The sequence below is a fragment of the Tamandua tetradactyla genome, chromosome 6 (genome assembly GCF_023851605.1).
Source record: "Tamandua tetradactyla isolate mTamTet1 chromosome 6, mTamTet1.pri, whole genome shotgun sequence".
Lineage (NCBI taxonomy): Eukaryota > Metazoa > Chordata > Mammalia > Pilosa > Myrmecophagidae > Tamandua > Tamandua tetradactyla.
In genome coordinates this window covers 83,985,372-84,057,460 of record NC_135332.1, presented here as the reverse complement: position 1 = coordinate 84,057,460, position 72,089 = coordinate 83,985,372, and the positions used below count along the sequence as shown (strand labels likewise).

At 44.7% G+C, this 72,089-nt stretch overlaps 1 protein-coding gene across 2 annotated transcripts; it reads left to right on the top strand.

Moving 5' to 3' along the window:
* Window positions 1-37,230: 37,230 nt before the first annotated feature.
* Window positions 37,231-41,372, top strand: LY6E (lymphocyte antigen 6 family member E). Of its 2 annotated transcripts, none has more exons than XM_077166629.1 (4): window positions 37,231-37,357; window positions 39,738-39,849; window positions 40,296-40,415; window positions 40,520-41,372. In XM_077166629.1, exons 2-4 carry the CDS (start codon window positions 39,801-39,803, stop codon window positions 40,738-40,740), a joined length of 390 nt encoding a protein of 129 aa, XP_077022744.1. In that variant the 5' UTR covers window positions 37,231-37,357; window positions 39,738-39,800; the 3' UTR covers window positions 40,741-41,372. The 2 variants fall into 2 exon arrangements, with proteins under 2 accessions (XP_077022744.1, XP_077022745.1); XM_077166630.1 differs by having other exon boundaries at window positions 37,239-37,357; window positions 39,743-39,849.
* The last annotated feature ends 30,717 nt before the right edge of the window (window positions 41,373-72,089 follow it).

Genomic DNA, 72,089 nt, shown 5'->3' with positions numbered 1-72,089 from the left:
AATAACTGCTAGGTGCCATTCCTAAAGGGTTTCTCTGCATGTGGATAAGAGGCCAAGGTTCAAGGTTGCAGGCAGGGTAAATGCAAGCCTGTCTTTTTTTTCAAGAAAGATCAGCAAAAACATTTGCCAAACACTCTAGACTATCCTTAGAAGAACCTGGAGCTAGAAATGCTTTTCATGCTATGTTTGTCAACAGACCGTAGGTTGGCCTTGCCACCCTTGTCAAAGGGCAAAGATGAGATTGGGAAACAGTCCCCATTATAGAGCTGCCAAACTGAATGCAGCACTTAGCTTACACCGAAAAGTCAAAAAGGCCACCAAAAAAACCAATTACTTGCCTTACAATTACAACCTAACTGCAGGCCCCTCTCAACCTACCCCTTGCCCCAAGGCCTCCTGGAGTCTGTCATTGCAGAAAACACAGCGCTAGGAAAAGGATTGCTTTAAATTGAGAGGCAGACGTCCTGACCATGCTGCCAAGCCATGCCATCCACCACGGAAGGCCCACTGGTTGCCTCTAAGGGCACTTTCCAGTGGCTTCCAGTTCTTACACTTAACCAGCTAGGGGAAACAAAGCTCAAAATTAATGGGGAAAAGTTGCACTTTCTCAACCAATACCAGTGCTACTCTCTGCTATCAATCCCTCTCCCTTGAAGCAACCCCATATCCAGGAATAGAAATACTGAGATACTGGGGAAGTCTCTACTCCCGCTTACAAATCGACCCCAATCTCAGTTACCTTAGGAACAGTCACCAAAACTCATCCCTTTCTACTTTGTGAAACCGTGCCAGTTAACCTATCAGGATGAGATCTCCTAATTAAATGGAAATGTGACCTCAAGTTTAATGAAAAGGGGGAAATGACTTTATTCCTACCTGACCCAGATCCCCCTTTAGACTAAGAAGAACTTCTATGTCACCTGCATGCATTGAGTATAGAAACTAACTCCACCCTACAGCAGTCAGTAGATACTCATGTCCTGACCTCCGTTCCCAAAGAGTTACCATCTGGGAAAATAAACACACAGTTATTCTGTGTGTTTTACTCCCAATAAACTCCTCCAACCCCCTTCCCAAATTTCCCCAATATCCCCTAAAGCCAAAAGCCATTAGAAGTCTACTCATGTCATTCAAGATTGCATGGAGATAAAAACTTTTTAAACCCCCCTGGTTTATAAAGAGGCGAAGTGAAGAGGCAAGAACGACCCCCTGGACTGAGCAAAGTCCGTGTGCTGCTGCATCTAGCACCAACCTCTCACCACCATAGCCACCATGCCCAAGAGAAAGGTTGAAGGGAGATAAAGGAGATGAAGCCAAGGTAAAAGCTGAACCACAGAGAAGATCTTCAAGGTGAGCTGCTAAACCTGCTCCTCCAAAGCCAGAACCAAAGCCTAAAAAAGCCCCTGCAAAGAAGGGAGAAAAGGTACCAAAGGGAAAAAGGGGGAAGCTGATACTGGCAAGGATGGAATAACCCTGCAGAAAACGGAGATGCCAAAACAGACCAGGCACAGAAAGCCGAAGTAGCTGGAGATGCCAAGTGAAGTCTGTGCATTTTTATAACTGTATACCTCTGGGGACTGTACAGTTTGAAATACTATTTTTTTAATCAAGTTTTATAAAAATGCAGAATTCTGTTTTACTTTTTTTTTTAAGCTATATTGTTAGCACACAGAACACATCATTGTTGTTTTTGGGGGGAAGGGGCAAATGTCACCAATAGAATGTCTCCAGAGTTGGATTAACATGGAAGGAAACACTTTTCTCCTCTAGTGTGCTGGTTTGAAAGGATGTATGGCCCCTAGAAAAGCCATGTTTTAATCTAAATCCCATTTCATAAAGGCAGAATAATCCCTATTTAATACTGTATGTTTGAAACTGTAATCAGATCATCTCCCTGGAGATGAGATTTAATCAAGAGTGGTTGTTGACAGTTGTTAAACTGGATTAGGTGATGACATGTCTCCACCCATTTGGGTGGGTTTTCATTAGTTTCTGAAGTCCTATAAAAGAGGAAACATTTTGGAAAATGAGAGATTTCTGAGATAGCAGAGAATGACATAGCCATGAGAAGCAGAGTCCACCAGCCAGCGGCCTTTGGAGATGAAGAAGGAAAACACCTCCCAAGGAGCTTCATGAAAGAAGAAACCAGGAGAGAAAACCAGCAGATGATGCTGTGTTCACCATGTGCCTTTCCAGATGGGAGAGAAGCTCTGATTGTGTTCACCATGTGTCCTTCCACTTGAGAGAGAAACCCTGAACTTCATCGGCCTTCCTGAACCAAGGTATCTTTCCCTGGATGGATGCCTTTGATCGGACATTTCTATAGACTTGTTTTAATTGGGACATTTTCTTGGCCTTAGAACTGTAAACTAGCAACTTATTAAATTCCACTTTTTAAAAGCCATTCCATTTCTGGTATATTACATTCCGGCCGCTAGCAAACTAGAACACTAGTTTTGAGAGCCTTCATCTTTACTCCCAGGATATTGGATTCCTGATGTTGATACACATTAGCCACCTTGACACAAATGCCTTTGTGGTATGGGAAATCTAAAATTCGTTTTCATGTCCTCATGGCCTTTTCTCCTTCCCAGCCTTCAGCATAGACTTGACTCCCTGAAACCTGGTGAGGCCTGACCCAAAATATTAGCAGATGTCAGGCAATCTAGGTTTTGCAGTGAGGGCCCTGAGATGGCATCTTGCAAAAGAGCAGCGAGTCCTTGTTGAGGTTGTGGATCTTCAAACTGACAATTCTGCCACCTCCATGTCATTTCATGAAAGTCAGGGTTGGCTTATGAAAAGTTGTCATGCAACAGGCCAAACGTGAAATGCCAACCCTCACGCTAAACTTTCTTGTTCAGAGCATCAGAGGAAGACTTCTGGGTTTTATAGTGGTTTTCTGACTTTGGTAGTCCATTGAAGGAGTTTGAAAGTTGTCGTATACTGTCAACAATTGTCTGCCCATGTCCTGCCTGAAATATCATGATTGCTTATGAAAAGTATCTTTAATAAAACTGGATACGGTTTGGCTTGGAAAGAAAAAAACTACTGCATGGAGAAGAGCCTTATCACCCCTGCTCAAGCCCCTGCAACGCTCCCGTCCTCCCTGCAAGAAAACCCACTGGGAAATGGTGAAGATTTGTCCACCTGAGAGCAATAAATAAACTAGTCATTCCCTGCTTCCCAAATCCTCATCTACTATGCCAGACCCTCCTGAGGCTGCCCATGTCACTGCAGTTGGCCTCCACCTGACATTCTTTAGCCAATATCTATTCGCATTCACATGGGTTACCAGACATCTGGATTGTGTGCCTTGGATTCACAGAATCCCCCTTTAAAATGACTTACAAGACATAATCTTGCCCTCAGGCTCTGTGCTGGTTTGAAAGGATGTATGGCCCCTAGAAAAGCCACGTTTTAATCAAAATCCCATTTCATAAAGGTAGAATAATCCCTATTCAATACTGTATGTTTGAAACTGTAATCAGATCATCTTCCTGGAGATGTGATTTAATCAAGAGTGGTTGTTAAGCTGGATTAGGTGACGACATGTCTCCACCCATTTGGGTGGGTCTTGATAAATTTCTGGAGTCCTATACAAAAAGAAACATTTTGGAGAATGAAGGAGATTCAGAGAGAGCAGAGAATGCTGCAGCACCACGAAGCAGAGAGTCCATCAGCCAGTGCTTTGCAGATGAAGAAGGAAAACGCCTCCTGGGGAGCTTCATGAAACAGGAAGCCAGGAGAAGAAGCTAGCAGATGATGCCATGTTCACCATGTGCCCTTCTAGATGAGAGAGAAACCCTGACCGTATTCACCATGTGCCTTCTCACTTGAGAGAGAAACCCTGAACTTCATTGGCCTTGAAATGAGGTATCTTTCCCTGGATGTCTTAGATTGGACATTTCTATAGACTTGTTTTAATCGGGACATTTTCTTTGCCTTAGAACTGTAAAGTAACAACTTATTAAATTCCACTTTTTAAAAGCCATTCTGTTTCTGGTATATTGCATTCTGGCAGCTAGTAAACTAGAACAGGCTCCATCTTATATAATAAATTGATGATAACCTAGCGGGTTCCCCTAATGGACGGATATGTCAGGTTGGCTACCCGCATTTCCTACAACACTTAGCTTGCAGGGACAAATTCCAGTTCCTGCTGCACGAAGTCACACCCTCTCCAGCCAGGGCACTTTATGAGATCACAGAGGATCTCTTCTGTGCAAGACTTTCCCAAACCCCAGTGGGTATGATCAGAACCGGAATCCGAACTTCTTTCTAGCTCAACCTCCCCGTGGCCTCCTAAAGCATCCCGTACTTGCACCTTCCAGCTGGAATCAAGACCACGTTGATACTTTTCTTCATCTGAAGGAAGCCCCATGAGACCCCCCCTGCCCTTGGGCTCCCTAACTGGGGTCTCCCCTTCCAGCTGCATGTGCGCAGGAGAAAGGGAGATCCCGGAGGAGTATTCACCAAGGGGCCAGGAGTCAAGAGGTTCAGTGGCCACAGCAGAGTGAGTTCGGTCCCACAGCCTGGGCACATCTGCCTGACCTTCATCAGTGGCTGTGGCAGCCAAACGAGATGAAACTACCACAGACAGAGTTGTGCAGAACCATCTCCATCATTCTGTTCCCCGTGCTTTGGAATGTTTCTTACATCTGCTTTATTAACGTAGCATCCCTCTGTCCCTCTGCTGCACAACTCCTAGGTTTTGAACGGAGGCTTCCCTCTTCCTCTCACATGCAAATTTTTAAGAAAGCTCCGCTGTAAAAGATGCCACTCTACTCCCGCTTCCTGACGAAGGAACTCGGGGTCATGACTGCTTAATAGTCATCAAAACCCTAATTTCCCCTACACATAACCTCAAGGAAACCACAATAGAAACCCAGTTCTAATCCTCTTCCCTGATAGTTCATGTTTAAAAATGGAAGCCCCACACGGCAGATGCCAAACTGGATATGTAGTAACTAACTTAACAGAGGTTCTTTATTTTTAGTTTTTATTTTATTATTATTATTTGCATGGGCAGGCACCAGGAATCGAACCCAGGTCTCCAGCATAACAGGTGAGAATTCTGCCTGCTGAGCCACCGTGGCCTGCCCTCTTTTTTTATATATTTTTATTGACAAATCTTCACTCACATACAGTCTGTACACGGTATACAATCAATGTCTCTCAATATCACGTAGTTGTGTATGCATCATCATGATCATTTTTTAGAACATTTGCATCACTCCAGAAAAAGAAATAAAAAGAAAAAGCTCATACATCCCATGCCCTTTACCCCTTCCTCTCATTAACCACTAGTATTTCCATCTATCCAATATATTTTACTCCTTATACCCCCCATTATTTATTTATTTTTTATTCATATTTTTTTACTCATCTGTCCATGCCCTGGATAAAAGGAGCATCAGAAAGTTTTCACAATCGCATAATCACATTGTAAAAGTTGTATCTTTATACAACTTCAAGAATCAAGGCTACTGGAACACAGCTCAACAGTTTCAGGTACTTTCCTCGAACCACTCCAATATGCCATAAACTAAAAAGGGTTATCTGCATAATGCATAAGAATAACCTCCAGGATAACATTTCAACTCTGTTTGAAATCTTTCAACCACTGAAACTTTATTTTTTCTCATTTCTCTCGTCCCCCTTTTGGTCAAAAAGGCTTTCTTAATCACTTGATGCCAGGTCCTGGCTCATCCTGGGAGCTTTGTCCCATATTGCAAGGGGGATTTACACCCCTGGGAGTCATGTTCCAGGTAGAAAGGAAGGCAATGGGTTCACTGTGGAGTTGGCTTAGAGAGGCCACATCTGAGCAACAAAAGAGGTTCTCTGGGGGGTGACTCTTAGGCATAGTTTTAAGTAGGCTTAGACTATCTTCTTCAGGAATAAGTTTCATAGGGGCGAACCTCAAGATCAAGGGCTCAACCTCTTGAATTGGTTGCCCCACTGCTCATGAGACTATTGGAAATTCTCCAAATGGGGAAGTTGAATATTTCTTCTTTCCTCCTCAGTTCCCCAAGGGGAGATTGCGAATACTTCTTTTCACTGCCCAAATTACTCTGGAATGTGTCAGGGCATCACACTAACCTGGACAAACCAACAAAATCTCACACCTTATTCAAGATTCCATGTACTTATAGTGTTCAACTAAACTGACAATATAAGTTAAATTAGGTAATGCACTACCCAAAATTTGCAACAACGACAAAAAAACTCTCCCTTTGGTCTCACACAGAAGTTGATGTTTTAAAATGTGAATGGTGTCATCCGTTACCCTGTATTCTGTTCTTAGTCCTTCCAGATCGGTTTCCTTCATATCTCTACTAGAAATTTGACAGAGGTTCTTGAGAGCAGTCCCTCCCTAAAGAAACTTTCACCCAATAAGCACAATTAATAGCCCTTACTTTAGCTTGCCACATATCTAAAGGGTTAAGAGCAAACATTTACAGTGATAGCAGATATACCTTTGGTGTAGTACATGATTTGGGTATGCTCTGGAAACAATGAGGGTTCCTTAGCTCCTCTGGAACTGCCATTAAGAACAGAAGCATGTTGCTAACCTATTAGAAGCTTATCCCATTGGTCTTTTCCACCAGGCTGGAAGATTGGGGGTGGTATGGGCAATTCAATCTTTCATATACAGGGAAAAGTCTGCCTATTTCTTTACTTACTTGTCCTGTAAAACGAGTGCTTTGATTACTATGACGTTTCTTGGCTACAAAAGGGCAGTAGCCCATCTACAAGGGGAAGCTTCTAGCCAGTGGAATAAGAAACAGATTATTACTAGCACATATTTATACCCATGAAAAGAGGGAAGCCAGATAAAGTCCATTTACCAGATTACTACTTGCCTTGAAGGTAAAAGAAAATGTCCCATGGGAAACTTTGATGGCTTTCCTGGGTTGTATTGTTGACATGTTTGGCAAGAGGTATAGGCCTGGTGATTGTGTTTTGAAAATGTCCCCAACAGAATTTTTCCATTATTTCTATCATTTTGGCTATTCGGAGATGTGTGAATGAATGAATGAACACTGATCATTTTAGGGCATCTGGTAATCCTAGGCAACCATTTTGTCCTAGCAGATGCTTTTGTTAAGGTCTAATTTATAGCCTGATTCCTTCCATAAGCTCTTCTCTTTGGAAGTTGCCAACTCCAAATATTTGATTAAGTCATTGCATTTGCAAGGTGAGGCTTGATCAGCATACAAAGCTTGACTGCTTTTGTGGGAGAGTTCAGGCTGCCACCTTAGTGACCCAATCAACCAAGTCATTTCCCTGCTTTCATCTGAATTGAGGGTTTCTCAGGTGTGAACTTTAATTTTAATAACCCCAATGGCCTTGGGGAGCAAAAGAGCTTCCTAAGCTTAGTGACTCTCTAGAATTTCTCTGCCTAAAATACTTCCACTAGTGACTCTTTAGAATTAGTGACTCTAGAATTAATCTAGAGAGCTTAGTGACTCTCTAGAATTACTCTGGCCTAAAAGACTTCTACTAGGTCTGATCAACCATCTCTCAACCCCCTTCAAAAAGCATAAACTTACACCCTATGAAGTTGTTACTGAAAGACCTTTACTTGTGCCTCACATGTTATTTACAGACCCTAATAATATTATTTACAGACCCCAAGACCTACTTAAATTTTGTGAGGCCCTAAAGAACTGCTCTTGAGCTTATGTTTCACAGATTGAAGAAGAGTTTGAAGGAGAACATTGCCTGGCTCCAAATGACCTAAAAAACCTTCAGCCTGGAGAATTCATATTCCGGAAAAGACATCAATTTAAAAACTCTTTAGAACTTCATTGGAAGGGGCTCTACGAAACCTTCCTCACAAACCAGTGTGCTGCCAAGGATATAGGTCCTTGGATTCATCTTTGTCAACTCAGTCAAACACCACCCAGGTATTGGAAGAGCTCAAACTCACTCTGAAAAGACACACCCAGAACTAGACAACTTCTGATGTGGACAACTTTCCCCAAGAGCTATGGATCAAGAAGCATGCATTTTTTTCCTTTTATTTCTCTTTTCCTTTCCTTCCTGGTCCCATGCCATCCACCATCTTTTCTCCCTCCAGCCATAAAAAGGACTGCTAAACCGGACAATCCGCCAAATTACTAAGTCTGCACTAATTTAGACTCCACAGAAGGGCCCCAGACATTCAGCTTAGATGGAAATAAAAAGCATATTTCAGGGCGGGCCGCGGTGGCTCAGCGGGCAAAGTGCTTGCCTGCCATGCCGGAGGACCTCGGTTCGATTCCCGGCCCCAGCCCATGTAAAAAACAAACAAACAAACAAAATACAATAAAACAAGAAAATGTTTAAAGATGTTTCCCTTTCTTCCTTCCATCCTTCCTTCCTTCTCTCTGTCTTTCCTTCCCTTCCTCCCTAAAAAAAAAAAAAAAAAAAAAAAGCATATTTCACATAGACCAAGTGTGGAACAAAAGGGTTGAACACTCAATAGATAAACAGCAGAAATAGTCGCCCCATTCAATTTACATTACTTCTGAAGAAAAAACGAACCCCATGGTACAAATTGCCCAGACTGTAATGAATTTCTCTATTTGTGTAAACAATGATAATGGCACTAGACTTTATCTAGGCACCATCCCAGCCAAACTCTGATAACTACCTTGCTTACCCAAAATATTGCTGCCTCCAAATAACATTTCCTCTCACCTCTTTCAAAACCTTGTTGCTGACCTTTACTGGAACCCATTTTCCCAGTATTGCCTCCAGTGTCCATACTTGCACAACATATTCCCTCCTCCATGGAAAATGGCACTGGACCTTTCCAGCAACATGCATGCTTAGGATATACCTCTAGCACTGTGGAACAGCACAAAATCAATCTTTATCAGCCATGATATTTATGAAAGATATTGATGAAAAGACAGAAATGTGAAGGAAACTCTAAATTGACTTTGTGTTACAATTCCTGCCCTAAAACAAGCTGGGAATGTTCTTGCTACTGAATCTAATTGAAGACTATAAAAGGCTATGGGTTTCTAGCGACCTCTGCTTCCTTGAGTGAGAACTTCCAATTCTTGATTTTTATTTCATGCACAAACATTGAAAAGGGTAGATTGTAGTTTGGTAGCCCCAAGGTTGGGAATTTCATTAAGGTTTCTTTTCACTGGATAAAAGCCAACTCATGTCATTTTTTCTATGGTATTGGTTCAGGGGCTGAGGTTTTAGTTAATTCACATACAGGATCCACCAATTGAGAGAAATGGGAAACCCACTGGTAGCAGTAGCCAACAAGTCCCCCAGTACTAAGTTGTCTTTTAGTTCAGGAAAAACTCTGGATTGCTTCTGAGGTGGTCAGGGGATAATGATAACCCTTCAAGGGTTAACTTATGACCTAAATAAAGTACCTTTGGTTTAACAAATTGTAATTTGTCATTGGATATTTTGTATCCTTTTAGTACAGGTTGGATAAGTAAATACAAGGAATCCCATTGACAAATGGTTCTTGAATCTGAAGAAAACTATAGGTCATCAACATACTGGAGAAGTGTAGACCCACTAGGGAATTCTAAGTCTCTTAAATATTACTGAAGTGCTTGTGAAATATAGGAAGGGACCTCAGCGAACCCTTGAGGCAAGTCTGTCCAGGTATACTATTGGCCCTTCCAGGTGAAAGGAAGCAGGTACTGGTTATCTGAATGAACAGATAATACTAAAAAAAAAAGAAATGTGAAACAAAGACCAATAACTGTATACCACCTGGTATTTGTTGAAAACTGGACCAGCAATGTATTGGGATTAGGAAAAACTGGGAGTAAGGGGATACTGTAGGGGTTAGTGCAAGGAATAATGAGACAGTTATTTATTAATTCTTCAACAGTTAGAGTCAGCCCATTTCTTTTTTTTTTTCAAAGAGAGAAAGAGTTTATTACTAGGCACATAGTAGGAGAGCAGATGGCCTAACAGCCCAAAATCTGTCTCCCAGAACTGCAGTGATTCAGATAGTTTATTAGAGAAAAGGTGGGCAGAGTTTAGGATAATGAATACAGTGGCTCCAGATGATGTAATTAGAGGTGATCCAATTATTAGCATGCGCAGATTGATTACATGCTTAGTCACAGAATGTATGAAAGAAAATAGCGGAATGAGATATAGGTTGTAGGAGCAAGGGTTAAAATAAGACCTGTGGAATTTGTTGGGAGCAGCTGGCGTCAGAGTAGTGGTGGCAGTAAACTGTGGAGATTGTTATCTGCTTAATGGAGAACAGTCTGGGAGGAAGAGAATGTTTGTTAACCCTAAATGGTTGTCTTAAGTATGAAGGAAGAGAGCACTGAAAGATAAACACTCTGTTCCCTCATGAAATGCATGCATGCCTTTTGTCACCCTGCAGTATATAAGCAGGATCTGGTTAAGAATAAAGTTGTCTGTTGTCACTAAGCTTCAGACCCCCTGATCCCGTCTCTCTCTCTTGTCATTCCTTAATATCCTTCGAGCTCCGGCCCGTGGGAAGCAACAATAGGTGACTTGTTGATTAAAGTATTAGCTACCATGCATGTCAGATGGGTCCACTTAGGTTAAATCCAGTCTCAGTCATCAAGATAATTTGGGACTTGGGATGGGTTAGGTCTGGACAGACCCAAGACCCTTCATTAACAAATATTAAGGACTATCTTTAGTGATTACAAGAGAGTCAGCCCATTTCTTGCTTCCAGTTTAATAGGGTTTGGGAACAATTTAGGTAAAGGCTTATGTTTTAGTTTGCTAAATGCTGCTGGAATGCAATATACCAGAAATGGAATGACTTTTAAAAAAGGGAATTTAAGGATCAATTCCTGGTGCCTGCCCATGTGGAAAAAAGTGGGGGGGGGGGGAGCAGGAATTTATTAAGTTACAAGTTTACAGTTCTAAGGCCATAAAAATGTCCAAACTAAGGCATCCAGATAAAGATACCATGACTCAAGAAAGACCAATATCTGCATGTGGGAAGGCATGTAGCTGACATCTGTTAGTCCTTGTTCCTGCTTCCAGCTTCTGATGTCAGTGGTTTCCTCTCTAAATGTCTGTGGGCCTTCACTTTACTCCTCTGAGACAAAACTCTTGGTTCTGTCTTGTTTAGCATTTCATGGAAAGGCACATGGCAATGTCTGCTGGGGTGTGTATCTCCATGCATCTGTGTCTACATGTCTCCTCCCTCTGTCACCACTCCAAGCATCTCCAAATGTTAGCAGCTCTGTCGGCTCTTAAGCACTGTGTTTTCTCCAAAATATCTCCCCTTTTAAAGGAGTCCAGTAAAGACATGAATTTTCTGGGGTACACAACACTTTCAAACCAACACTGCTTGAAAGGGTCAATTTGTATCTTTATTGTCCCAGAGACAATTTGGTTCTTCTAAATGTAGTCAATTGGAGAATTCTAAATTAGCCCTTCTTTCAGAAAGGCTTATGCCATGTCCATAGGTATCAGGTGATCTTTAATTTCTAGTATTATTCTTTCTTGTGTAAAATCCAATTTACAATTCCATTTTATGAGATCTCTCCCCAAGAGATGCTGTGGAGATGTCTCAAAAAGCAGAGAGGAATGTTCATCACTTAGTGGCCCCATTTTGGTGTCAAGAGGTTTAAATATGGGAACTTTGGGACTTGATTGGTTAAACCTACTGCTGATACTATTTCATGACTCCAAGGAAGAGCTTGTGAGATTATGGTAGGATTCATTGTTGACGTGAAAACTCTTGTGTCAATTGGGAAAAAGTGTGAATTTTCATTAACTAAGAGAGTGGTTTCCCTGCTGTGAGGTCAATGGAAGCAAAAGGAGCAACCTGTCACCTCTCTCTTCAGTCTCATCAGTAGGCAGGCTGGGACTCTGTCCTTTGCTTTAGGAAGAGGCAGCCTTTTTTCCAATGTCTTTTGTGATTACAATAATGACAGGTATTTTTGTCTAATGAGGACTTGTTTTGTTCAGAATGGGTTTTGTCATTTGGTGACTGTGATTGCTGGAGTTTTAAAGCCATCAGCCTTTTAGCATGGTGAACATGTTTATGTTCTGAGGTTCTCTGAAAATGTTTAGCCAGGTGTCAGTATTCTAAGACGGGGTATTTCATCATTCTAGTTAATGTTTTCCAATGAGATCACATAGTTTAGGTTTTAGGCCATCATCAACAAAAGATTAAAAAGCCCTGCTCCTGTATCTTCATTTATTATGAATCCTGAATGTTAGCTGCAGATATTTTCCAGTATTTTCCCATATTCTTCTCCTTCATTGTCCTGGCAGCAGTCAGAACATCAGTTGTTATGTGCTGCCTAGGTCTGGCCACGGCTCGTCAGGACAGATAGGCAGCCCCTCTCGAGTCCGGAGGTAACCTTAACCTACAGCCCTCTTGGTCAATGGCCCTTACCACCAAAGCCATTTGAAAGATCCAATAGGAGTCCCACTCTCTGTGCTCCTTAAATAGGGAAGACTGCTTCCCCAAGGGTGCCCAAAACCTGACCCCTTGAGGCTAAGGAAGCTCCCCCAAGGGACCCTTGGAGCAGGGGTGGGGACTTCTCTCCCAGACGCCTCCTCTCTTTGGAGCCCAAGCAAACCCTTTAATTATCAGCTCACCACAGAAAGAGCAACACCTACATCCCTTTTATGTTTGCAAGGTTGTAATTTTGTCCAATCAGTTTTTATGGGAAAGACCTCAGGTTTTTTTTCTAATAAGGACTACCTTACTTTAGAAGCTCTCCTAATGCCATCCTTTGATAAGCATCATGTCATGCAAGTCATATGCCCCAATCAGATATTGAATTCTTCTATAAACATAGTTCGGTCTTTCTTGGGATCTAGAAAAATCCTTTTTAATGACATGAAGTTCAGTCCTCAGTCAAGATTCAAATTCAGTCGTGTCCGGGATGCCAGGCTCAGTGGATGGTCTAATTTTTAGGTAACTGACTTACAGGGTCAGAGAGTTTGGGTGGAAAGGGGAGGGGGTAAAAGGGGTCTGAGTGTCCATACAGGGAGCAGTAAGACTAGTGACAGGGTTTTTATATTTTTCTTCTGGGCACTTTAAGGAATCTTTCAAGGTTGCTATTTTAGCGTCAGTTGGTCTTAAAAGTTTCTGAATACCGATCAAATAACACCCCCTACTCTTTCTGTGGGGATAAATAAAATCTAGTAGGTCCAACATGGAGGCACCTATGCCAATCCCCACATCAACAAAACCAAAAAATCTAAGCAACAACCAAACAAAATCAAAGCAAGTTTCTAATTCTTATAAATGCCCGGCTCACCCAGAAGATCCAATTAAATACAAACAGGCCTTTACTAACTTTGACCAACTAACTTCCTCATTCCTAGCAACCACCTATACAGCAGCTGACAATAGAAATTCTCTCTCACTGTACTTACTCATTCTTCCTGATAAAGCCTCTTGCTCTCTTTGTTCAGTGGAACTCCTCTCTTGTAGCAATCAGATTCCCAATTCATGAATTGCTTCACTCAGACTCTCAGAGAGATCTGACCACATCTTGCTCAAGTTTTTATTTAACAGTGGAGTATAGGAAACTCTTTTCAAGTGTACTTTCAAAGGTAGTATTTTAATAGTACATTATTTTACAAGTACATAAACTATTTTTATGTTCCCCCAAAATGGCCATGGCAAACTCAAGTCATTTCTGGTGAGATTTCCCCATGTAATAGTGAGAAAGCACATAAGCAGCAGGCATCATTGCCAGAGGAGAAGAGAGAGAAGGAGAGTGAGACAGAGAAGAGTCCATGTTCAATCAAGGTTCTGAAGACAAAAATTATATAGGGGTCCCCAAAACAGAAAAGTGGCTATCCCTATGCATGCTCTCCCCACACTAATCGTACTCACCAGGGAGACACCTGGACCAGACCAAAACCAAGTCTGACAATAAACCCAGAGAGTCTGATGCAGAGAATCAGGGCTCACATCTAGAAGCTAACGCCCCACCCCCCACAGTATATTCTACACCAACAACAACAACAACTTTTTTTTTGGAAAGCCACACATTTATTTTTAACTTTTGACAAAAGTTCCTGCCACTTCTCAGAAAAGGGTTGCTTCAGCACTGTCAAAGCAGGCAGCCAATTTATTTTATTTAACAAAGGTTAGTGAATTTTTCCCCATTTAAAAATGTATGTCCACACCCTAAGATCATAAACATATTCTCCTGCATTATCTACTAAGAGCTTTATTTTTTTGCTTTTCTGATTGAATTTGTATACAGTGAGGAAGAGGCCAAGTTGGAATTTCTACTATCTGGGTAGCCAGTTGTCTCAGAATGATTTATTTAAATGACCACGTTTTTTGCACTACTCTGCAAGTCTGCCTCTAACGTGTATCACGTGTCATAGATGACGTAGATGTGTGTGCATGTGTGGGGGTCTGAAGCTGTAGGAACCCCAGAGAAGCATGTTCTTAAATCTAATCCATCCCCATAGGTGTGACCCCATTGAAAGACAACCTTTCGCTGAAGCTACTTCAGGTAAGGTATGTCCCACCTCATTCAGGATGGGTTCTTAATCCTATTCCTGGGGCCCTTTATAAATGGAATGAAGGAAGAGAGAGACAGTGAGAGGAGTGAGAGACAGAGAGAGAACCACAGATGCAAGAAGCCGAAAGGAAGAAAACCTGGAAGAGAAGGGAGAGACCAGCAGATGCCACCATGTGCCTTGCCATCTGCCAGAGGAGCCCAGGATTGGGGGCAGCTGGTCTTTGGAAAGAAAACATTGCTTGATGATGCCTTGATTCAGACATTTTCCTGGACTCTAACTGTCAACAAATAAATTCTCATTGTTTAAACCCAACCCATTTCATGGTTTCTGCTTTAAGTAGCCTAGGAAACTAAAACAGCATGCATATGTGTTTCTGGCACTCGTGTATCTACCATTAGTCTATTTACCTGTTGCTACATTAATATCATTGTATGTCAATAAATGTAGCTTTAAAATAGGTTGCTCTATCTGGAGGGTCTTGTCCACTCATCTTCTTCAAATATGCTTTGGTTCTTCTTAACTCTTGCCTTTCAATATAAATTTTCAAATTAGCTTGGCAAGTACCACAAAAAAAATGTTGAGCTTTTTATTGGCATTATTTTGAATCAATAAATCCATTTTGTGATATTTGATACCTTTAAAATGTTGAGACTTTCATTTCATAAACATAATATGTCTCTGTTTATTTGGTACTTAAAAAAAACTCATAATGACTTTTTATAATTTTCTGGTTGTTTTCCATTGAAGTTTTACATATTTTGCCCTACATATTACTGGTTATTTTTCTCTCAAACCTATGGTAAATAATATCTTTTTCTTTCTTTATGTTTTTACTGGTTAGGTGACTAAATTTAGGAATCCAGTTGATTTCTGCATAGGGAGCAGTATTCACTAACTTCGTTAAACTCACTTCTTATTTCTAAAATTCATCTGTAGATCCTTTCAGATTTTCTGTACACTTAATTCTATCACCTACAAATAATTTCAGTTTCTCTTTTTTTTTCTTTTCAAATTCTCTATGTTTTATCTCTTTGCGTTTCCTTACAGCACAGAACAGGACTTCTCGTACAACAGTACATGGAAGTGTTGATTTTCATCATCCTTATTTAGTTCTCAATTCCAGAAAATGTTCCATGTTTTCCTAAGTATAACTGTGCTGTGGTTTTGTAACTAAGATATTTATCATGAATGGCTAACCAATTTTTTCAGGCACTCTTCTAAATCTATTGAGATATTTCCCTTTCCTTCTGTTAAAATAGCAAGTTGAACTGACTGCTTTCCTAAAATTAAATCAACTTTGCCTTCCTAGAATAATCCAAAGTTGGTCACAATTTAATATGCCTTTTATGTATTTCTGGATTTACTTGCTAATGTTTTGTTGAGGATTTCTGGATTTATATGCATGAGTGCAATTGGTCTGTAATCACTTTCTTTTTTCCCCCAATATCTTTGTTGGGTTTGAGTACTATGTTTTTTGGCTGCATAAAACATGCTCGGTAGGATCTTTGTTGCCATCATTTCCGTTCTCTGGAAGAGTTTGTATATGATGGGCTTTATTTATTCCTGAAATGTTTAGTAAAATTCACTGGTGAAGCTGGAGATTTCTTTGTGAGAAATTTTAAATCACAAATTGAATTTCTCTGATAACTGTAGGCTCATTCGTATATTTTTTGTTTTAAGAATTTTCCCATCATATGAATTTTCAAATTGATTAGCATAAAGTTATGCCTTGATTCCTATTATCTTTTTAATTTGTGCCTTCTTTCATATGTTCTTGATCAGTAACATCAGAGATTCATTAATCTCTGTTTTTTTAAAGAATCAATTGCTGATTTTGTTGATCTTCGATTAAAGGTTTGTTTTCTATGTCAGTAATTTCTATTTTCGTCTTCATCAATTTCTTCAATTTTCTTTGGCATTATTTTTGCTATTCTTTTTCTAGCTTCTCAATTTTTTTTTTATTTTGGTGCCTAGCATGATAATTTTCCATCTCTTGCCCAAAGTGTGCATGTAATGTGCGCTTTCCCCTAAGTACAGCTTTAACTGAATTCTACAAGTTTTGATATATAATACTTTATCAGCATTTGAAATATTCTCTAATCTCTACTATAATTTCTTCTTGCACCCCGGCTTTATTTAGAATTATGTTTCTTAATTTCCAATCTATGGAGGGTTGAATGGTGCTCTCTGTGGTAGACCAGTGTAGATAGGGTCTGGTTTTTTGGCATGGGCAGGCTCCCGGAATCAAGACAGGGTTTCCATCATGGCAGTAAATAGGGTCTTGAGAAGGTTTTACTTCAGTGAAGGTATGGCCTGGTGACTCAGCGCAGGCTTTAACCCGTAGAGATCTGGGAGCAATCCTCTGAACGGAGGTGGGAGTAGAGAGATGGAGAGGGGTATTGGCAATTAGCAAAACCGCTCACCAGGCCTGGGTCCTTAGCTGGAAGTGAGGGTGGGACCCAGCTGTAGGCCAGGTACTTGGGGAGGCCCCACAGAAAAGGGGAAATAGGAATAGGGACATCTTCTGTGCTGGGTGGATTGGAAGCGGGGAGCAGGGATGGAGATGCAAGGGAAAGATACATTTGTAGAGTCTGTTCTGTTAACTGATATTGCTGTTGTGTGACCTTGGAAATGAATTATTGAAATGTGTACTACAGCTGGGAGGACTGGCTGTCCTCTCAGAAGGAGACGCACTTTGATAAAGTTATCTAGGTCCCAGGAAGCTCATCTCAGTCCCTAGTCAGTTCCCAGAGGACCCAACTGCGCTGGGTCACGTAAGCTAATTGGAATCTGGCCACTATTGTGTAAAAATACCATATAAACTGCATGCAAGCAGTTAGATTTAGAAGGAGGAGAAAAAGAAGGAGATGTGCTGGTTTGAAAGAATGTATGTCCCCTAGAAAAGCCGCGTTTTAATCAAAATCCCATTTCATAAAGGCAGAATAATCCCTATTCAATGCTGTATGTTTGAAACTGTAATCAGATCATCTCCCTGGAGATTTAATCAAGAGTGGTTGTTGAACTGGATTAGGTGATAACATGTCTTCACCCATTTGGGTGGGTTTTGATAAGTTTCTGGAGCCCTATAAAAGAGGAAACATTTTTGAGAATGAAGGAGATTTGGAGAGAGCAGGGAAGGCTGCAGAACCACGAAGCAGACAGTCCACGAACCAGAGACCTTTAGAGATGAAGAAGGAAAACGCCTCCCGGGAAGCTTCATGAAACAGGAAGCCAGGAGAGAAAACTAGCAGATGACGCCGTGCTCGCCATGTGCCCTTCCGGCCAAGAGAGAAGCACTGGCTGTGTTCACCATGTGCCTTCTCACTTGAGAGAGAGACCCTGAACTTCATCGGTCTTCTTGAACCAATGTGTCTTTCCCTGGATGCCTTTGATTGGACATTTCTATAGACTTGCTTTAGTTGGGACATTTTCTTGACCTTAGAACTATAAACTAGCAACTTATTAAATTCCCCTTTTTAAAAGCCACTCTGTTTCTGGTATTTTGCATTCCGGCAGCTAGCAAACTAGAACAGGAGGAGAATCTCACGAGAGAGGAAGAGAGAGAGAATCTCATAAGGAAGAGAGGGAGAGAATCTTATCTGAGAGGAGAGGAGGATGCTTCGCTCAGGACTTGTCAGAAAATGCTGCCTCTGGGACTCCTCAGCACTCCTCATGAGTTGGTGCTGTCCCTCCTGGTGATTAACTACGTCTCATTTCTAGTAGTCTTTTCATTATTTTCCTAATAAATTCTATTTTTATATCACTGAAGTCTGTGTTGTCCAAGCCTATAAATTAAGGGGTCACAAATATCAGATTGCCTTTCATGCAACAATGTGGATCCTGGGGCTTAGATAACTTTATCAAAGTACGTCTCCTCTGGGGAGAACAGCCAGTCCTCCCAGCTGGAGGGCCCATTTCAACAATGTATTACCAAGGTCACACAATGGCCACATCAGCTGGACAAACTAGACTCTACAAACGTATCTTCCCCTTAAAGGAGGGCAGCCTGGCCCAGCCCCGAGAACACTGCCAAGGCCGAGCTTTCAGAGTAGAAGATGGAGAAAAGTATGGGGCATGTGAAGTCTAAACCCCCAAACCAGAGGAAGTGGTGGCATGGGCCGAGGACCTGCACGGTGGGGGGTGGGGGGCCAGGCCACGGAAGAGGGTCCCCTGGGTCTCCACCAGCAGCACCTCCTCCCAGCTCGTGTCCGTGTGGTGGAGTGAAGCCTCTGGCCTCTGATCCCACCAGCTCCCCCCACCCCAAAGTGGAGAACGGGGAGGCCGCCCATGCCAGTGTCACCAAACCAAGATGTGCAGGGCAAGGGTGACTATGCAATGCGTAAAGCTCCACATGACATCCCAACCAGGAAATCATAACTGAAGGGTTAGGGTTTGACAAATGATGTGTAAATATTCCTTTTTCTTTCTGGACTATTGCAGCAGGCAGAGAGGAAATACCTGAAATCTCTGAAGAATGAGCCACTACTCAAATCCCTGAGAGTGATTGTAAAAGTCCTTATCTTACATCTTTGTCCATCTTAGGCTGTGAGTGTGTGTTTGTGTGTGTGTGTGTATGTTTTACTTTAGAAGTTTGTAAGTGCAAAGCCCTGATGTTAGTGGAAAAACTGAGTCAGCAATTAACTAGTTCCAACCTCAGTTTCACTCCTTTACATTTGCTCTTAAAGTAATAACTCTGTCTCCCCTCCTCTGGGCTTACACTCTGCTATTGAAATGATAACTCTATCTCCTTTCCTTTCCGCTTGCACTTTTGAAATGATAACTGTCTCCCATTCAGCTTAGATTTGCTATTGAAATTGTAGGGACTTCTTTCCCCTTGTAGAATCCATAAAAATCTTCAACCCATGGGGAAACAGATTTGGGGGCCAATAGGCCATCTGATCTCCTGCTTTGCACCAAGCAATAAATTCTTTCTCTCTTTAAAACTCCTCTGTCTCAGGGATTGGTCATTCAAGCACATTAGACAGAAAATTAATCAAATTTCTTTGTCCAGTATCAGTTGACGACTCCTAAGAAGCAAGGAGATTGTCGGTCTGAGGTTCTGGGGCCCTGGTAGGACAGGTTAGTGTGGTGACCAAACCTTTTGTGGCCACTAGACATTCTTTAGTCTAGAGGCTCGACAATCAGGTTTTTCTCTGATCTGCTGACACCCCAGACCCTTTCGGCACCTTAAGATTCAAAGCTACTTTAAACTAAAGGAAGAAAGGTTTATTTTGACCAAAACCTAAGCTTTCTGTAGCACACACTCTAACTCAACCTGTCTGGATAGCTCATTTAAACAACCTAAACACACAGAGTCCAAAATAGGAACAAGGGTTTGTAATTCTGTATAGTTTAATGTAATATCCGATCATACCCCACAGCATGTTGGGTACACAGTTTTAAAATATTGACAAAGTCCCTTGAGGGACTGGAGAAAAAATATGGAACTATTAAACTTTACCACTAGGGAAACCCCTAATGCTCTCTCAAACATTGAGAATTCACAAGTTAATAGGTCAAGTCTCGATCTTGAGGCTTGCTCTTATGAAGCTTATTTCTGTAGCAGAGAAGCTAAGCCTACCCATAATTATGCTTGAGAGTTGCTTCCAGGGAGTCTCGTTTGTTGCTAAGATGTGGCCTCTCTCTCTCTCTAAATCCAACTTTGCAAGGAAAATTGTTGCCCTCTCCCCTATGTGGGACATGACATCCAGGAGTGAAAGTCTCCCTGGCACCATGGGACATGATTCCCAGGGATGAGCCTGGCCCTGGCACCGTGGGATTGACAATATCTTCCTGACCAAAAGGGGGAAAGAAATGTAACAAAATAATATATCAGTGGTTAAGAGAGTTCAAATGGAGTCAAAAGGCTATTCTTGAGGCTACTCTTATGCAAGTCTCAGCTAGATATTGTCCGTTGCCATGGTTTGCCAAACCCCAACACTATGCCTGTTAACCCTAGGCAGACCTAGGCCAGATGAGTCCTGAAACCCAGAGGGGCCAGCCTCTCCGAGAACATCAACCAGTCCCATCCCGCTCACCTATACTGTCCAACGGCCCTTTCCAACATGAAGAAGTTAGAATGGGCATAGCCAAAACGTTCCTGAAGTTTAGGGAAAGGATCAAAGGAGAAGTGGGAGTTATAATAGAGAAGATAGAATTTAACAAAGGAGTATGACTGCCAAATCATTTTACTGATATTTCTTTTAGTCTCCAGTGTCTTGGAGCTGCTAAAAGGAAAACCCTGAAACTGTGGAACAGTTACCCATACCAAACTCCGAAATCTGTTCTATAACTACTTGCTAAAATGCACTTTGAAATTTATTGCTTTTTTGTATATATATTTCACAATAAAAAAACATTTTTAAAAAAGAAAGAAACCGTTCCATCTCCATATTCGAATACCTGACTGGGTGAGGTGGTTATCAGAATAAAAATGGTTCGGGAGGTCAGTTTAGCAGCTCGAGTCTCCAAGCCCTGGGTCTGAAGGCCTGAGTCTGGCTTCCAGAACAATCCTCCTTGCTCTGACCTCTACACCTTTCTGTTTTCCAGGTACCATTTTGTACGGGGTTTGAGGTCCTGGCCTGAGTTTTTCTGGTAAATATAGTCCTGGAAAATAAGTAATCTAACAGTTAATTGGCATTCAATGAAAGAAAGCAGCCCTGTTTAACTGTTAGCAGGGGTATTACCTAGGAATAGGAAGTGTTTAGTTGTTAATTTCTTGTATTAGATAGATATAGTAAGTGTTTAATGCCTGTTTAATTGTTAGTTGGTATATTCAGTCTACTTATTAATTGGTGTGTTACTTAAATATAGTAAGTTTTAAGTGTCTGTTTAAACTTATGGCTGGTATGTTCCTGCATTTGTATTGCTCAATTGTTCCTAATCTGTTACCGATTGCAATATATATATACATATATATATATTTTTTAATGGGAAATTCTAATTCCAATAGCATTCCTGAATGTAGTCCTTTGGACTATATTTTGAAAAACTGGAAAGATTTTAGTTATAAGCCTATGAACAACACAAAAAATAGTTTACTCCTGTAATACAGTCTGGCCTCAATATGATTTAGAATCCAGAGAGAAATGCCCTAAGAACAACTCTATAGAAAACTATTAAGGGTAGAGTTGTTTTGCAGGAGAGAATAGAAATGGGATGGGATGATGAATGTTCACTCCTTTCTTTGTCTTTCCTAGAAATCAATGTTGATTTAAAAAAATGTAGAATTTTACCTGTAGAAGGCTAGCAGAGAAAAGAAACACTTCCTCCCTGATTCAAATCCAGAGGGTCTAATAGAACCATTATTAACTCCTTCATCTGTCTCACCCCCATCCTATAACTGAGGGGCCAAGAAATCAGAAAAGGAGGAAGTTTCCCTATCTCCTCCTCTGTATCCTTTTTATTGCAGGTAAAAGAGCCTGAGATAGAAATGGGGTCTCCCCACCCCCATGCCCGCCAGGGTACTCAATTTGGCCAAGGCCATTCTCAAAAGCTGGCAACACGGCCACCGCAAAAAAATTTCTACCCCTCTGGCAAGCTCCTAGAGGATGCTCAAGAGGATTCTCATTTGTGTGCTCCCCGTTCTCCAAATCAGATTTATATAACTAGGAAAATAATACCCCACTCTATAGAGAAGGCCCAACGAACATGGAAAGCTTAGTTGCTTCTATATTTGCAACGTATAATCCAAACTGGGTTGATATTCAGGCTGTATTAAGTGCCCTGATAAGAGGAGAAGTATAGAAAATGGTAATAGAAAAGGCAAAGCAGGAAGCAGGTAAGAAGCAGTTAGAAAATCCTGGCAACCCAGTGCATGCTAGAGCAAGTTTAGCAAGACCAGTACTATAGGGATCCTGAAGGGAATCCAAACGATGGGCTAAATTAGAGCATTATAAGGAGTGCATTGTTGTGGGGCTGCAAAAAGGTGTCCCAGGGTGGGCCATGGTAGCTCAGCAGGCAGAGTTCTCTCCTGCCGTGCTGGAGGCCCAGGTTCGATTCCCAGTGCCTGCCCATGCAAAATAAAAGGAATCCTGAAAGCTAGACGCTTACAAAAGATAAAGTAAAGCAGGGACCAAAGGAAAGTTCCTCATCTTTCCTTGAAAGAATTTATACTATTTACCTGCAATACACAGATACAGATCTGGGAAGTCCAGACAATGCCAGAAATTTAAATATGACTCTTATTACCCAAAGTTTTCCTGATATAAGGGAAAAGCTATAGGAAATTGATGGAGGATCAGGATTGCCCCTCTTTAGGTTGGTTGGACGCGCTTTCAAAGTTTTTAACAACAGGGATCAAGTGAGAGAAGATGGGTGCTTCCAAAAGCCATCAGTGCCTGAGAATCCATACCTTAGGAGCAAATGGCACTTCTCGGGGCTCTCATGAGCCAAAGAGAACCAGGACGAATACGAGCACAAACGTGAGAGCCCTGGTCGGGAAGAATTCCTAAGCCAACTTTTGTGCACACTGCAGAGAAGAAAGGCGCTGGAGGGGGGAACTGTCCTGGCAGCCCCCAAGGAAAACCCCAAGGGAAGCTAGAGGACCCAAATTCCATATCTGCAAAGAGATGCTGATGTAGAGGATAGCAAGCTGGAATGAAGGGGCCCAGGGGCTTCACCAGAAGAAACACCACTTCTTTCCATCTCCCACCAAAAGCCTCAGGCAACAAGGCAGAAGGGAAAGCAATTAACTGACTTTCCTGTTGATATGGGAGCCACGTACTCAAATAAAAAAACTAAGGCAATTTCCGTTACTGTAAGGGGAGACTCTGGTGAAAGAGCAAATTAACCTTTTTTACAGTTGTTAGACTTCCTAATTGGGCCCAAAAATTTAAAGCACAGTTTTCTAGATATACAGGAATATCCGGTTCCCTTGCTAGGGTGAGACCTGTCAACCAAGCTGAATGCCCAGATAACCTTTCCTCCAGAATGTCTGTCAACTGAACTGCCTCCAGGACAGACCTGTGCATTGCAAGCTGCTCTGCTGCTGGCTAAAGATTAGCAGGCCACGCATATCCCAGAAAAATCCTGAATGCTGTAAAACCAGAGGCATAGGCTGATGGAAAATTCAAATGTGCAAAAACAATGAAACTGGTCCAAGCGAAACTTGAGAAACCAAGTACTGTATGCCATGTTAAACAATATCCACTCAAACTAGACTCCAGAGAAAGATTCACTCCATCAACAGAGACTTTCTGGGCAGGCCACGGTGGCTCAATGGCAGAGTTCTCGCCTGCCATGCCAGAGACCCGGGTTCAATTCCCAGTGCCTGCCCATCTGAAAAAACAAAACAAAACAAAGACTTTCCTAAGATATTAACTGCTGCAACTTAATCGATCTTCATATGACACTCCAGTATTCCCGGTTTGTGTAATATCTCCAAGCCATTAATGAAACAATTAATTAAGACCTCCACCCGGTAGATCCAAATCCATATACTTTACATGCTACTTTAAGTGGAGAGCTCTGCTGGTTCACCATCTTCTATCTGAAAGACGCCTTTTACTGCACACTTGATTCAGAATCTCAAGAACTATTCGCTTTTGAGTGGGAAGACCCCGTAACTAACCTAAAACAACAATAATGTGGACTGTTCTTCCACAAGGATTTTAAAATGCTCCTACAATATTTGGAGAAGCGTTAGTCAGAGATTTAAGGAATTTATACTTACATAAAGGAGTCTTATTGCACTATGTAGATGATATCCTAATAGCAAGTTCAGATAAGATACACCACACAAACTGAATTTCTTGGCAGATCAAGGTACAAATTCTCTAAGAAGAAGGCCCAAATTTCCAAAGAATCAGTAAAATATTAAGGTTTTGACCTATCCAAAGGACAGAGAAATCTATTGCCAGACTGAAGAGAGGCTTTAGCCCGAGGAGTGGAGCCACTTACAAGAAGGCAGCTTTATGGATTCTTAGGGATGGCAGGATTCAGTAGAATCTGAATTCCTAATTTTGGCCTAATCTTGGCCTTAACAAGATCTGAGCAAGAGCTTCTACACTGGAAGACCGAATGTAAAAATGCCTTCCAGAAAATAAGGAGAGCTTTTAACCACCCAAGCCCTAGGCTTCCCAGACCCAAGGAAACTTTTGATCTTTTCATACATGAAGGACAAGGGGTTGAATTGAGAGTGTTCCTCAAAAATGAGGACATGCTAGATGTCCTTTGGCCTATTTTTCTAAATTGTTGGACAAGGATGGCCGGTATGCCTAAGTGTGGTAGCAGCCACCTGTGACATTCTCCAAGAAGCTGAACATTTTACTTTAGCACAGCCCATCATTGTGTACATGCCACACTATGCATTCCTCTTATTAGAACAGAAAAGCACATATTGGCTCACCTCTGAACAGTTAGGTAAGTATCAAGCTATTCTACTAGATAATCCTTACATCACTCTAAAAGCTTCTTCTAGTCTAAACCTGGCTGCCTTACTTCCAAGTGGGAAAGGGGAACCTGTGCTTGATTGTATACAAATAATTGATGAAGTCCATTCTAGCCACCCGGACTTAGTCAATCAACCTTTAGACCATCCAGACATTGAGATGTACGCTGATGGAACAGCTTCACGGAGAGAGGACTTCAGAAAGCTGGTTATGTGGTGGTAAGTTTACAGACAGTACTAGAAAGTGGGGCCCTTCCCCGGGGTACATCTGTATTACAGGCAGAACTTACTGCACTCATCAGAGCCCTACATGTAGGAAAGAGACAGCAGATAAACATATAGACAGACTCTGAGTATGCTTTTAATACAGTTCATACTCATGGATCTGTTTGGAGAGAAAGATCAAGATTTTCACATCTGGTAAAAAAGAAATTAAACATGCAGACATAATCTCAGCCTTATTAGAAGCAGTGACGCTGTCTAAAGAAGTTGCCACTGTACATTGCTACAGGCATGAGAAAGGAGAAGCAGACTCTAAAAAAAAGTTTGGCTGAAGCCAGAGCAGCAGCCAAACTAAAGGCTTCATTGTCATCACTGGCACTTTCTCTGACACCAGATATAAAATTTAAAAACTTTTCTCTTCAGTATTCAGCCCACAACTATTTGAGAGCAAAAGCATGGCGCTTTGACTGAAACAGATGTTAATTCTCAATCAAACATTACACACAAAAGAAGGCAAGAAGGATGGATTTATAATAAAGCTGGAGTAATTCTTATTCCTGAACACTTAATGGAAAGAGTTCTCACTTATTTACATCAAAGCACTCATTATGGAGGAGATGTCATGTTTCAGCGGTTTAAAAAATATATTATAGGACCTAAGATGCAAACAAAATTCAGAAAATAGCACAAAACTGTTTAACTTGCCCTCAAAACAGCCCCAAACCTGAGCCTCTGCCCCCATAAGAGAAGTGAAAGCCAGGGCACAACACCCAGTGAGCACTGGCAAATAGAATTTACTGCGATGCCAAAAGCACGTGAAAATTTCAAGTACCTTCTTGTTTTTGTAGATACATGTACAGGATGGGTAGGGCCCTTTCCATGCAGGACAGAGCGAGCCTCAGAAGTAACCAAGGCACTCCTGAAGGAAATAATCCCACAGTTTGGGCTCCATTTTCAATACGAAGTGATAATGGGCAGGGGGGACTTATGTCAAAGGTTTCACAGGAAGTGTCAGGAGAACTGAACATACGTGGGAAATTACACACGTCTTGAAGACAGCAATCAACCAGGAAGACAGAGAAGATGGATCACGCCCTGGAGAAGGCGGATCACGCCCTGGAGAAGGCAGTGGTGAGACTCTGCCAAGAAATGAATCTCTCATGAGAAAAGGTATTCTTGGTGGCTCTGACAAAGCTAAGTGGAGTGCCTGGAAGGAGACTGCTCTTCAGCCCATTTGAAATGGTGTTTGGGGGACTTTGCTGGTTTGAAGCTATAGTGTACCCCCCAAAACCAAGTTCTTTAATATTCATTCAATATTGCTGAGTGAGATCTTTTTTATTGTTTCCATGGGGATGAGAACCACTGAATTGTGGGTGGTAACTTTTCATTAGATGGTTTTCATGGAGATGTGTCTCCACCCATTCAAGATGGGGTTGCTTACTGGAGCCCTTAAGAGAGAACTATTTTGAAAAAAGCTCAGTGCCAACAGAACCCACACACCCAGAGACCTTTGGAGAAAAAGAAGGAAAACACCCCCAGGAAAGCCTTATGAAATGAGGAGAGAAAGCTAGCAGATGTCAACACATGCCCTCCCAGCTGAGAGAAACCCCAAACTTCATTGGCCTTTTCTTTGAAGTTAAGGTTTCTTTCTCTGGATGCCCTAATTTGGACATTTTCATGGCCTTAGAACTGTAAACTTGCAACTTAATAAATTCCGTTTTTTTTAAAGCTGTTCTGTTTCTGGTATGTTGTATTCCAGTGGCTTTACAAACTAAAACAGATTTTGGCACCAGAGAAGTAGGGTGCTGTTGCAGTTTGCAAATACCAAATATGTTGGAATGGCTTTTTTAATGGATAAGGGGAAGATTCTGGAAGAGTCATGAGAAGCTTCATAGAGAATGCCTAGAGTGCTTTAAAGAGACTGTTGGTAAAAATGTGGACTCTAAAGATACCTCTGATAAGGTCTTAGACAGAAATGAGGCACGTGTTATTGCCTTGTTTTAACATGGCAAAGAATCTAACAAAATTGACAACTAGTTTTGGACAGAGGCAGATTTAAAAAACCATGAACTTGGATATTTAGCAGAAGAGATTTCCAAATTAAATGTGGAAAGTGCAGCCTGGTTTCTCCTTGCAACTTATAGTAAATGTGACAGGAAAGAGATAAACTGAGAACTGAACTCTTGGGTACCAAGAAACCAGAAATTGGTGGTCTGGACAATTCTGAGCTTCCAGAAAGGGGTCAGACATCAGAGCACAGTGCCCCACATGAAGATTTAACCAAACATGGAAGCAGTCAGTCATTACAGGACAAGCAAGGACTTTAGATGGAGATATCCAGAAAGGATCTGTTGAAAGTCCTTTTGTCTGATGGGCATGATCCGCCTACATAGAAAACCAATAAGAGTGTTGTGGGATCTGTATAAGCAGAACCACTGCCAGTCTGGACTAAAAGGGACAGAAAAAGAACAAATGAAGGAAAAATAACTTCAAAGGCAGAACTATGGAAGCTAAGGTCTGAAGCCAAGAAACCTCGGGCCAAGAGAGTGGACCCACTCAAGCACTTGGAGAGGGTGAGTTTGCCCCAAAGGCAGAGGGTGGGCCTTTCATTTTGAAGTTCTAGAAGGATGCGCCTTAGACCCTGGAGAGGGTGGAGCACATTCATTGGGGATTGGAGAGAGAGCATGTGCCCCAGAGATGGCAAAGAGCCCAGGTGATTCCTCGAAGCTTGGAGAAGGTGGAGCCAAGAAAAAGGGGGTGCCCCCAGTGTCCTCCAAGGTTGCAAACTCCATGCCAGCATTTTGAGAGGGCAGGGCCGCTGAGCAGGCCCTTGGAAAGGATGGGACTGCCACTTTCTAAAGTCCCAAGGATAAATGAGTCTCAGACTTTGAAATCTAATGGAGTTTGCCTTGCTGGTTTTCAGAACTGTTTGTATCCCATGACCCGTGTTCCTCCCAGTTTCTCCCTACGGAAATTGGAACAGCCATCCTATGACTGTCCCTCCTTTGTATGTTGGCAGCAGATAGCGTCTTCTGAGTTTTATAGGTCCAGAGTCAGAAGAGCGTTTTGCATTAGGACAGACCATGCCTGTTGCTGACTCTGATAAGATTTTGTACTGTTTCTGACTTTGTACTGTATTTGTATTGTTACTGAAATGGTTTAAGGCTTTGTGATATTGTGACAGAATGAATGTATTTTACATTTGGAAAGAACATGTCTCTTGGGGGTCCAAAGGGTAGAATGTGCCAGTCTGAAGCTGTTGTGTACCCCAGAAAAACCACATTCTTTAATACTCATTCAACATTGCTAGGCAGGATCTTTTCTTTGGGGGGTGCAGGATCTTTTTTATTGCTTCCATAGAGATGTGACTCACCCAATTGTAGGTGGCAACTTTTGAGCAGGTGTCTTCCATGAAGATGTGTCTCAACCTATTTAAGGTGGGGTTGCTTACTGGAGCCCTTTAAGAAGGAACCATTTAGGAAAAAGCTTAGGGCTCACAGAGCCCACAAAGCCGGAGACCTTTGGAGATGCAGAAGGAAAACACCCCAGGGAAGCCTTATGAAATGACGAGAGAAAGCTGTCATCATGTACCCTCCTAGCTGAAAGAGAAATCCCAAACTTCACCAGCCCTTTCTTTAGAGTTAAGGTAACTTTCTCTGGATGCCTTAACTTTTCACAGCCTTGGAACTGTAAACTTGCAACTTCATAAATTCCCCTTCTTTTTAAAAGCTGTTCCTTTTCTGGTATATTGCATTATGGCAGCTTTACAAACTAAAACAGGGACCATTCCTAAAGCAAAGTGGTATGTATACCTGGACTGAACAAGTCCAAGAATTAGAAACTAAGAGGTGTGTTCAGTCACTGGGGGTGGCACTAGAGGCAATTCACCACTATGCCTTTTCCTACAATGCTCCCTTACATCACTTTAAACCAGGGAGCAAGTACTCTTGAAAGAAAATGGAAAAATCAACATCCAACAGATCAGTTGGAACCAAATTAGAAAGATCCTATGAATTTTTTTTTACATGGGCAGGTCCCAGGAATCGAACCCAAGTCTCTGGCATGGCAGGGAAGAATTCTGGCATGGCAAGGCAAGAATTCTGCCACTGAGCTGTTGTTGCACCACCCCAAGATCCTATGAAATTTTATTAAGAACTCAGTCTTCTGTCAATTGAGTGAGATCCTAGATACACCTGGTAGGGTAAAAATAGCATCCTGTAACAAGTTTTTCTCTCCCAGATTCCTTCAGAGGATAAATAATAAGTAAACTACCAAGACTTTAAAGAAGAAAAGAAAACTGACAACCTCTGTTAGGCAGATATCAGTGTGAACCCTTAGAAATTTAAAATACATCTTCAGGAAAACAGATAAGGAGTACTAAATATTAGAATGTTTATTTTATCTAAATACCATTATGTACACGTGGCCAAGCAGACTGATTGCTACCTAAATTATTAGACTTCTCCTGACATGCGTTTGTGGCTTGTTTTGTATCTCTGTTATTGTATAACTCTAGGAACTGACATATTATGAATCCCTAATGTTTTACAATGGGCCCTCGCCAATGCAACTTCTATGAATCAATCAGATTGTTGGGTATGTGACCAATTACTTATGTCTAGTGTTTCCAGATTATTTTGGTAGATATCACCCCATCCAGGGGGCTGACTGGAAGGAATTTAAAAAATTAATTTAAAAGATGTAAGAACATAAGGGGATTCTAGATACAACAAACATAACTAATACAGATACAAAAAAATGGCCAATTAATTTGGAAATCCCAGGACATTGAACTTTTTTTTCTTAAAGTATAGCAATGGAGAGAGCCATTCGGCATGTAAAACAGTAAATCAGAGCATTCAATTATTAGAGAAAAAGAGGCATTTGTAACTCTGGGACAGCATGGTATGACTACTCTCTGGGTTATGGTAGATTAAGCCAGACAGCCCCTTTCTGTTAGGAACAAGGGAATCACTCCCAGCAATGTAATCCCTTCAATACAAGGAGCATAGGCTGGCTGTCTCCAGAGTCTCCAAACCATAGTATTACAGGAAAGTGAGTGGTTTGGGGCAGACTAGGTTAATAGACCTGATATTTGCCAGGTGGCTCTGAACAGAGCTCAGTGGTTATATGGTACCAACTTACAGCCCTGGTTGCCCCCAGGGTGGATAGACAGATGCACTTAAGAATTACCCTGGCCTCAAGGAAGGATTCATAAAACTCTACCATCAGGAGCATACCTGCCACTGTTAAAAGCCTGATACACTCGATCAGTATTCCATTGGAACCATCACCTAGCTTCTATATTTCTGCCTTCATTAGGCAGTGAGCATGTTTTACTTAGGACAGAGGCAGTGAACAATTTTGCACAACAAGCCTTAAATGATAGCCTCAACAGTATATCTCTTTGCAACGCTGACGTGACCCTCACGTGTAAAGCAGCACTACAAAATCGAATGGCTTTAGATATCTTGACAGCTTCACAGGGAGGGACATGTGCTATCATAAAAACTCAGTGTTGTATCTACATACCTGATGAGTCTGATATTGTAACTAAATAGAACATATGAAAAATCAAATTAATGCCATAGACACTGGCTCCACCTCCTCTGGCATATCTGATCTATTTAGCCGCCTTCCCACAAAATAGGCTTTTGGCTTCATTCAGTATGATAAGCAGGACTTGTGACATCACTACTAATAATCACCAGCATACTCATCTTTAAAACACATCTCTGTATGTTATTTCAGCCCTGCCACTTCTGAAATCCTAGGAAAGCATTAATACTCCAGCAAAAACCTGAAGTTAAAGAAGATATAGCACTAACAAAGGGAACTCCCAAGAAAATAAGCCAAGCCCTAGATTTTGACGCTTGCCCTTATGAAACTTATTTCTGAAGGGAAGTAGCTAAGAGTTGCTTCCAGAAACCTCTTTTGTTGCTCAAATGTGACCTGTCTTCCTCTAAGTCCAACTCTGCAAGGAAAATGATTACCTTCCCCCCTATATGGGGTATGACATCCAGGGATGAAAGTCTCCCTGGCAATGTGGGGCATGACTCCCTGGGATGAGTCTGGTCCTAGCATTGCAGGTTCAACAACACCTTCTGAACACAAAAGGGAGGACAGATATATAATAAAATAAGGCAGCAGTGGCTAAGTGAGATCACATTGAGTCAAGAGGCTATTCTGGAGGCTGCTCTGATGCCAGCTTCAGTTAGACAGTGCTAATTGCCATGGTGTGCTAAACCCCAACCAACGTCACTCCTGTTGACTCTTAAGAACACCTAGGGCTCAAATTGAGACTCTGTAAAGGTTTGTCTTCCTGGAACCTATAATTCAAAGCGGGTTCCTAGGTCAGATAAATCCTGAAACTTAGAGGGAGGGACCAGCCTCTCCAAGATTATCAATTAGTTACATCCCCCTAACATTTAGTGTGGACACTCTTTCTCACCATGAAATCAGAACAGGCATTGCCCAAAGATCCCTAGAGAATGAAAGAAGGATTAAAGGAGGAGGAGGTATAACAGAGAAAATGGTATTTATCAAATGAGTATAGCTGCTGAATCACCATATTAATATTCTTTCTAGCCTCCAGTGTCTTGGAGTAGCTAGAAGGGAAAATCTGAGGTGGTGGAATGAGAGCCTATGACAAACTCTGAGATCTGCTCTGTAACTACTTGTTGAAGTGTGCTTTGAAAATCATTGCTTTTTTTCTTTCTTTGTTTTGTATATATGCTGTATTTTATAATGTTTAAAAAGTTAATCAAGTGACAAAACGATAAAGTGTAAAACTTAGGAAAGATATATAAAAAGACTAAGAAATTTAGTGGATTGAAATGCTAGTGATCAATGAAAGGGAGGGTTAAGGGATATGGTAGTGTATGAACTTTTTTTGCTTTTCTTTTCTTTTTTTTTTTTTTTAACATGGACAGGCACCGGGAATCGAACCCAGGTCCTCGGGCATGACAGGCAAGCACTCTTACCTGCTGAGCCACTGTGGCTCGCCCTCGCTTTTCTTTTTATTTCTTTTTCTGAATTGAGCAAATGTTCTAAGAAATGATCATAATGAATATGCAATTAAGGGATGACATTGTGAGTTATTGATTATATATCAAGAATGTATCTTCATATGGTAAGAATGTTTGTGTTTGTATGTGGTTATGTTGAATAAAAAAGAAAAAAAGACTATTTAAGGACAAAGAAATGATAAAGTTGGGAACTTGGTAACAATTAATAAAATGAATTCTATTTTTGGCACAAACTTAAAAAAAAATAAAAAGAATATCCTCGACTGCAACCTAAGAAGTTCCACTCCCCCAGCCCTGAGGGTCAGTGCCTCCTTTCCAGCTTGAAGGAGTCAGAGCAGTCATTGTCCAGCTATTTCTCAAGATTGGGGAATTATCAAATGACAGGGAGGAGTTGTAACTGAAGAATTCATGTTTAACGAATGATATGACGACTGAATCATTATGTAAATATTCCTTTTGTTCTTTTTGGCATATTAGACCAGACAAAGAGGAAATCCCTGAAATCTCTCAACCGCGATCTACTGCCCTGACCTTTGATAATGATTTTAAAAGCCCTTGTCTTGTGCCTTTGTCCATTTTTTAAAAACCTTAGAAGTTTGAAAGGGCAAATGCCCTAATGCTAAGGTAAAAACCCAAGTCAGCAGTTAGCTGGTTCCAAGCCCAGTTTCACTCCTTTACAATTGTAATTTGTTTCGGCTTATACGTCACTATTGAAATAATAACTCTTTGTCCTTTCTCTTCTGCTTGCATTTTGAAATGATAACTCTGTCTCCCCTCCTTTCTGCCTTTCCTTGACCCCCCTCTAGACTTGGGGGGATAGATTTCTGGGCTGTGTAGTAATTAGGGCTCTCTAGAGAAACAGAACAAACAAAAGATATGTGTAAATATAAAATTTATAAAGGTGTCTCATGCAACCGGGTGAATGGAAGAGTCCAAAATCCATAGGGCTGGCTGTGAAGCTGGTGGTTCCAATGAAGGGTCTCAATGAACTGCACAGGAGAGGCTCGCTGGCTGAAAAAGCGTGAAAAAAGTGTCTCTTCTTCTGTAATAGTCTTCAACTGATTGGACTATCTCGTTTGCAGGAGACACGCCCTTAGTTAACCGCAGATGTTATCAGCCACAGCTGCAATCGACTGACTGATGATTTAATACACCAGCCTTCCCACTTATCAACCAGCCACGAGTTATCCTTGCGACGGTCAGGACAGCACTCGCCTGGCCAGACACCTGGGCACATCACCTGGCCAAGCTGACAGCAGAACCTAACCATCACAGGCTACAAAGCCATCTGCTCTCCTGCTTTATGCCTAGCAATAAACTCTTTCTCTCTCTGAAATCCTGGTGTCACAGAAATTGGTCATCCAAGCGCATCAGGCAGGGAATCGACCGCCTTTGTCCGGAATCAAAATCAGAACAGATCACAGTCAGGGACTGTCCTTCTGGAAATCCTTGGGAAATTCTATTCTGGGGCTGTGAAAAGCGATGGGCTCCCTGGGGGACAAGAAGTTCTCAATAGGAAGGAACTGGCTCAGATAATAAAAGACAAAAAGCATTCCATGACCGCAGGAGAAAAACGTGGGACTCAGATGCAGATATCAAAATCTGCATAAATCAGGTAAAACAAACAGGTAAGGCTGGTTGGAATGTCCTCAGTCCTAGGCTGCAGTGTCCACCCCAAGCCTGAAGCCAGAGTGCCTGTGCTCTCCGGGTGACCCACTGCTGGGCCCCTGAGACCCTGCCGCAGTGGGTGGTTCCATGCCCAGGGGCACATGGAGAAAGTTTCAGCTCTAAGCCAACCTCACCCAGACTCCTTGCCCACCGTCACGGCTCCATGAAGCAATGGAATCCCCAGGCAGCCTCTGTCCAAGGGGCCCAGGACGCCGCCCAAGTCACATCCTGGATGACCTTTGCTGCCAAGTGACTTCCAGCCAGAGAGGTCATCACCCCAGTCTCCTTGGCTGGCGTACCTCACGCCTGCCCCAAAAGGATGTGCTTGCTGAGTTCAGAGCTGGTTCCTGCCACCATGCCTGAGGCTGAAGTATGGGAATCCCACTGAAACGTGTCGTCGCCTGTATGGAAAACTGTACGGAGGGCAGGGATGTGGGAGACTCTTGAGGGAGCACGCCCTTGACAATTTTCCAAGGCTAGATGGAGAATCTGGGCGCCCTATGTCAGGTGTGTGAGAGCCACAGGTACCTGCCCCAGGCATTTGGGACTCTGGGGATCTGAGTCATTTGGGATGGAGCTGACAGAGGCAAAATAAAAAGGAGGTCACTGGCAACACGGAGTCAGATCTTAAGGTCTATGGAGAAAGGAGCAATGGGGTCCCAGGGTCACAGAGGGTGCCCCTCCCATGTCACTCCTGTCCGAAGGAATGCACTCTGGCTGTGGACCCCACACCTGGATGTGCCAAGCCCTTTAGGTACGGGGCTTCCTTGGGGAAAGATGAGCCCTGACACTATAGCCAAGAAGTTAGGATTTAAATGATGGTTATGATACCTGAGTCATTATATAGATATTCCTTTTTGCTTTCTGGTACATTGGAGTAGACAGAGGGAAATACGTGAAATCTCTGTTATCTAGATGCCTGATCTCTGACAGTGACTGTAAAGCCTTTACCTGGTGCCTTTATGATTGCAAAACCTTGGTGACTGACCCTCACTTGTATCCCCTTATTTGTTTTTTTTTCTTTTCTTTAGAAACTTGTAATCACAAGGGCAGCCCCCAAAGCTAGATGAGGAAACACAATTCTCTCAGAACTAACCAATAACTTGGTTCTAGCTCAGTTCCCCTCCTTCACATCTGTAAATTGTTTCTGCCTCTCCTCGCTACTGAAATGGTAATAATCCCATCTCCCCTCCTTTCTGCTGACATTGGAATTGTAATGACTCCATCTTGCCTATTTAGAGTCTATAAGAACTTTGCACTCCTTAGACTCAGGGAGCTCTGATCGCCAGCTTCCTGCCAAGCAATAAACACACTCTCTCTCTTTGAAGCCCCCTAGTCTCAGGAATTGGTCCCTTGAGTGCAGCAGGCTGAGAACCCACCGCCTTTTATCTGGTAACAACATCCCGGGGCCTGGGAAAACCAGTGAACTCACATTCCACCACCATGCCGCATGGAGGGAGCCAACCAGGGCTCCCCATCCAGGTTTTCAAAGGCTGATGCCACAGGCCAAGTTACTGGAGATGCCATACATCCTTGACTCAGCCACCAGGTAGGGAGGGACTTTTAAGTCCCAAGAGACTCTTCCTGGTACAGCTTGATTACCTGATAATACCTGAGACAGGATGCCATCTCGGGCGGCACACATCCACCCATGCATTCATCCCACAAATACTGACTGAGCATCTGCCAGGGGCCAGAGCTTACAGGGTGGGGGCGGGGGGCGGGGTTCAGCAAGTAGCAAACACAGGACTAACAAGAAATTCTAAGATAGAGCGTGGGGGCAGCTTTAAGGGTGTTGAATTCTGTTCCTGAACTCCTGGGGGTAAAAAGGATGGCAGGGCCAGGCAGCAGCCCACCATCTCCCCACGGACCCTTGGAGCGCTGCATCAAGCTGTAAAACCCCCAAGGAAGTAGAAATTCCAGAGCCTTCCCTAGTTGATCTAACACACACTCCCCTCCACAATGGCGGGAAACAAAGCAAGAAGCCGGTCTAAACGCAGAGCCTCAGAAAGGTACCCTAAACGTACTCCTAGAGGTTGTCCCCAGCTTACAGGGTCTCTCCCCACTCAGCTCCACCCTGACCACACCGCTAGACCCTCTTACTCTGCTTCTCCTCTCCTCCTGCCCCTCTGGATGGTTAGTCAAGACGCCCCTCTGCCTGGGGCCCTCCCCCACAGTCCCTGCAGCTGCCACCCCAAAAGAGTGAGGAAAACATCAGGTGTCCCGGCTCCCCATAGGAAATGTGCTACAAAAATGTGAAGTGTGAACAAGTTGGTGGCAAAACCTCAGCAGCCAGCCAGGTGATGGGGTGGGGGTTGGGGGGAAGCACTGGTGGGAAAAGGGCCCATCCTCCTGCCTCCCCCTCCCTCCAGGGGAAGGCTCCCTTCTGTGCAGGGCTGCTGACACCAGGAGCTGGGGGCCGCATGCAGTAGGCGCTCTGTGCATACTAAGTGTTGAATGAACAGGCACGTGTTAGCCACCTAGAAGCTGCATCACCAGAAGGCCTGGATGTCAGGCTGAGGATTTGGCGCCCCACTCTGATCTGAAGCCCCTAGGATCTACCAGGGCAGGGACAGAGGCAGCTTGGCCTTTTAAAAGGACCCTGCTGGCTGAAGCCTAGGTTGGCAAGGACCACAGAGGAGTCTGGCTGACCGTCCTGGGCCGAATATCCTGGCTGGGTTGGGGGTGGCCGTGGGACCAGAGGGAGGAGGGGTCCTGAGCCTGCAAAGGAGGCCATGGCACAGAGTCTCCGTTGACCAAAACCACTTCCAAGAAAACCCCCGGCACCAGACCCCCAACCTCCATCCTGCAAACCGTGTCCTCTCACCTGCCCCCAACTGAGAGGGCTAAGAAACAGCTCTGCCCCGAGACTGGGACAAGGAACCGTCAGCGGGGGCCCCGGGCTGAGGAGCACCTGGGTCTGCCTCTCCTCAGCTGGACACCACCTCCTCCTCGCCCTCGCCAGCCCCTGCCCTGGAAACGCGCTTTCCATTCTGCCTACCTCCTCCATGTCCAAAATGCATAGCCTCCACACGGGTCTCGTCAAGTGTGGACCTCCTGGCCTGAGTGGGGGCGCCCCCCCACTCCAGTCCCTACGCGCGCACACACACACACCTGCCCAGAGCGGGGGGGGGGGGGGGGGGGGCCGGGGCAGGCCAGGTGTCAGCGACCTGGTCACCTCCCGAGGCCCCCTGCCGAGCCCGTCCCGCGATGCCACCGGCGGAAGGAGGTCGGGCCCGCGGGGTGTCAGACCCCACCTCGCCGGGCGCTTTCGGGGCGTCTCTGGGCTTCGGTCTCCCCATCCGTAAAAGGAGTCCGGGACGGCTCAGGTGGCCTTGGCAGAGGCAGCCGCCCGCAGCCCCAGAAGGCGCCCGCTGAGCTTGGAGGCCTCCCCGACATCGCCCCCGAGGCCCCGCCCCCGAGACCCCGCCCCCGAGGCCCCGCCCCGGGGCCCCGCCCCCGCCATCTGCCCGCCGCTCCGCCTTGCACGGGAATCACGCGGAGCGAGCGGGACGCGTCTCGGGCGTGGAGGCAGAGGCTGCGTGTCTAGGCTCTTGGCGCCTCCGTCCGCCGGCCGGTGAGTCCGCGGGGCCCAGGCGGGGCCGGGGCTGGGGGACCGAGGGCGGCCGCGGCGCGGACCTGGGAAGGAAGGGCGGCCTCGGCCGTGGTGCATGCAGCCCGCGGCCGCGCAGGCGCCCCCCGGAAGCGGGGGAGGAGCTGGAGAGGGTTGGGGCCGACTGAGAGACTGGCTGCCCCGGGGGCCTTCGCCCGGGACTGGGAGCCCTTACTCCCATCCCCCAGTGCTCCCAGAATATTTCTAAAGATCTGGGGCAGGAATCAGCCGGAATCCGCTGCCAGCCGCGTGGCCCAGGGCTGTGCAGCCACACCGAACTCCAATAGCCCGGGACCCCCCCCAGCCTGGACCCTAGCGATGGACATCTTCCTGTCGGGGGAGGGAGCCCCCGGCCGGGAGGGGACCATTAACTGTTTTCGCGGATTGCCCTGGGTGATAGGAGCCTGTCCCACGGAAGGGGGCATGGATTGGACATGGTCCACGTGTGCAGATGAGGTGCTAAGGAGTCAGGCGCCCCCAGCTCGCCCTGGAGACCACGATTGACTTCTACCCTTCCCTTGCTTGGCCTGGTGTCAGTAGATGTCGAGCTGTCCAAAGAATCAGCCTCCGCTGGCCTGGGGTGCAGAGGGAGTGCCCACTGGGGAGGTGGGATGTGAGGCCCCAAGTGGCACAGTCCCAGCCGCCTTCTGGCTACCTCTCGAGGCCCTTGGTCCAATTCCAAAAGCACTGGAGGGCTCCACCACCCTCCCAGTTGCTGGCCAGCTCCAACCCTGTGCCCACTCAGCCCATCCGGGCCCTCCGTGGGTGCTGGGTGCCTCGCAGTGTGCAGCTCGGGATGCCAGATGGAGTTCTTTGCGGCTCAGGGCATGCCAGAGCTTCCTTGGAGACAGCTCAGGACTCCTCCACTCCAGAAGCTAATTTATGGAAGAGGAGATGCAAGCTCCTTCCTCCCTGTGCTTGCTGGAGCCAGGGACAGGCCCCAGCTGGGCCATCTGTGGCCAGCTGGAGTCAGCCCAAGTTCAGGGCTGGGCAAGAGAGGGCTCCGACCCATTCCCAGGACCCTTCAGGCTCTATGCCGGCTGACCTGAGTTCTGCCCGCCCCCCCCTTGGCACTCTCCTTGCCCCCCCACCCCCCGTGCCAATGAGATGCCTCCCCAGACCCAGACGCCCCTCCCCATTCATGTCTGTCCTAGCAGGACAACCAACCCTCAGTGTGCCAGCTGCAAACTAGAGAACCCAGATCCCTGCCTGGTCATGCTCCAAGTTCATCCTCCACCCAGTGCCAGGCTCTGCCCAAGGGAGTGCCCTGGTTCAGAGCGTGGAGCAGCACCCACGGGCTGAATCTCAGCTCTGCCAGGCACTGACGGTGGAACTGGGAGCCCTTCCCAGCCTGTTTCCCAGCTTCCAAATAGAGTATACGTGGGTGTATACTCCGTGATGGTTGTCTTAGGTGAAGGGTCAATGAGAGAATGGGAAGCCCCCAGCCCAGAAGCCCCCAGGCAGGGCCTCGCCACCTGCGAGTCCCTTTCCCTGCCCAGTCAGGTGAGATGGCCCTTGTCTCCAGCAGGGATTGGCCAATGGAAAGTTCTCGGTGCAGTTTAGCTGGATCGGGGTACAGTAAGTCCCTCTTCTGGGTGGCAGTTCCCCGTGTGGCCTGAGGAAGGTGAAGGGCTTTGTAGAAGGACTGAGTTGGGAACCGTAGGGGTCACAGCAGACCCAGGATCCACTTGGGCCGGTCTGGCATAGCGAGAAAAGGAGGAGGTATGGTGGGCCTTACATGGGGTCAGGGAGGAGAAGAGGTACTTTTCAAGGGATCGTCTGCTCTGACCAGAGGACAGGGCCACTTGTGATAAGACTTGTACAGAGGGAGGTGGGGGTGAGGCGCTGCCAGTGTGGCTGGCTGTAAATGCACCCAAATCAAGAATCACAAGTTGCAGCTTCTCCAGCACTTCTGTTTACCTCCCGGGCATAGCTGTTGCCAAGAGTGCTATTTTCTTCCAGCTGAGATTTACTGTTTTACTGATAAGGAAGACATCTGCTCTCTAGGGCTCATGGGAAAGGAAAGTCTTGGGGGGTTAACGTCACAGTTCATTGTGGTCCACCGCGACAAGCACTACAGGTGTGCGTGTGTGAGGTGGGGCTGGGGCAGAGCAGAAGGTACTCTTGAGTGCTGTCTCTGCTGCTTGGAGCTGGCAGGTCCTGCCCCTGTTTGGACCCTAATTTCCCCAGTTACAAAGTGGGGCACTAGGCTGGCAGGGCCAGTGTCTTTGGCCCCTTTGGGAAGGGCAAGGCACTGCCCCAGCCCTGGATCCTGGTGCTGGTTCCAGCAGGACCCTGGTTTTGGGGGGCAGCCTGGTCCTCTAACATACCCACATTTCTCCAGAGCAGGTCAGGCTCCTCTGCTTTGTGCACCCCCTCCCGCCACGGGATATCTGTCCCTTCCAGGATGAAGGTCTTGCTGGTGCTGCTGGCTGCCCTTCTGGGTGTGGAGCGAGGTGAGGTACCCTCAGGGCCCCTGGGCCTTTGCATGTGCTGTGCTCTCTTTCTGGTTGCCCTTTCCCTCTCCTTTCCCAAGCACAGGTCCAGGGGTCTGCAAGGCCAGCTCCCATGTGGCCTTCTCTGTGGCCATCCAGACCACACTACCCCCACCCAGCAGAGAAGGTGATTTCTTTCTCCTGCTCCCACTGGAGCGGAATGTGGCCCCGGTCCCAGCCACATTCTTGCCACCATGATGCTCTCCAGGGCTGGGCTCTGTTGACATTCCCATCCCAGTGTCCAGCACAGGGCCAGGCTCGGACAGTGACTAATCAACAGCCAAACACAAAGGTTCTCTGGAGACAGACAGTTAGGTGTCAGAGGGCCAGAGCCAGGGCTGGGAGGGGGCAAGAGGGCTTCCCAGGCACGGGATGGGGTGTCACCCACGGCGTGTCCCCCACTGCAGCCCAGGCCCTGATGTGCTTCTCCTGCACGAATCAGAAAAGCAACTTCTACTGCCTGACGCCCACCATGTGCTCCGACTCTGACAATTACTGCGTGACCGTCACGACCGCGGCTGGCATTGGTGAGTGCTGCCAGGGGAGGGGGCAGCTGCAGATACCAGCTGTGCCCACCTCTGGGCTACAGCCCGTCTGTCTCCACCTGCTCATGCCCCGTGTTCCGGTGCAGGCAACGTCGTGGACTTTGGACGGACCCTGAACAAGGGCTGCTCCCCAATCTGCCCTGGCCCGAGCGTCAACCTCGGCGTGGCGTCCGTGGGCACCCACTGCTGCCAGAGCTTCCTGTGCAACTTCAGCGCGGCGGACGGGGGACTGCGGGCCAGTGCCACCGTGATGGGCCTGGGGCTCCTGCTCAGCCTGCTGACAGCCCTGCTGGGACCTCGACTCTGACCAGCAGGTCCTGGGCCTGCCCCGCTGCCCCCCCAGCTCAGGAAGGAGGCCCAGCCCCTCCCTCCCTAACAGGATGACCCCACCCCTGCCGGGCCCCTCCCCTCAGTCCTGGGTCTCTGCAGGGAGCCAGCCTCTCTCCCTTCTGGGGTCAGTAATAGGACCTTCCTCAGGGGCTCTGGAAAGAGACCGGGGGCCCTGGGGTCAGGACGGAGGCCTGCAGATACACCAGGCTGGCCATGTCAGAGGTGGGGTCGGGGATACGTGTGCGTGCGTTGGGGTGTTGTGTGAGGGTGTACTTTGTGCAGCTGCATCCAGGAAGGGTGAGCATGCACGTGTGTAGTGGGCAGGTGTGCAGGTGACAGTGTTGGGGTAAGGTCTTGGGAATCCAGCAGTATCTGCCGGGGGAGCCCTGAGCTCTGTCTCTGAAGCCCATTTTCTCTGCCATTCCCGCATCCCACATTTCCCTCACATCAAGGGAGCCTTTTGGGGGGTGAATTTCATGGCTTCCCGGTCTAAGCTGCTGGACCCAGGAGTCAGCTCTTGCCCCCCACCACCACCACCACCACCACACTGTCTCCTCCATCCTCTTGCTTCTTCTTTGGTGCCTCAAATAAACACAGACGTTTCCACCCCTTCCTGCTGAGTGTGTGGCTGAGGGGGCCCGGCCCTGCCAGGGAGCCCTCATCCCCGCAGGGACCAAGTGGGAAAAGTCTGAGGTCCAGAACCTCGGTTCCTCTGGCTCATCGTCCCCCACTGAAACCCACTGGGAAGCCCCCAGTGCACAGCGTTGCTCAGGAATCCTGAAAGGGAACCCCAGTGTTTGGTTTCTCCTGCCCCACATAGGCGGGGTCAAGTGGGAAGTCCATTGCCCAGACCTGCACAGAGGTCAGCACAGGGATAAGGTGGCCACTCGCCCTGGGGAAGGGCGAATAGGGGTGGGCAGGAGAGAAGGGGGGCTCCTGGGGGGTGGAGGGGACCTGCAGGAAGTAGCCTGGGTCTGAGGCTGCAGCAGATGTTGCCTGGGCAAGTGGGACCGGATGAGCTGCAGAAAGCCTGGGGCGCGGGGCGGAGACCAGCCAGGCCAGAGCTGTAGCAAGTAGAAAGTCTGTCCCAGGGCCTGCGGGAGGAGAAGGGGCACTGCCAGTCCCCAGGCAGCTGCAGAGGCCCCCACTTGAGCGGAGAGCACAGACAGCACAGGCTGTCTGAAGTGTGTGAGGCCAGGGGGTGACGCACACTGGTTGTGGGTGCCAGGCCCCCATGTGTGTTAATTCATTTCTCTTCTCAAGGCACCGGAGCCTCCCAGCTGGAGTGGGACGTGACAGGCCCCACGTCCACCCTGGCACTCTCAGGCTGGTGGGATGTGCTAGGGACCTGGCGCTGTCCAGAGGTGGGGGGGTGGCAGGCCCTGGGGTCGGGACTGGGGTCCCGTGGGCTAGTGTGACAGCCCCATGCCTCGGGTTCTCGAGACCAGAAGCAGGTGGGGCGCTCGGCACAGGGCGTGGCTCTCTGAACCAGGAGATGCTGTGACCCCGCCACCACTGCCCCAGGGGGGACGCGCAGGAACCTTGTGACAAGAGGTGCAGATGTGCCAAGAGTCACCCCGTGCTCGCTCCCAGGGGGAGGGAAGCGGGTCTGCAGAGCTCAGGGAAGACCCTGACCCGTGGGGAGGGGAGGTGCAGACACGGCCAGCCCTGTGGAGGGAACCAGGCAAACAAGGCTGCGGCTCGGAGGTGGTGCAAACATTCTGATTTCCCTGGGGGCAGGGGGAGGGGGGCAGACCAGCATTAAGAAAGAGAAAGAAAATGAACGGAAGCAGACGTTGAGTCAGAATTCCCAGGAGGGGCACATCACCATTCTCCCCGACAGTGGTTCTGTGCGGTGCTCTCAGTCCTGTAATAAAGCGATGCCCTGAGCTGCTCCCTGAAGTCCACCGCAGCTTCCTCAGAGGAGCTGAGACCAGTGAGTTGGGGCTGGGGCGTGGGGTGAGAGGAAGCAGACTAGTGACCGCCCAGGCGAAGGCCAGGCCAGGACCTGACCCTGAGAACAGTGGGGAGCCACGGGGGGCGTGAGGCGGCCAGCAAGGGTGACCCTAACAAACTGCCTGGTGCTGACACTGCCTGCAGCTCCTTTGCTGAGCTTTAATTAAAGGTGACTTTAGTGCATCACGACTCATCTCTCAAGACCACTGAGAGGTTGGGAGGCCTAACCGTGTCTTCCAGAGGGGAAACTGAGGCTGGCAGAGGCTGCGGGGTTCCTGTGTCTACTCTGCCCTGCCCTGTCCTGAGGCAGCTGGTGGACCTGCCCGGTTCCTGCCGCCTGCCCGGGGAGTGGGGAGGGAGGCGGTGGGGGGGGGGGGGTGCCGAGGAGGAGCCAAGGGCTGTGAGTTTCAGTTTCCTGGAAGCCTGGGGAGATGGATAGGAGGGTAGAGCCAAAGGGCGGGGTGGAAAGAGATAGATAGGAGGAGGAGCCAGGGGCTTGGTGTTTCAGTTTCCTGGAGGCCAGGGGAAGTGGGTGGGCCCACCAACAATGAGGGTTCGGGAGGGCAGAAGGCAGGCGTGGGGCAGCCCCTGTAGTCACCCAACCCCCATCCCTGGGCAGTCCCCTGGGTCTGAGGAAGATTTCAGAGAGCCAAGCCCAGACTTCAGGATTTGCAGTGTGAGCTCCCTTCCCCAGGCCAGAAGGCAAGGAGAGGAAGGCCAGAGTGATCACCGCTGGGGAAACTGAGGCCGGGGGAAGCCTTGCCCGTGGCCTGAGCAGTGGAGGAGGGAAGCCCGAGGGGCTCCTGGAACCTTACCTCCCCCACCCTATCCCCTCCCCAGGCCGCTGGCACGCTGGGAGGGAGGGGGAGGGGGGAGGAGGGGAGGGGTGGGGAGGAACGGTCTGCGCCTGTGGCAGGAGACGGGTCTGGAGAGCAGAGTCCCGCCAACAGGGCCGGGAAGGCCCCAGAGTGGACGTCTTGGTCGGGGGATTCTGGTGTCCCTGCAGGGTGGGACGCCTGCCTTCAGAAGCCACACTGACGGGGCTGTTCTTCGCCTGCCCCAGGGTCTGGGGTCTCCCCGCTGCAGGGGGACGGTGTCCAGGGAGCCAGGGAGCACAGGCTCCTCCAGCAGCCATGGGGAGTGTGCGGAGGGAGGAACGGAGGGAGGAATGGAAAGGGGTCGCATAGGGACGGGGCGGGGGGTGGGGGGGGGTGGGGGGTGGGACCTGAGTAGCACATATCTGCACGGGGAGGGGTGGCTTGTGGGGAGCACAGGCTCCTCCAGGCTGCGGGTGCCTGTGAAGGGACGCATGTCCTGGCTACTTTGATACAGAGTTTGCACAGCCAGGGGCCTGGGGGAGGCCTGGAGCCGGGGGTAGGGGGTGGGTGAGGGGGTGTTGGTCATCTTGGAGGGCAGGAAGCAGGGACTGGACCCTCCTGTCCTGGCTGCAGCCCCAGCCCAGTCCTCACCCTCTTCTGGACTCTGGGGGAGAAGTTTCAGGCCCAAGAGGGGCCAGTGAGAGAGGGGTCCCACTGTCCACCCATTATCCTTTAACACCCCTCCTTAGGAGCCTTGCCCAGCTCCCCATGCACTGCCAGGACCCCATCAGGCAGCAATCCCTTTCCCTACCTGCCCTCTCCTTCCAGACCCAGAGTGGCTGCTAGCTGCCCATACCCCAAGACCTGGAAAGGGAGAAGGGTCTCTGCAGGGCCGCTCTTTGCCCCATGCAAGCCCAGCAGCCTAGCTGGAGGCAGCTGGCCACAAGCTCAGGCCTCCGAGCTCCAGTCCAGGGAACTGCCCAGCAGGTCATGTGGCCTCCTGGTTCCCCACCAAGAGCTTTGGGTCCTGACAGGCAATGGGGACTGCTGAGGCTGGGTATGGGGGGAGCAGGGGGGAAAGGGGTGTGTGGGTGGGACAAAGAGGTGGGGGACAGGGAAAGGGAAGACAGAAAAAGTACAAAGAGCCTATGGTAGGGACACAGGGAGAAATAGTGGGGACCTGGGGGGGATATGGGGCTGTGAGCAGACACGGGGGTGAAGGGAGACATGGGATGGTAGGTAGAGGGAAGGGAGTGTAAAAAGAAATAAAACAAAAGAATGTACATGATTCACGATGGGCTCATTTCTAGAGGTATAAAAATGTATCAGGGGGGGTGGGCCGCGGTGGCTCAGCGGGCAAAGTGCTTGCCTGCTATGCCGGAGGACCTCGGTTCGATTCCCGGCCCCAGCCCATGTAACAAAAACGGAGAAACAAAATACAATAAAACAAGAAAGTGTTTAAAGATGTTTCCCTTTCTTCCTTCCTTCCTTCCTTCTATCCTTCCTTCCTTCTCTCTGTCTTTCCTTTAAAAAAAAAAAAAAAAAAAAAAAAAAAATGTATCAGGGGATTTCAGTATTCTCATCTTTAATCATCCATATTATAAAACTTACCATTAATCTTTTATCAAAATTTAAAAAATTGAAGTCCTTGTTTATTTTTCTTATTATTTATATGTAATTCCCATGCCATGCAATTCACCATTTTAAAGTGTGCAACTCAATGTTTTTAGTATATTCACCAAACTGTGCAATCATCATCACGATGAGTTTTAGAACATTTTCATCAACCTCAAAAGAAACCTGGTACTTTTTAGCAGTCACTCTCCATTCCTTCATCCCCTCTCCCGCCCAGCTCCTGGCAACCACTAGTCTAATTTTTTGTCTCTATGGATTTATATATTCTGGATATCGCAAATAAATGGATCATACAGTAAAGAAGAAAGAAAGAAAAACAAAATAGAGTTACTATGGCTATGAGATTTAAAACTGAGTCGGGTGAGCAAGGGTAGTTCAGCGGTAGAATTCTCTCCCTGAACTGAGGGAGACCTCAGTTCGATTCCTGGCCCATGCAGTTCCCCTAAAAAACAAAGGGAAAAACAAACAACAAAAACTCAACAAATGGCGCTGCAATAATGCAATACTCACATGGAAGAAGACTGAAATGTGACCCTTGACATACAGCATACAAAAAGAAAAAAACTGAGTCAGGAGGCCATCCTGGAGGTGACTCTTAAATCTCAGCCAGAGATGGCGAATTGTCAAAGTAGGCAAAGCCCCAAGCAGCCACGTCCCCCAAAGGGCTATGGACACCTGGATACCACAGGTGGAGAGCTCAGTTAACTATCTCACCTGAAGACATCTGGAACAGCCTGCATATTCACCAACCACAAACAACTTGTCTAATCTTCTTTTCCTTTAAGAACCCTTGCCTGGAAATGCCAAGGTGGAACATGATTTAGGCTGTTCCCTGAAACTGTGCTCCCCAAATGGCAGGGGATTTAGTCTAGCGAAGTTGTCGAAACGCAATATACCAGAAATAGGTTGACTTTTACAATGGGGATTTATTGACTTACAAGCTTATAGATCTGAGGCATAGAAGTGTCCAAATCAAGGCAGCCACAGGCGATGCTTTCTCCCCAAAAACTGACTCCTGGGCAATTCTCAAGGTCCGTGGCGATACCTGCTGTTCTCTCTTCTCTCCTGGGTTTCAGTGCTTCCAGCTTCTGCCTCCAGTGGCTTCCTTTCTGTTTCTCTGGTTTCTCTTTGCTTCCTGTGTGTCCTTCTCTCTCACCTTCTGTGGCTTTTCTTTCTGAGCTCCTCAGGCATTTTCCTGTATTTCACCTCTTATAAAGGACTCCACTAAAAGGATTAAGACCCACCTGGGGCAGCCTCAGCTGAAATATCCTAATCAGAAGGTCCCACCCATAATAGGTCTACACCCACAGGAACGGAACAGCTTTAAGGCATGATGTTTTCTGGGGTACATGCAGCTTCAGACCATCACAGACCCAAAACTAATGTCTTTATTGCATTGCAGCTTAGTTTGTAATTTCTGTGTTCACATGTAGTGTCGGAGTGGGATCCCAAATCCTGACTCTGGAGCCGGCATTGGATTCGCCCCGACCCCCACCCCATGACCCCAAGTTCCTGCTGGTGAGCTTTCTCACCTCTGAACCTCTGTCTTCTGGCCTCTCTTTGGGTGTTTTCTGATAAAAAGCATTTGAATGTTGGTTCTTTTGTTTTGGGTTGGTGGCAGCAGCCCTTTTGGGTTTTTCCCTGTTTGGTATTCAAGGAAAATTTCCTTGTCTGATGACTACTCAAATAGGACTTTAAAAATTGCCACTTGGGGTAGGCCATGGTGGCTCAGTGGCAGAATTCCCACCTGCCATGCTGGAGACCCGGGTTCGATTCCCAGTGCCTGCCCATGCCAAAAAAAAAAAAAAAAACAACTCCCACTTGGGAGTGAGTGCTCTTCGGTTGACGGAAGCCTTTGTAATAATCAATTTCATTTCAGTTTTGACAGGGAGAAGTCAACAGTTATTTCAGTGGGCACAAGACAAGCTCTTAAACGCTCTTAGAGCCCCTGCCACCTTTCAGTGAGACGTCTCAGCTTCTGAAGAACAAAACTCCCATGAAAGGATGAGGTGGTCACTGATGGGCTAGACTGGGAAAAGGTCACCCCACCTTCGAGACCACACCCTGCATCTAGGGACCCCTGGTCACAGGTCGGACCACTAGCGCACAGGCTGTCCACCAGTTAAAACAAGTGTACTGCAAAAGTCACACCTCAAACACCACACCTGCCCGACCCCTCAGGCTTGGCTTTTAGAATTGCTCACCAGATCTCACTAAAAGAGTGAGACTCTGAACATCAGCTAGTTCTATCTCTTTACCCCATATTATTGACAGACTCTTTGAACAGGAAAAAGTTAGAATGGAGATAGTCCAATATCCCAAAAGAGTGGAAGAAAGGTCAAAGGTGATGGTGGAGTTACACAGAGAAGGTACGGTTTAACAAACGAGTATGAGTGCTGAATCATTATATTGATATTTCTTTTAGTCTCTAGTATGTTAGAGCAGCTAGAAATAAAAACCTAGAATTGTGGAATTGTAACCCCTACCAAACTCTGAAATTTGCTCTACAACTAATTGTTGCATTGTGCTTTGAAATTTATTGCTTTTTTTGTATATATGTTACTTTTCATAAAAAAGAAAAAAATCGATTGTGATGATAAAAAGATATTTATTCCATGTAGCCTCCAATGTTCTGGAGCAGCCAGAGGGAAAAATCTGAGAGGATGGTATGGTAGCCCATGACAAACTCTGGGATCTGTCTTGTAACTATTTGTTGAAGAGTGCTTTGAAAACTTTTGCTTTTTTCTTTCTTTGCTTTGTATATATGTTGTATGTTATATTATATAATTTTAAAAGTAAAAAAAAAAAAAAAAAAGAATGGGATCTGAGCCATCTAAGAACTCCAAGAATGCACTGCTGCCTCGCTTGGCAGTTGGTTTCTTGGGAAGAAAAGAAAAAATTATGGTCTTGATCATGCAAAATCTTAACGCGCTGGGCCTGTAATACTCGAGAAAACCTTGAATTATAATGGCTGCAATGGACTACTTTTGATATGACTAAATTGGGACAATTGTGTGCTCAACTACAAAATAGAGGCTCTAAACTAAAGAAATTGAATGGGATACTTACTTGAATTGGTATTTGAAAGCTGCCAAACATATAACTAATTCTAAAATTGCCTCTCATTCAGAAACAAATACTCCCAACCAACATCATTCTTAGGAACGCTAAAGAACACCCAGGGCTCTAGCTGAGATTCTATAAAAGCGTCACTCACTAAGGTTGCTTTCCAGAAACCTACAACTTCCATATGGTTCCGAGGCCAGAGGGTCCAGCCTTTCCAAGAACATCAGCCAGTTCCATTCCCATCCCGTGTTATCGACAGACCTTTCCAACATGAAAAAGTTAGAATAGCATAGCCCAAATATCCCTAAAGATTGGGAGAAGGGCTCAAAAGAGAAGAAGGAGTGAAAACAGAGAAGACAGGATTGAACAAATGAGTATGATTACTGAATCGTTATACTGATATTTCTTTTTAGTCTCCAGTGTCTTGGAGCAGCTAGAGGGAAAAACCTGAAATTGTGGAACTGTAGCCTATGCCAAAATTGAAATCTGTCTTATAACTACTTGTTAAAATGCACTTCAAGATGTATTGTTTTTTGGGGGGGGGGCACTGTGGCTCAGCAGACAGTTCTCACCTGCCATCCCAGAGACCCGGGTTCAATTCCCAGTGCCTGCCCATGGAAAAAGAAAGAGAGAGAGAGAGAGAGAAAAATTTATTGCTCTTTTGTTATATTTCACAATAAAAACTTTAAAAAAGAATCAAATACTGAATTAACAAACTATCCAAACTCATTATCAAACTTGAAAAATGATCCAGAACTCCTGCCTGAGTTTCCTCCTTTAAATCCCTCCTATCCTCCTCCTCTTTTGTCCTAGTTTAGCAGAACTCCCCTATAAAGATATGATTTCTCAAATCCTATTGAAGAACCAATAGGTTTCCATGCGGGAGACCCGGGTTTGATTCACGGACCATGCACCACCCCCACCACCCCCAAAAAAGAGAGCCAATAAGTTTTGCAAAAGAATTGAATCTTATCATTCAAACTTATGAGCCTGGATACTCAAACCTCTACCAATTAATTCACATGACTGCTGGTGAAGAGCACGCCAAAGTCTGGATAGGCAAAGCTATTAGAAAGAACCCTTAAATGACTTTCCAAAATGATCTACTGACAAACTGAAGGGTTTAAGCTAGCTTAACAACTTGAAGTTAAGGTCTTACCTGAAGTTTTCCACCAAATCATCAATTGAAGAAAAATGCAACATTGTGTCCAGAAACTCAGTGAACCCATATATGAATATTATAACACACTCAAAAACAAAACAACTATAAACAATTCTCAGGTCTTGACCATATTGAACTCTGAAAGCTGTACCTTATTTTACTCTTTTTAATTTTACTTTTAACAGCCTTTCAGAAGAACTAAGTGCCACTGTAAAATGTAAACAACTAAACTGGACTACAATAGAATCTAATGATTTAGTAAGTCTTACAGATCAATTAGATAACACCTTTAAAAAGTCTGGGAAAAGAAGGAAAGAGGGAAGGAGGAAAGAGGGAAAGAAGGAAGGGGGAAGGAGGGAGGGAGAAAAGGAGGTAGGAAGGAAGGAAAGGAAGGAAATCCTTTCAAGCAAAAAAGGTGCTAAATGACATGCATTCCCAGCTGACGGAGGTGTTCTGGATGGCATCAGCCTTTCCTGAGCGAAGGTAACTTCTTATTAGGGCCTTACTTTGGACATTCTCATGGTCTTAGAAGTGTAAACATGCAACTTGATAGATTCCTTTTTTAAAAGCCAAAAAAAAAAACGGTGTAAATGCAACTACCACAAACCATGAATTTCCAGTTTTAGCATCTAACTGAGCCCCAGTGACCCCTTTTAGACACCAGGGTTCAGGGTGTCAATATTTGTAATCACTGGAAATAACCTGGACACTGGAAACGAGACTGCCCCAAACAGCAGCATCCCCAGTGTTCTCTGCCCTCTGAGAAAGCAACTTGCCTTCAAATGTGCCGCTAGGGCTGCCCTGGGAAACAGCGGAGGCTTTTCCAGCTTTCAAAGTCACACCTTTAAGCTAAATAGATCTGATCATTGGAAACAAGGGCAAAAAGGCTCTCATAGATCCTGGGGCCACCTTCTCTGTCTTAAATCCCCAAATCCCACTGCCCTCATGAACCCTCCTCCCCAGACTCCATAAACGACTGAAATGGCGGGAAGTGGCGGAGTCTCCAACAAACCCATGACCATCTTTAAATCCCCCCAATTCCCTTTCAGATAGGACCTTTACAAGGCACACTCCAATTCTGGTTTGTCCTCTCTGCACCAGTTCACCTTCTTGAAAGGGATTTCCTTGGATGATTCCAGACACACATATTTTTCTCTCAAAAGGGGGAAATTAATTTGGAACTCCTAGAACCAGATTCAACAGAGTAGGATAAGGAACTAAGTCCCCTACATAGCCTGTCCTTTCAGTCAAAGAAATAAAGTTTAGCCACTGTGGCATAATTTTATTCTTGGCCTGGTGGCTTAGTCTCTTTCTCTCCCTCCCTCGCCATTTTGGCACGTCCGGTTCTTCTAAGCCTCTGAATTACAAGCCTCACCAGCGACTAGTGATGATGCAGCCTTGTCTCTCTAACCCTATTGGCCTTCTCCTTAGTCCTCCACCTACCCAACATCCTCTGCTACGGGTACACTCAGGAACAGCATCTCTATGGTCACAGTCACTCATCCGTCCTCCCTGTGTGATTGGCTACCCTCCCCTGGAGGCCACGCCCTAACTCCGCCTCTCCTCAAACTGTATATAATCCAGGGCTCGTCAAGCCTCGTGGTCTTTAGCTTCTGGCGGCCCTGGCATAAGCGTCTACCAACAATAAAGCTACCTCGCTTCATGCCTTAATTGACTCGGCCTCTAGTCCTTTAGACCCGCAGCGAGGTCTCCTGCGCGCGCCCCTTGGACCCAGACCCCCGGCTCGAGCCCCTTTTCTGCGTGCGGCAGTGTCGTCTAGCAAGCAGTGAGAAGCTGAGGAGTAGAGGGTCCCCGATAGTTTAGCGGTTGGGCCAAACCGCAAGTGGCGCCCGAACAGGGACCCCTCTCTCCTCACCCAGCGAACTCCCACGGCACCCTAGGACCTCGTCCAAGGTAAGCGCCCTCGGCACTAGCCACCCAAATAAACTCCCAAGGAAGTCCTAGGCCCTAAACTATCGGGTCTAAAGGACTAGAGGCCGAGTCAATTAAGGCATGAAGCGAGGTAGCTTTATTGTTGGTAGACGCTTATGCCAGGGCCGCCAGAAGCTAAAGACCACGAGGCTTGACGAGCCCTGGATTATATACAGTTTGAGGAGAGGCGGAGTTAGGGCGTGGCCTCCAGGGGAGGGTAGCCAATCACACAGGGAGGACGGATGAGTGACTGTGACCATAGAGATGCTGTTCCTGAGTGTACCCGTAGCAGAGGATGTTGGGTAGGTGGAGGACTAAGGAGAAGGCCAATAGGGTTAGAGAGACAAGGCTGCATCATCACTAGTCGCTGGTGAGGCTTGTAATTCAGAGGCTTAGAAGAACCGGACATGCCAAAATGGCGAGGGAGGGAGAGAAAGAGACTAAGCCACCAGGCCAAGAATAAAATTATGCCACAATTCCTCTCTTTTTCTTTTTTAAAGAACACACGTGTGACAAGTGGCGGGCATGAACCTTTGCTGGGAGGGGCAGTGATAAGATTCCCCTTGTGTGCAAGGCTCAGGGTTTCAGGGGAAGGGTATGTGCTGAGCCGACCCTTATGCAAATCTCATGTGCCCCAGAAGAGCCAGAGGAGGTCTGTTAGAGTGACCCTCTTCTGCGACTACTTTGTGTCGCACCCAGCGGTGCCCATCTGGTGGACCCAGATGCACGTACTCTGGTAACATGCAGCCCCCGTGGGGGAGTGTGAGGAATGTGGGCAGGCAATGACTGTTATAGCCTAGGGGAAGCAGGAGAGACTAGTCCTCCACTGTCCCCGGCCCGAGGGTGATCATTCCTCAGGTGAGGCTAAGCCTGCGAGTCAAACCTGGGCTTGTCTGCGTTCCTCCATAGAACAGTCCGGGCGAGAAGGCTGAGCATAACAGCAGCCAAAACTGGGCCTCAGCTCGAGACCGGCGACAGAGAATGAGCAGCCTAGAAACGAGAAATGTTGAGGAGTAGTGCTATAAGTTGCGAGGGCGAGCAACGCTAGCTAACTATATCTGCGCTTGCTGCCGGTTGTCTGCATAAGAGAAAGGGTTTAGAGTTGCTAGAGCAAGAAGTTTTTAGGTATGCGGTGAAGATTTAGTCTCGCAAGGTGAGACGGGGCATAGAATGGTTAGCCGGGATAGGAGTAACACAGATTTTAGGGAAGGGGTACCATCCATTGCAAACAGAGGAGGCAAGTTCAAAAGGAGCTTTTACATCTAGAGCAAATAAGTCTCTTTGCTGTTGTAAATTGAACACAGCGCTATGCAACAGATGGTTGACATTTTTTGTCTCTCCAAAGCTTGAGAGGTCGTTTGGGTCACGTTGAGGAGAGTCTCCGCAGTGACAGAGGCTTGAGTGAAGGTCACGGTGGCAACAGTACCAGCTGCTGGCGGCGATGGGCTACGTGTCGCGCTGGGCAAGTTGTTAAGCCACCACCCTCTTTTAGGTTCTGTTCCAACCCACTTGTCCACGTGACCCTACTGATAGGGATTCCCCTCTTTCTGCCCCACCCATCCCTGCCCCCAGTACCTCCCTCTGAACCTTGACCAAATTAGGACAAGGCATTATAACTTTCTCTCCCCCAAGACCAAACGACAAATAAGAGGCCATTTTTAGGCCTTGCAGGATATTGTAGAAATTGGATTCCTAATTTTTCTTTGATGGCTCAACACTTATATGCTTGGCTTGAAGCTGAACACATTGAGCCCCTTGTTTGGATGAAACTAGTAAAATTCCTTCAAGGAAATAAAGTCTAGTTCGCCAGCACCCCTGCTCTGGGATGCCCTAGTTACAAGTCACCCTTTTTACTCCTTGTCCACGAATGAGAAGGAAAGGCCTTCTTAGGTTTCCTTGCACAAAAGCAGAGACGGGCACAGATCTTTAGGATATAAGAGCCGCAGCCAAGGGGCATCCCCCTTGCATGAACCCCATTGTTGCAATAGCAAAACTTTCAGCAGCAATTGAAGAATTAGTTATAGGATCTCCCTTAACCATTTATCGTCCCTCATTTGGTTGAAGTCCTCTCTCTGGATGAATTAACTTCTCCAGAAATTCTCTTGCTTTCCCCTCCCAGCGTCGCCTTTTGTTCACTGTCACAGCCTAATGTGTTACTTTACCCCTTACTATTTCTGATGAAATTCCTACGACTGCACAGCTTTAACTGACCAATTGTTAACCCCTCGAACAGATCTGTAAGGAGCATAATCGATAATGCAGAAGTTATCCGATAGACAGCTGGTCCCTGCCTTAAAGATAGCTCAGTCTTCTATCCTCTTGGATGTGCTGTGACCGCTAACCATGAGATCACAAAGCAAGTCCCTTACCCAATCCTACGGCAGCCCAGCAAGCTGAACTTTTTGCCGTCATAAAAACCTGCATAACTGGGCAGGCTGCGGTGGCTCAGCAGGTAAGAATACTTGCCTGCCATGCCCGAGGACCCGGGTTCAATTTCTGGTGCCTGCCCATGTAAAAAAAAAAAAAAAAAAAAAAAAAAAACCCTGCATACTTGCAGAAGGAAAAATAGCAACTATATATACTGGTAGTCGGTTGTTCATAATTTGGGGATGTTACAAAAGCAAAGTTTTTTCTCAGCCTCTAATGGAGGAAAAAACTTTTGGGGTTGTTCATAATTTGGGGATGTTGTGAAAGCAAAGTGTTTTTTTAGCCTCCAATGGAGGGAAAAAAAAAAGCTCTTATGTTACAGAATTGCTCAGTGCTATATTGTCAGCAAAAGATTTGGCTATACTTAAAATTCCTGGTCATCCTCAGAAAATTGAGCAAATTTGGAAGAAAGCACTAGCAGCCACATGCAGATACAACTGCCAAAAATGAAGCTACACATTCTAATCCTATTTCTGTTTCTATATGACTTTTTTTAAAAATATTTTTTATCAAGGTATCTTTATGTACATACAGTCCATCCAAAGTATACAATCAATAGCTCACAATGTCATCACATTTTTGTGTATTCATCACCATGATCATTTCTAGAACATGTGCATAACTCCAGGAAAAAAAAAAAGAAATAAAGAGGGAAAAAAAAAACCATACATCCTATACCCCTTACCCCTCCCTCTCATTGGCTATAAGCATTACAATCTGCCCAAGTTTTTACCCTTTATCCCCCCCCACCATCATTTATTTATTTATTTGTCCTTATTTTTTTTTTAACTTATCTGCCTATAACCTGGATAAAGGGAGCGTCAGCCATTTTTTTCATTTTTATGAAAACAAGGTTTTCACAATCACACGGTTACATTGGAAAAGCTATATAATTATACAATCATCTTCAAGAATCAGGGCTAGAAAAATCATCTCACCCTCATAACCTAGTCGGTGATGGTCACTGATAATATTTTAGTGTATTTCCCTCCAGAATTTTGTCTAAAACATAATTTTTTCACTTATCTACTTTTTACATCAAAAATAAGATACACAATTACCAGAAGATGGAAATAACCCAAGTGTCCGTGAACTGATGACTGGATAAATGAAACGTACATAATTACAATTCAATATTATACAGCTGTAGGAAGAAATGAAGTCCTGATGCATGTAACAACAGGATAAAACTTGAGGACATTATGTTAAGGGAAATGAACCAGATACAAACGACAGAGATTGTATGGACTCACCAATATAAACTAATTATAATGAGTAAACTCTTGTAGCTAAAGTCTAGAGCACAGGTTACCAAGAGATAGAAAGAAGGTAGAGAAGGAGGCATTAATACTTAATTTCAGTAGAATTTTCAATAAGGTTGATTGTAAATATTTGGAAATAGATAGAGGTGGTAGTAGCACATTAATGTAAAGATAACTAACAGCACTCAGTTATGGGTGTGATTATGGTTGAAAGGGGAAGGTTAGGGTTATGCATGTCGCTAGAAGGAAAGCTAGAGGATAGAACATGGGACTGTGTTACATGATGAACCCTATCGTGCACAATGACTGTAGTTAATTGTGTAAATATAAAAATGTTCTTATAGAAACTAGAACAAATGTACATCACTACTGTAAGGTGTTAATAATAGGATGGTAGAGGGGCCAAAAAGCAACAATGGCAAACTATGGACTAGAGTTAACCATAACACTTTAATATTCTTGCATCAATCATAACAGAAGTACTGTACCAATGCTAAGTCTCAATAATAAGGAGGTATAAAGAGAACGGGATTTTTTTTTGAGCAATGAGAATGTTCTCAAATTGATTGTGGTGATGGATACACAAGTCTGTGATTATACCAGATCCTTTGATGATATATTTTGGATAGATTGTATGGTGTGTAAATAAAACTGCTTATTTTTTTCAAATACAACAACAAAAAAAGAATCAGGGCTACTGGAATATAATTTAACAAGTGTCAGGTACTTCCCTTGAGCTACTCCAATACGCCACAAACTAAAAAGGCGATATCTATATAATGCATAAGAACAACCTCCAGGAAAACCTCTCAACTCTGTTTGAGATCTCTCAGCCACTGAAGCTTTATTTTGTCTCATTTCTCCCTTCCCCCTTTTGGTGAGGAAAGCTTTCTCAATCCCACGATGCCGGGTCCCAGCTCACCCGGGAGTCCTGTCTCACGTTGTCCGGGTGATTTACACCCCCAGAGTCAGGTCCCACATAGTGGGGAGTGCAGTCTCTAATGACTTCTGAACCAAATAATTATTGGAAACATAAGAATATTACTCCTTGAGAATCAACAAAATGTTCCTTCGTGAGAAATTTTTAAAAAATGGAAAAAATGCCAGCTGCTTTTATGAGCCTGCAATTAAATCATGATTTGGTCTTAATAGTTAACAAGTTCTCCTCCCTAATTGCCACCAGGAAGTAGTTTTGGAAATTATTCCTAATGTGTTTCACCCTAATACTGATGGCAAGATGAGGAAAGCTATATTTCTGGAAAACATCCCTTAAGATTGCTATGAAAATATTTCACAATTGTTTAATCTGTCCCAAGCTTAATGGAGGGAAATCTTTCCACAGATCCCAAGGACATTTTCCCTCACCAACAGAGCCTTCTGAAATTTGGCAATTGGACTTTATTCAATTACCTCCATCCCAAAGTTATAAATATGTTTTAGTAATGAATTTTATTCCCATTTGGCCAAAGCCTTTCCCTGTAGATTTCCCTGTAGCAGCTACTGCCACTACTGTTACAAAGGTAGTATTAGATGAAATCACTCTAAATTTAAAAAAAGCTCCCAGCCCTGACTGTAAATGCACTCCTACTGGGGACTAAAGCTCATAATTAACAAGGACCAGAAGTAGATGACATCTGATGTAGACAGCTGTCCCAAAACTGTGACCAGACCTGTCTAATTAATACTTACTGGTGATTTTAAGCTTAAGTCACCCAGAAGCAGCTGGCATGAGATATAGATGGCTAACGCAAGAACCAGAACCAGACCTGATTTTCATCTGATTGAAATGAATCAATTATGCCTGCTATAATATTCATTATTATCCTATTATTGTCTTGTTCACATATCTTATTCCTCCTTTCTTTTGTACCCCAGTCCATCTCTGTCCCTCCCATATTGAACCCTATACCCTTTTAAACTCCACATTCTCACCCTTACCTTCTATTCCTGGTCCCTTCCTTTTCATCATTCTTTCTCCTTGCCCATACAAAAAGCTGCTGACCCAGGCAACCCATCAAATGGCTGGGTCTGCACTAGGTTAGACTTCATGGAAAGACCACAGTTACTGGCTGCACTTGAAGGCATTCAAACATGGATAAACACTAAAAGCATCAAAGAGGAAATTCAAATATTATATGAACTAGGGAACCCTAAGGCTTGAGACTTAAGTACTTGGCCAGATTTTAGACCTTGGGGACAAAGGACTTGAAGCATATTTCAAACCTTGCTAGTCTTTTTTTATTTTATTTCATAGTCACGGCGGTGTCTCTTATTCATGGTCTCATCTTCAGAATAACAACTGCAGCCACCTCTCAAGCCGTGCTAATGTGCCAAGCCCTCGATCTGGAAGACTGCACTCATGAAACTTAGTAATGACGAAACTAAGCCCAATTACAATCAATGCCCAAGAGTCACCCCCTGCACAGCTCCCTGTGGCTTCTCTCCAAGCCAAACTCTGCAACTGAACTCCCTGCCTTCCCCCTTCCTGGGACAAGACTCCCAGGAAGGAGCCTCCTTCATACTGGGGGATTAATACCAAATGTTGGTAAGTGATGCTTTCAGGGAAAGATCTTGATCAAAAGGGGAAAATGTAAAAATAAATAAAACCAAACAGTGTCCTTATGGCTACAAGATTAAAAACAGGCAGAAGGCCATCCTGGAGGCAACTCCGCAACTCTCAGCCAGGCAGAGATCACAAACTGCCGGAGCTTCCGGAGCTTCAAGCCACAACGTTCCTCAAAACCCCAAAGACATCTGGACACCATAAAACAAACCACAAGAACTCAGCTAACTAACCTGAAGGCCATTTGGAGTGCCCAGAACATCCACCAGCCACAGACAACTTATGTAATCTTTTCCTTTAAGAACCCTTATCTGAAAGGGCCAAAGAATCATGCTCCCCAAGCTGCAATTCTAAGACCTCAAATAAATGGCCTTTGTTGTCTCGCCGCTTACCTTGCTATTTTTCGGTTAGCAGGACACATATGGGTGGGGAGAGAAGAGGACACAGGGGATGTAAGGGAAGATGGGAGATTGGGGGAAGGACTAGGGGGGTACCGGTGTGTAAGAGAGACAAGGGGCTGTGGAGGGTCACAGGCCCCACTAACCGGGGCCGGAATTTGTCTCTGTTGTGTCCACTCTCCGTCCCAACCCTGGTAGCCCACCCACCTTTAGTGGGGAGATGGGGAATGGGAGAAGCAGGGAGTGGAAGGACCTGGCTGTACCATCTTCCGTGGCCGCCAGGGGGCGCCGATGAGAGCGCAGAGGCCGGGAGCTGAGGAGGGGTGTCCAGGCTGGAAGACCGCTGAGCCCTTGGACTGCGCCCCCTACTCTCTGGAGTCAGTGCGGGATTAAAAAAAAAAAAAAAGGGCGCAGACCCTGGGAGCTGAACCCAGAGCTGGAATTCAGGGGCCCGGCCCAGGGCAGTTGAGAAGAGATTGGTTGGGGAAGGGAGGGGAGGGGGCTCTGGAAGAGAGGAAAGGAGGGGGGAGGGAAGGGAAGGGAGAGTGGAAAGGAGAAAGCCTGGGTAGGGTCTGGAAGGGAGGGGACAGGTGGGAAGCAGAGGTGGGGTGCGGGGAGGGGGTGCTGCGGCCACGAGGCGGCCCCATCCCTCCAGAGCAGCGGGGTCTGGGCACACCCCTGGCGTCCGCGGACAGGCACCCAGACCTCTGCTGCAGTCCGGCCCGGTGCTGTCCAGCCTCGAAGGACTCAGATGGGGAGCGCCGACCTCCCAAGCACCCCCGCATGGGGGACTGACCCCTTCATTTCTCTGCAGCCAGACTGAACCCTGCCTGCAGCCACAACCTTTCCCCTGCCCATGGGTGGGTCCTTGGGGCGTCAAGAGTTATGCCAGGAGGTTCCCCAACCCCCACACCGCCTCCTCACCCCTGTCCTGGCACCCCTCTGAACCCGGGAGGGGAGCCTCCCCTGTCCCGCCTCTGGTGCCTCCTCCCTCCCCACTCCGTCCCCGCGTGGGGACGCCCAGGGCTCTGCGTGACCAGGGGCCAGGCCCAGGATGGACACTGTGCCTCAGGGCCTTGGACCCTGCAGCCACGGCCGCCCTTGGCTCCTGGAGCTGCCAGAGCTGTCAGGCCCTCTCCTGGGTTTCTAGCAAGGGCTGGGGCAGCAGCACCCCCTCTTTTCTTCTCCCCACCCTACGGCTCACAGCGGATTGGAGGAGAGGAGCATGCCTCTACCCACGATGTTGTTACCTTTCCCCAAGGGTGCACGGAAGGGCCCCTGAGCGACTATATGCAGTAAGAATATCACTTAAGAGTAAAGTGGAAATAAAGGGATTGCCAGCCAAACAGAAACAAAGAGTTTGTTCTCAGCATGCTTCCACTAAAAGAAAGTCAAAAAGCACATGAATGGGAAAGAAAAAGAGCCTAGTTGCAAACTTAGAGATGGGTCAAGAAAGGAAGAACAAAGTGGTAAATGTGTGGTAAATGTAAATTAGCAATGATTCTGTAAAAATATAAATAAGTATTCTCGTGGGGGCTCACATTTCTGGAGAGAGATTAAAATGCAAAGCATAACTATATGCTGTAAGAGGTAAATAAAATGCAAGTGCTTTAAGGACTTGGGTATCTGAGAAAACTAGATGAACTTGAGACTTTGATATATCAACAATGCATGTTATCACTTCTAGAGCAACCACTACCCAAATAGAAAAAGAATTTCAACCTCCAGACTAAGAAAGGAGAGGAATAGAATGATTTAAAAGTAGTCAAATTCACTGAAGAAAAAAGGCAAAAGAAAGGGAGAAATAATATGGACGCAGTAGGACAAAAAATAAGTCATATGAATGTAATAGAGTTAAGCCCAAATACATCAGTGAAATATTATTAAATGCAACTTCATTAAATGTTTCAGTTAAAAGGACAAAACTGGTAACTAGTTTTTAAAATCACCCAATATGTGAGCTTCACAGAGACATACTTAAAACAAGGCTGAAATAAAATGATGGAGAATGACAAACCATGAAATAACCAAAGGAAAGAAATCTTGTATAAATTTAGTATCCACAGATCTAAAAAAAGAACTTAAGGCATAAAACACTAATAGCAATAAAAGAATTTGCTTCAAGATTATTAAATTACAATTAGTCCAGAAGGTTTAAATTCTAAATCTGAATGCATTAAAATACATTAAAAGGTCAGAAAGTAAATAAAGCAAAAGTTGAGAGGAATAAAAAGAAATATTCTAATGAGGTCTTATAAAAGATCCTCTGAGTAATCAAAATAGAACAAACAGATGGAAAACAGGAAAAGTAGAGATTTGAAACATGATTAATGAAATGAAGTTAATGGACATATGTAAAAAAATTGAACCCAATTGCAGAATACACATACTTTTAAAGTATACACAATTACAAATATCAATCACATAATCAGCCATCAAAATGTATCAACATTTTTCAAAGACTTAAAATCACACAAAGTTGCTTCTCCAATCACAATGTAATTATGCTAGAAATTAGCAACAAAAAATACAGAAAACCCTCCCTGTTTGAAAATGAGGAAATGCATTTATAAATAACCCAAGGGTTACAGGAGAAATCAAAATGGAAATCAGAAAATATGTCAAACTAAATGATAAATATACTGTATAACAAAACATTTGGAATACAGCTAATGCTGTCCTTACAGGGCATTGTATATGCTTATCTTCATATATTAGAAAGCAAAAAAGATTCAGCAGCAATGAACCAAGCATGCATCACAAGAAGCTATAGAAAGGACAACAAAGTTTAAAAAAAAAAAAAAAGAAGAAGAAAGGAAATAAAATAATAAAAATAAGACCTGAAATTGATGATGTAAAAATCATGTGTATAGTGGACAGAATCAACAAAATAGTTATTTCTTTGGAAAAATTAATTAACATATATAACTATGAGATTAGTCAAGAAAAAAGAGAAAGAGGAAGAATAACCAATACCAGCAATGGTAAAAATACTTAGTATCAACTGAGGTCTAAAACGCACTAAGAGAATTTTACAAACTACTCAAGACAAAAATTTTAAATGAAAGAGAAATTTTTAATTAGAAACTAAAAGAAAAACTAACCCAAGAAAAACAGAAAGCACAAGTAGCTCTCATGTTTTGAAGCATTTTACTTCAAAGTAATTATAGATTCCCAGGAAATTGCAAAGATAGTTCACAAAGTTCCCGTGTGCCCTTTCCCAGCTCCCCTCCAATGGTTTCATCCTCTGTAACTATAGCACAATATAAAAATCAGGAAACAGACATTGGTTCAATGTGTGTCTGGTTCTGTGTTATTACAGATACAGAATTGTCCTGTCATTAAAAATCTCTCTCTCCTTTGTGCTATTTCCATAGGAACACCCACCTGCTCCTCCCACAATCAATAAGTCCTGGAAGCTATTAATCTGTTCTCCATCTCTACAATTTTATGACTTTGAGAATTAATGGGGTCATATCATATGAGGCATTTGAGACTAGGTTTTTTCACTCATCATGATACCCTTGAGATCCTTCCAGCTGTTTTGTTTTGTTTTGTTTTAATGTTGGGCATTATTCCATGGTATGGATGTATCATAGTTTAACTACTGTATAGTCTCCCAGGGTTGTCAAAATCAATTACCACGAATAGTGGACTGAAAACAGCAGATAATTGGCAGGGCCATGCGTCCACCCGCAGCGTTAAGGAAGACTCCTTCCTGGCCTCTTGTAGCCTCTGGCGGCTGCAGCACTCCTGGGCTTGTGGCCGTGTGACTCCAACCTCTGCCTCTATCCTTACAGGGTCATCTTCCTTCTGTGTGTATCTACATCCAAACTGCTTTCTTATAAAAGCTCACACCAAGCCACTGGATTAGAACCTAATCCAGTATAACCTCATTTTAGTTTGACTATGTCTGCAAAGACCCTTTCCCCATGAATCCTAGCTGTGGGAGAAACAGCACCATGCCGTGGAAGCTGATTAGGAGCTTACACAGCCTCCTGGAGAACACTGCCCCAGCCTGGCAAGGTACTGAAACCTACTTGGTAATTGAGTTTTTAAAAAGCCATTCCACCGTTCTATCAATCCAGCTGCTTCTGGATGATGGGGAACATGGTAAAACCAGAGAATTCCATGAGCAGGCACCCATCCCACACCCCATTTGCTGTGAAATGGGTTCCTTCATCAGAAGCAATGCTGTGTAGAATACCATGGTGGTGGAAAAGGCACTCTGTAAGCCCACAGATGGTAGTTTTGGCAGAAGCATTGTGTGCAAGGAAGGCAAACCCATATCCAGAGTATGTGTCTATTCCAGTTGGAACAAAATGCTGCCCCTTCCATGATAGAAGAGGTTCAATGTAATCAAACTGCCACTGTGTAGCAGGCTAACCTCAGGGGATGGTGCCATATCAGGCATATTGGGTGGCATATTGGGCACTCAGCAGTGGCTGTAGCCAGGTCAGCCTTGGTGAGTGGAAGTCCATGTTGCTGAGTCCATGCATAAGCTCCATCCCTACCACCATGACCACTTTGTTCATGAGCCCACTGGGCAATAACAGGAGTTGCTGGGGAAAGAGGCTGACTGGTATCCACAGAATGGGCCATCTTATCCACTAAATTATTAAAATCTTCCTTTGCTGAAGTCACCTTCTGGTAAGCATTCACAAGGGATACAAATATCTTCATGTTTTCTGCCCACTCAGAAAGGTCTATCCACATAGTTCTTCCCCAGACTTCTTTGTCACCAATCTTCCAATCATGCTCCTCTCAAGTCCCTGGCCACCCAGCCAAGTCATTAGCAACAACCCATGAGTCAGATTACAAACGTACCTCTGGCCAGATCTCCTTCTAAGCAAAATGAACAACCAGGTGCACTGCTTGAAGTTCCACCCCCTGGAAAGTTTTCCTCTCACCACTGTTTCTAGAAACATTCTGGAAAGGATCTGAAGTGCAGCAGCTTCCCGGTGGTACCCATATATCTTGCAGAACACTCTAAATCAAGCCCAAGTTTTCTCTTCCTCAGTCAAGTGACTGTAAGGAAGTCCCTAAGAGGTTATAGCTCTGGTCTGGGAAAGAGAAGGTAATGTGGCAGGTTTATGGCAGACATAGGCATTTGGGCCACTTCCTCACGTAACTTATTTGTGTCTTCAGGGCCTACTAGCGTCCTATTTCATACCTCTTCCATTTTAGGATGAACTGCTGCTGTGCATGCCCAACTTTATGGCTTGGTGGGTCTGACAAAGCCCATGGCTCCAGATAGCATCTCTATTTGCCACGTGACACTTCCAGTATCCTTGTATCTGCTGGATCATTTGGCCCAAATGGCAGAGCAGTTTGCACAGTAGCCTGGACATGTCACAGAGCCTCCTCTTGTTCTGGTCCCCACTCAAATCTAGCAGCTTTTCTGGTCTTTCGGTAAATGTGCCAGAGTAGCACACCCAAATAGGACATATGTTGTTTCCAAAATCCAAAGAGACCAACTAGGGACTGTGCCACCTTTTCTGTCCTAAGAGGGGCCAGATGCAACAGCTTATCCTTCACCTTAGAAGGAATATCTCGACATGCCCCACACCACTGGACACCTAGAAATTTCACTGAGGTAGAAGGCCCCTGTATTTTTGTTGGATTTATCTCCCATCCCCTGACATGCAAATGACTTACCAATAAATCTAGAGTATTTGCTACTTCTTGCTCATTTGAACAAATCAAGCATGATATCATCAATATAATGAATCAGTGTGATGTTTTGTGGGAGGGAGAAACAATCAAGGTCCCTGTGGACAAGATTATGTCATAGGGCTCCTGAGGTAGGACAGTGAAGTTATACTGCTGCCCTCGCCAGCTTTTGAAAGCAAACTGTTTCTGTTGGTCCTTATTGACAGATATTGTGGGGAAAAAACATTCGCCAAATCAATAGCTGAATATCAGGTATAGGGAATGTGTTAATTTGCTCAAGTAATGATACCACATCTGGAACAGCAGTTGCAATTGGAGTCACCATGAGTTAAGTTTATAAAATCTACTGTCATCCTCCAAGTCCCATACGTTTTTGCCCAGGCCAAATAGGAGAGTTGAATAGGGATGTGGTAGGAATCACCACCTCTGCATCCTTCAAGTTCTTAAGAGTGGTACTAATCTCTGCAATATCTCCAGGAATCTGATATTGCTTCTGATTCACTATTTTCTAGGTAAGGGCAGTTCTAATGACTTCCACATGGCCTTTCCCACCATAATAGCCATCCCTCCATGAGTCAGAGAACCACTGTGGGGATGCCAGTTGCCGAGTAAGTCAATTCAGTTATGCATTCTGGATCTGGGGAAATAACCACAGAATGGGTCCAGGAGTCCACTGGACCCACTGTGTGAGAGATCTGAGTTAAAACTCCATTGACCACCTGACCCCCATAACCCCCCACTCTGAGTGGTGGATGACATTTTGGGTCTCCTGGAATCAATGTCATTTCTGAATAAGTGTCTAATAATCCCCCAAATATCTGATCATTTCCTTTTCCCCAATGCACAGCCACCCTGGTGAAAGGACCTGGCTCTCAGGGGCTCTGGGTCTGTAAACAGTCTCAAGTCTAGAACTGATTAATGGGCTATGACTTTATGTTTTTGTAATTCAAGTAGGACTTCTGTTCACTCAACCTAGAACTTTTCTGCCTATACAGCTCAAACAAGAATTTAGTAGACTGCCCATCTATTGTACTTCTAGGTACCCCATGATCTATTAGTCAGTGCCATAAATCTCTGTGAGTCAGATAATTTTGATTCCTGTTTTGAGTCTGCTGTCCATTATGGTGGCTACACCCACCCTGTCCATGGTGATTACCTGTCACCACACAGCTTCTTCCAGCTCAGGATCCATTCATCCCCACTGTGTTTAAGGATTCCAGCTCAGTGATAGTAGTTCTTATGGTAATAGCTGACCTACAGAGAAGGGCAACTATAGAGCTCTTCAGGGATGATGGAGCTGGTCTCACAAATTTATTCCTCACAGTTCTGGTGAAAGGTGTGTCCTCTGGACATTCTTGGATTGTGTGAGCAGGTCCTCCATCTTAAATTCACTCTAACATTGCAGTCTATCTAAGCCATTGGATCCCCTCACCTACATTGCACCAGGGCAGTTCTGGTATTTCAGCCTCAGGTAAATCAGCCACCTTTTGACCTACATTTCAGCCACCACCCAAACAGATTGCTAATGCTCTTTCAACCCCTCGAGCTACAGCAATGAATGCAGAATCTCTGCTTAGTGGTCCTATGCCAATAAATTCAGCTTGATCCAACTCTATATTCCTTCTACCATTATCCTACAGTCTTAATATCCCTTTCCACACATCTTACCCTGATTTCTGTCTATATAAATTGGAAAACTCATGCAGTTCTTTTGGAGTATAGTGTACCTCTTCATGGGTCATACTTTGCACCTCACCTTTCTGGTTCTGTCGGGACTTTGGTCTAGTGATAGGTCTGGAAGAAAAGACAGGTAGTAGTGGGTCACGGAGAGAATTAGAAGTATCTTTGAAGCCAATTACCTTAGACATTCCACTGCAGTTTCATCCGGTGAAACAGGATTAATCTCTCCAGGCAGAGGAATGAGGGCTATTTCCCTGGGGGAGATGTTGCAGGTTTAGCAGGCACTGACCGTTAATCTCTTTAAGTGGAGGCTGGATGGCAGGCTCCTCAGGGTAGACTGGAGGCTGGCAAGCTGTTTCCTCATTTCCTCAAGGCAGGAAGGAGGCCCAGAAACTGTTTCCTCAAGATAGACCATTACAGATCTATGTAGGAAGACTCAGAAGAATACAGGATTTCCATGTCCCTACCGCCATCATTATCAATCCATATGGTCCTATCCTGATGTTCAGAATCCTACTCCTTTCTGGTCGGTGCTCTTACTTTAACAGCAGACACCCTGCAAGGTTGAAATTTCAGTTTACATGGTAGATGTGCTACTTGAACAATGAGACCCTGATTGGTTTTTAGAGATCTCAAGTCTGTGGCCACAGGAAATAAGGTTTTCCTTCTGGGCACACATAGAACTTTTACATTTTTCATACAGTGCTGAAGTTGCAAATTTGAAGCCTTCAGCTCATCCCTTTCTCTCATAACTGTATCCAGCATATCTAAGAACAACCAGTCAACATCATTATACCTCTTAACTCCACAAAACTCCATTAAAGTGTCAAAAACAATTTCACTCAGAGCCTAGCCTCATATAAGTGCACAATTAGTAGAATCAAATGGTGATATTTTGCTTTTCTCTATTGTCAACTCACACCTTGGACTGTCAGTGCCATTTTGATTATTGGAAATAATAATCAAATTTGAATCTAATCAGAGTAGAAAACCAATTGTAAAAGCCCATTTTTAGCATTCTGTATCTCAGGAACCACTCCCAGAACCAAGCTGTATTAATTAGGGTTCTCAGGGAAACAGAACCAACAGGGGGCATCTGTAAACAGGAGATTCATAAAAGTGTCTCAGGCAACTATGGGGATGAAAGAGTCCAGAATCTGAAGAGCAGGCCATGAGCTGGTAACTCCGATGAAGGGTCTCGATGAACTCTGCAAGAGAGGCTGGCTGGATGAAGTGGAGACAGAAAGATTCTCTCTTCTGAATTCTCCTTAAAAACCTTCAGGTGATCAGATAAGCATCGCTCATTGCTTAGCCGACTGCAGATGTAATCAGCCATGGATGTAACCAATGTGCTCATGATTTAAGTCCACAAAATGTCCTCACAGCAACAGAGAGGCCAGTGCTTGCTTGACCAGACAACCTGGTCACATTGACACATTAAGCCCAACCATCGTAACTATCCTTCCTTCACTGTACTGTTTTTGCATCTTCATCCAAAAAACATTTAGCTGTGCTCATGTAGGACTATTTCCTGGTTTTCTATGCTCTATATACCTATCCTTCCACACAGGCTTTATTCCAGTAGCTACAGAATAAGTCTTGAAATTTGTAGGAATGATTTCGTCCATTTCATTCTTTCTTCATAAACTTATTTTAGTTATTCTGATTCCTTAGCTTTTACATATAAATTTTATTTGTTTTTAACTATTTTTATTGCAAAATATAACATATATACAGAAAAGCAATAAATTTCCATGTGCATTTTAACAAGTAGTTATAGAATAGATTTTAAAGTTTGGTATGGGTTACAATTCCATGTCCATATAAATTTTTAAATGATCGCATCTGTATCTTCAAACAACCTTGCTGGATTTTGACAAGAATTGCATTAAACCTACATATCAATTTGTAGAGCATTGAAATCTTTATTACATTAAGTTTTCTAACTTATTAACATGGTATATTGTTCTATTTATTTAGGTTTTTTTTATTCTTTCATCACTTTATGATTTTTAACACTGTACATATTTTGTTATGCTCATACCTAAGCATTTCATTTTCCTGGTGGGATTTAAATTCTATGTTTTTTATTTTTGTTTCCATTATTCATTATTATTGGTTGAAAATATGAATGATTGCTTTATCTTGCATTTTCAACCTTGCTAAACTCACTTATTAGTTATACAATTTTTTTGTAGATCCTTGGGATTTTTTGGAATGGAATTATGGGGTAAATAATCATATGACCTACAAAAAGAAGCAGTTTTAATTCTTTGTCCCAATTTGCATTATCTGGTGGACCCTGACCCGAGATGATTGGAGTCCTCATAAACAGGGGAAATGTAGACCCGGTGAAGGGAAGACAAATGCAGAGAGAGACAGGCATGGGACTGAAGCACAGACTGAGCTGTGGATTGCTGGCAAGCCACCACCAAAATGCTGCAAACTTCAGAGAAAGCATAATCCTGCTGACATTGCAATTTGGAGCTTCTAGCCTCCCAAACTATGAGACAACAAACTCCTGTTGTTTAAAAAAAAAAAAAGAATTCTATATCCGGCAAAACTATCATTCAAAATGAAAGAGAAATTAGAACATTTATGGGTAAGAGCTGAAAGTGCTCATTACCAGAAGATCTGCCCTACAAGAAATTCTAAAGGAAATCCTTCAGACTGAAATAAAGGACACTTAAAAATAAATTAAGAATCATAAAAATAAATTAAGAACACTGGAAAAGGTAACTATGTAGGTAAATAGAAAATCCTGTATTATGGAATGTTTGGTTTCTAAGTGTGATCCCTCCTGTGACTCAGGCAAATGTGTAAAATGATGATTAAAATCTGTTAATGGACATTCATTATATAAAGATATAATCTGAAACAATTTACATGAAGGGGAGGGGCAGGAGTAGAGAGTTTGTATACCACTGAAATTAGGTTGGTACTAATAAGACTAGAATCTTATTAGTTCAAGATGTTAATTATAATAACAAAGGTAATCACAAAGAAAATAACTAAAAATACATAGAGAGAATTAAAAGATACCATTTCACACTCACTAGGATGCTATTGTTGTAAAAACTGGAAAATAAGAAGTACTGGTCTGGATGTGGAGAAATAGGAACCTTAGCACAATTTTGGTGGGGATGTAAAATGGTAAAGATGCTATGAAAAACAATTTGGCGGTTCCTCAGAAAGTTAAACATAGAACTATTGTATGACCTGACAATTCCACTCCTAGGTAGATACCCAAAACTACTGAAGGCAATGGCTCAGAAAACATTTACACCAACAATCAGTGCAGCATTAGTGATAATGGCCAAAAGGTGGAAGCAACCCAAGAGTCCATCAACAAATGACTGGATAATCAAAATGTAGTATATCCATACAATGGAATATTATTCATCCATTAAAAAGAAATGAAAGGCATTCCACATTAATGGATTGGAATACTACATATTGTTAAAATGTCAATTCTACCCAAAGTGATGTACATATTCAGTGCAATCCCAATAAAAATTCCAACAACCTTCTTTGTAGAAATGGAAAATCCAATCTTCCAATTTATATGGAAGGGCAGGGGGGGCCACATAGCCAAAGCATCTTAAAAAAGAAGAATGGAGGACTCACACTTCTTGACCTTAAAACTTATTACAAAGCCACAGTAATCAAAACAGCATGGTGGGCAGGCTGCAGTGGCTCATGAGGCAGAGTTCTCACCTGCCATGTCAGAGATCTGGGTTCAATTCCCAGTGCCTACATGCAAAAAAAAAAGATGAAAAAAAAAAAAAAACCCAGCATGGTACTGCTACAAAGACAGATATATAGACCTATGGAATTAGATTGAGAGCTCAGAAATCAACCCTCACATTTATGGGTGATTGATTTTTTTAAATATTTTTATTGTGAAATCTTCAAACACATACAGTCCATCCACATTATACAATCAATGGCTCATAATATCATCACATACTGTGTATTCATCACCATGATCATTTGCATCACACCAGAAAAAGAAATAAAAAGAAAAAACTCATATATCCCTTTCCCCCTATTCCTCCCTCTCATTGACCACTAGTATTTCAGTCTTCCCAATTTTATTTAGCTCTTATCTGCCCCCCATTATTTATTAATTTACTTTTCCTTATCTGTCCAAGCCCTGGATAAAAGGAGCATCAGACACAAGGTCTTCACAATTGCACAGTCACATTGTAAAAGTTATATCATTGAATAACTGTCTTCAAGAATCAAGGCTACTGAAATACAGTTCAACAGTTTCAGTTTCAGGTACCTCCCTCTAACCATCCCAATACACCAGAAAATAAAAAGGGATATCTATATAATGCATAAGAATAATCTCCAGGATAACCCCTCAACTCTCTCTGAAATCTCTCAGTCACTGAAACTTTATTTTGTCTCATTCTTCTCTTCTTCTTTTTGGCCAAGAAGTCTTTATCAATCCCATGATGCCAGGCCCTGGTTTATCCCAGGAGTCCTGTTCCGTGCTTTCAGGGAGATTTATACTCCTGGGAGTCATGTCCAGCATAAGAGGGAGGACAGTGAGTTCACCTGCCCTGTTGGCTTAGAGAGAGGCCACATCTAGGTAACAAAAGAGATTCTCTGGGGGTGATACTTAGGCATAATTATGAGTAGGCTTAGCTTCTCCTTTCCAGGAATAAGTTTCACAGGGGCAAACCCCAAGATCAAAGGCTCCGTCTATTGAGTTGGCTGCCCCCACTGCTTGCAAGAATATCAGGAGTTCTCCAAATGGGGAAGTTGAATATTTCCTACTTTCTCCCCAGTCCCCAAGGGAACTTTGCAAATACTTTTTACTCTCTGCACAAATTACTCTGGGATATATCGGGGTATCATATTAACCTGTACAAACCAACAGGATCTCATGCCTTATTCAAGATTCCATGTAATTATGGTGTTCAACTAAACTGACCACCCAAGTTAAATTAGATAATGCATGTTTTAGTTTGTAAGATATCAGAATGTACCAAACCAGAAATGAAGCAGTTTTAAAAAAGAGAATTTATTAAGTTGCAAGTTTACAGTTCTAAGGTCATGAAAATACCCAAATTAAGGCAAGCGTATAAAAATGTCCAAACTAAGGCATCCTAGAAAAGATACCTTGGCTCAAGAAGGTTGATAACCATGTTTATTTTACTTAGGTTGGATTGTATGCTATGTGAATAAAACTTTTTAAAAATGAACAGAGAGAAACAAGTGCTAGAGAAAATGCAGAGAAAGAGATGTACCTATTCACTGTCGGTAGGGAAACTGAGAGATGCAGCCTTTGGAGGGCAGTGTGGTGGTTCCACAGGAGGCTAGAGGTGGGGTTGCCATATTATCTGCAATCTCTTTGCTCTATATATCTGGAGGAACTGAGGGTGGGAACATGAACACAAATGGACATTTGCACCCTAGTGTTTATGGCAGCAGTGTTCAAGATTTCCAAAGAATGGAGGTGGCCTAAGGTTACAACAACTGAGGAACTGCAGGGGGAGCTGTGGTGTATACATACAATGGACTGCTGTGCAGCTGCGAGAAAGTGAAGCATGCAACTAAATGAATGAAATTTAAGAGCTGTATTTTGCATGAAATGTCAGGAACAAAAAGGCAAATAGTATCATGCCTCACTCAGATGCACTAACTATAAAAACTTAGTGAACTAAAGTCCAGAGCGTGGGTTATCAGGCTGAGGTCCATTGTAAAGGATCTTAGATTGTAAAGCTCTTACAGTGGTCACATTTATTCTGGAGTTGTAACTGCTTTAAAAATGTTCTAAAAATGATCATACAATCCAGCCTAAGTAAATAGCCATGGCTTCATCACCATAATCTATATGAGGACATTTCCATTTCTTCTGCAAAGAATCCATACCCCTCTCCCACAGGTCCTGCTTGTTGACATTTAGTATTGGCATAATGCCTTTGTTACATTCAGTGGAAGCGTTGTTACAATGTTACTGTTGACTGTAGATCCTAGCTTGCATTGATTATATTTTTTCCTGTATACCATCCATTTTCAACACCTTGAATGTTGGCATTCATTTGTTCCCCCAATGCAAAAATGATTTTATATTTGTACATTTAATTACCATCATTGCCCATTCTAGGTGTTCCAAAGTTATACCATTTCATTCATTATGATCTATCTTTGGTTCTGGTGTCATATGCGCCCCCAGCCCTTTTCCCTCAATTGTATTCACATTCAGGTTCATTAAATTGTTAGGCATGGAGTTGTTAAGGAATTAACATGAGCCAGTGAGTCAAAGCTGAACAGGTTTATTGAAGAGAGTGAAAGCAGCGAGAAAGCAGGCAGGCAAGAGCCTGCGAAAGAAAAATGGCTCTGTCCCCTTGTTCTGGGAGCTGTGTTTTAAAGGGAGAGTGATGCCAGGAGGGGAGGTGCCCACTAGGTGATGTGTAGTTCCTTGACTGGATGGGGCTTGTTAACTTAGGATATGAAAGATTACTGAGGTATTAATGCACTATTCTCCTTCAATGTGCAGCTACTTGTATCAGGCAGAGTGAGACACTGTTGTGGGGGGTGTTATCAGCAAAGACAGATTATGACGGTCTTTCTAGTTATCTGGGATGTCCTCATGCATCCTGAGGGTACACCAACCAGTATGGCAATTGGTTTATACCTGGATCCATGGACCCTCTGAGGATGCCGAGGAGGGGGTCTGAAGGGGGTTCTGCGTCAAGAGTTCTCTTTGCTCTTAGGATTCCTTTTCTGAGACCTAACA

Bases quoted from the DNA above. Each gene is read 5' to 3' on its own strand.
- LY6E (XM_077166629.1), top strand. From the start codon at position 39,801: ATGAAGGTCTTGCTGGTGCTGCTGGCTGCCCTTCTGGGTGTGGAGCGA. The intron at 39,850-40,295 runs GTGAGGTACCCT...CCCCCACTGCAG, and splicing joins CCTTCTGGGTGTGGAGCGAG to CCCAGGCCCTGATGTGCTTC. The intron at 40,416-40,519 runs GTGAGTGCTGCC...GTTCCGGTGCAG, and splicing joins CACGACCGCGGCTGGCATTG to GCAACGTCGTGGACTTTGGA.